This window comes from Lepisma saccharinum, chromosome 15 (assembly GCF_977018435.1).
Source record: "Lepisma saccharinum chromosome 15, izLepSacc3.1, whole genome shotgun sequence".
Taxonomy (NCBI): domain Eukaryota; kingdom Metazoa; phylum Arthropoda; class Insecta; order Zygentoma; family Lepismatidae; genus Lepisma; species Lepisma saccharinum.
The window spans coordinates 49765987-49838075 of NC_139243.1; the positions used below are offsets into that span (position 1 = coordinate 49765987).

Below are 72089 nucleotides of genomic sequence, written 5' to 3' on the forward strand. Positions count from 1 at the left end.
GCTTACCATTGAAATCTTGCAATTATAACCCACTTATCGCCAAAGAGTTAGGCAACACACATAACGCGTTGCAGGGAAGCGAGTATTTCTGTATCTTGGAATCTCATTTTTATTGCTGGTGACTGTACGTGAGTTAGAAGTAACAAGGTGAGGTTCTTCAACGAAGTGGACTGAGACAGGCAGCGATCCTGGTTGAGTGTGAGTGAGTTTTAGCGCTGATATTTAATTTCTAAAACAAGCACTTTTGGGAATTACTGCTAATGATGTAGAATCTGCAGTTTCCTCCGTCGTGCCATGGAGAGAATTCAGTGTTCATAAACCACAGGGAGAACTTATTCGTAATTTCTGGATTTATACACATGTCTGATACATGCATTTTGAACTTTCTGCATTTTTATTGTAAGCTTTTCTTTTTAATCTCGGCCCGTAAACATCACAATAGTAAAATAGAGAGATGGAAGATTGAACGAACGTTAATTTTATTTTTGAAAACAGAATGTCTACACATGTACAAGGCAGTAGAGGCTCTTTTATATCGAATATGCTTTGCCACATTATCGTGTCACATGCTGAAACCAATCGAGCTGCTAATTCATATTCTTTTCCAGCTGTTTCGCAGTTTGAGTAAAATTAATATTCTTGTATTGCAAACTATCGTAGCAGTGTTTCAAGAAGCTTCTGGTTCCGATGATAGCGAACGTAGATATCTATTAATTCATTTCTACCCCCTTTTGATAAACCGTCTGCTTATGTTCTTCATCTTGGTTTAAAAGTGCGATTGAATCCTGTAATGTTTGTGTGAATATACAATTTTCCTTGCTTTCATAGATACGACTACGTCACATACAAGAGCGTGAATAGGCCAAGAATTGAGTCCTGAGTGATCCCAGCTCGCACGTGTGTTGAAGAAAATAGGCCATCCCTCTTTATCTGCTTTCATTCGTTTAGGTATGTTTCTCACTCTTTAAATGCTGACAATGGGAATTTACATAATACCGTATCTTAGCTTTTTAATAATTATGTACGTACAATGTATCGTAAAATATAATTACTAATTTATATAGCTCTTTTGTACATTAGAACTGAAATCCCTTAAGATGTTTGCACTGCTGTATTGATTACACCCGCATACCCTAACTACATATTATAATATACCTGCGTTTTGCTAGCCTTGTATACGTGTTTAAATATTAACAATAACAGTAGACACTCTCTTTTGATATTCAATACTCATGGCATTGGAGGTCGAGAAGGTTTCTCGTTTTGGCCCTTCTTGAAACATCTAAGTGTGATGTTCTCTACTTCCTTGACAAGAGTTCCTTTTTCCATATGCACAGGGGGGAAATAGCGCAGAGGACAATCTTATGTGTCGAGAAGCCTGAACGATTGATTTTACAATTTGCCTGTATCCCCAGAAATTTTTGAAGGTGGGGGGAGGTTAGACAGTGGATAAAACTTGAATAGTATAAACAATAACAACAATAATTGTTATTAGCATTGTTATAATTGTTATTTGACAATAATAACTGTTCAAACTAATCATAATATACCAATTTTATTATAAATATATTATTATTATTAATATATAAATTAAATGACTTTGCTCCTCAATTTACCAGATAAGAATATCCATCACAACAGATTTAAATTACTTTTGTAGTTAGTGTATTGAAATTAATAGTTGATGTATTTTGTCACTAACTTTTACACACCATGTTAAAGAAAATGGTTTTGAAGTTATGGAGAAATATTCACTCATAAAGTTCATGTATGATCTCTCACACAAAATTATATATGTATATTTTTTAATTTTGGAAAGTATGGAACAATTTATTCTTTGGAAAAATGATAGAATGAGAAGAGATAACGTGATAACTGTATTTTACACTAATTTTCTTCCTTGCAATGCAGTTTTTACTTCAGTTATTCTGTTAGAATGCTAACTAAATGAACTTTATTTCTGTTAATAACAATAAAAAAAACAAGCTTTCTACTTTTTTTGTGACTTGAAATGAACAGTGCCCATTTCCAGGGGCGGTCGACTTCCCTCCCGTCGGCCGTTATTGTGACACCCCATCCACCCCAATGGAGATATTAAAGAAATTCAAAACCAAATTATAGTTGAGCGGCAGTGAATGAGCTAGTTTAAATATCTGTCCAGGAGAAGCATAAAAAATATCTGGAATTGATATATGTTATACATTTCTACAGGATGATTTGTTTTGGTCTGAATAGCCTGACGAAAGCAGTTCAGTGTTTGAAATATGTACTGGATGAAGTTGGTGACAGGTCTATCTCAGCCGTTAGATGATATAGGTGAAACCTCAGATCGTAAGTTGCGGCAGTAGAGTCCTTTATAATTTTGAAGACAACTCTACTATCATTCGAAAACCGTTGATCAATATTTCTAATGGTATGCAGAAGAATGTACTTTATCTATCAGATGTACTAAAATATTTAGCAATCATGGTGAAACTTACAATTTGAGTCTCAGTAATCGTATATGAGATGGTTCGGTCCTCGGGAGATTAAAATTTCTTATCTTTAGAACAAATGTGTGTTACAGTCCGCGCAGCAGCCAGTGCAATAGGACACTAGGATTGGTGAAGTAGGTTCTTCTAACATTAAGCATTTGCATGAAATAATATATTATTTTTATCTTCCTTTAATCCAGATGTTGTATGTTGACTCATAAATCTCAGCACAAGATCATTTCATTTCAAAACTTCACGTTTATACTCAATGCTCAGAAAGAGACATTCTATACAGTTCTTTTTACGATGATGTGATATACAAGGTACGGAGTGTTGACATTTGCAGGGGTGTTTGGAAAACTGAAAGGGAGTCAAATATGAATATACGTGTTTTGCGGTTTGGTTAAGTGATCATGAAGGTACGTATATACTGCACCTGCATTAAGACAGAAAAATATACTCACTATCGATAAACTTCAGTCTATTATTTTTAAAGCAACGCATCCGTTTTGCAAAGTTGTTTCATCAGAAATACTATTGTTGTATCGATTATCTGTATGCTGTAATAATTGTACAAAGTATACTATTTAGCAACGCATTCTAAATATCTTCATTGAACAGAAATTAATAATATCAAATTATTATTTCGAACTTTTATGGAAGGTAACTTTGTCTTTATGAATTTTGCCATCGTTGTGAAATGAGAGATCCTTTTTCATTTTGGGAGCACAAACAACTGAGACGAGACGAATATCAATTTTGCTATGGGCGACTTAAGGAGTCTCTTTTTTGGCTTTTGCGCGTAGGGAACGTCGACACCTATCCTGACCCCGGATAATGAAAGTCGCTATTTTTACTTTACTGAACACTTTACCGAATCATTCCTCGCCCCTAAAGTCTTCCTTTCCTCCATCTAAGCGATCAAATGTAGTTACCTAGTAGCTACTATACCTCTTGTCCAATCTTACGGCGGGCGCTCTATATGGTGGGAAGGGAAGTGTGGAGCGGGGAAGCGACCAATCCAGAGCGATAAGAAATGAGGTTCATGTAGTACTTCTCCCCGCGACGTCGTAGCTCTCAAAGCCACCGCTGTTGTCTGGTTGGTCTGCGGCGTATTCCCTGCTCCCCATTTCCCTTGCCAGCATGTAGAGCGTCCGCCGTAAGAGTGGACAACCGCTATAGTAGCAAACTAAATGCCACTAGAAACCAGGAAGATGATGCGTACATATAGAAGAGAAAATATCATTTTTGGACCTCTCGTAACATGGTCACAAGACCTCTATGAGTAAACCACTCCGAAATAAAGTTCTTCGTTTTGACGTCAAACTCGTTAGTGATCACGGCGGCACTCTGCGAAAACATGTTCAAGGCCTACAGGTGGGAAAACGTAGAAGTAAAAGTATATCGGATTGACATAATCTCTTATACTATGTTCATTACGTGTCACTTCATGGTGCTTCGTGACACTGAGAATCTTGAAAAAAATAATGTAACTGTCTCGTTCATTTTGCACAATCTCCCTAATTTATTAAAAAACTTTGTATCAAGTCTTCTGCTGTAAAGTGAATTCATCAATTTCTATTCATTATTTTTAAAGTCATTCTGTGACTGACAATCTAACTCAGAAAGAAGACATGTGATCACTTCTGCTCAGTGACTGCGAGGAGGGTCCCACAGAACCCGCTGTACGGGGTTGAAGAGGCCCCTTCTATGGTTGACTTCGTACGTCAGTCATTAAGAAAGCTTTGTTCCATAATGTAAATTCCCCTCTATAAGACTTCATATGCAACATTAACGTCACATTAATGTAACAAGTCATTAATTAATCAAAGGGTTCCTATTTGTTTGTCGAGTGCCAAGCAAATGTTCATGACCTATTAATAAATCTAATAGAATTCATTTAATTAATTGTATGTTTGTGCATTTAAAATGAAATATTCATTCATAGTAATCTGTAACATACTTCAGTTTCGCGGAAGCCAGACATGTTGTCACGATTGAGTTCATGACATTTCTAAGTATAATATGATTAACAAATTACATTTTAGAAATAAATGCCAATCTTTCCGTTAAATGTGACGATTGTAATGTTATGCTCAAGAGAGATGAAAACTCGCTCTTTTATTTGTTGCTAAGAACGTTTGGAGTCGAGGGGGGGGGGGAAATAATTTGAACGTTTGAAGGCAATATGCATTTGAAGTGTCATGCAAAGAATTTTTAAATTCAGTTATTGTAATATTGCTATTTCATATTGTTATTATTAATATTTATTAATTATTTGTAAATAGGGTTAGACATAAGCTTACAGTTTACATTGCGTAACTATAAAGAAACAGCTTTTTGCCTCACATGAATTAGTATACTGTTATGTTAATTATTTATAAATATGTGGAATATTACAATCGTACAGATTGTCCCAAAATAGTGTTTACACTCTTGAGTGTTAATAACAGAAAACTATTAAAGGTAATTTGGCTGGACCCTTTGTATTGATAGCTGCGAGTACGCATTCTGTTGTCTTTAGTTCCAGCACAGACGACACGCATTTGTGTACCTAAAGTTGCAGAGTTGAGCAATTTTTGTTTTGAGAAATGTAAGACGTGTCAAGATACACTTGAAACCTTTGTGAAACTGAAGAAGGATGTGTACCGCACACTGGTCACTGTATGACATGAAACATACCACTGACACTACGTGCTTCCCTTCCTGTGGAAACCATTTCTGCTGTTTGTTGATTTGTTCTATAGCATTGCAGACAAAGTATTGCTGCCAATCAAGATCTGTAACTTTAAGGTATGTGACACGGAAAAACGTTCATACTTGCTGTTATTAGTGTTCCCATTATTAACGTTCAAAGAATGTAAACACTATTTTGGCAAACTCTGCATATAAGAAAGAAAAGGAAATTAACAGTTTTGCAACTAGCATACGTATGTGAAGGAGTCAATGGGGGTAAATGAGGCACACCAAGTTATTTTGTCTTACAGTGTAGGGTTGAATTGTTATTATTCGTTTCTGAAAACATTGATCGGGTACGGCTTATTTGCTACTGTGGTGAAACTAACTATTGGATTGCGTGTGCATTAAGAAATGAGGGGAGAGAGGGCATGCGAGAAGTGAGTGAGGTTGTGTTTTACATTCCACTGCGACAATTTCTCTTGGAACATACATGTCAATATCACTTCATGGTGCTGGTAGAGCTAATACTGAAGCGTGTTGGGCGAACACTCGAAATACAGCCAGGCAAGTGCGATGGCGATTGCTTAAAAGTGGGAGAGAGAGAAAGAGAGAGAGAGAGAGAGAGAGAGAGAGAGAGAGAGAGAAGAGAGAGAGAGAGAGAGAGAGAGAGAGAGAGAGAGAGAGAGAGAGAGAAATGGTGCTTGCCTGAGTAGTGAACCAATGTTTAGAATCACAGCGAATGAGCTGTGAGCGAAAGGGTCTTCACTCACATACTTGGTGCCGGCAGCTAAAAAAGTGGCTACATAGTCAAATTATATATATATATATATATGCATATAAGTATATATAGTAATATACATTGCAAACTCAGCGTATCTTGATTGTTTTGTTTGGTTTATTTTACTTCACATATCTGCCACTTTTGGCTAACCGCGAAGATGAGAATTGGTGGTGACATGATGAAATTGATGAAAGGTCACTCACAAAGAACACTCATGGCCAGACCAAGATTCAAACCCGGGACTCCTGAATATCAATGATAACCACTCCACCACGGAGGCTGGCGCGTATCTTATCGTCCGATTGCTTAATATTATACAAATGGCAGGTGATATTAAAAAAAGAATGATAAACAGGTAGAAAGCTTTACACTTAATTACTGTACTTCAATTTTCTGATAGGGTATTCAAAGAACATAAATGCGTCAATGTTCGGAAAAAATACGAAAATGATTATATATGGTATGGTAGATGATCTACTAGGTAGACATGATTTCTGGAAATTACAATTGGTATGTTATAATGTAATACCGAATTTTCGATTCCACCTCTGAAGTTCAACTTTTTTTAAAAATTTCAATAATGTAACATTCTTCAAAATCTCATAAATAAAGATAGATTAGAGATATTTCTATTGAATAACAAATAAACTAGAAACTCAAACCAATGAATATTAATTGGATAAAATATTGTTATGGAGAACGGAATTAGTTATATTTATATCAATCCAATACTTAAGTTCGTATTATTTAGAAATATATTATTACTTAACTGTACAATAGCTGACTATTGATGGTCACTGTTCTGTACTTCGCCGGGAATCTAGCCTAACAGAAGGGTTGCAAAAACTTTTTTTAAAATGATTTTTTGCTTTAGAGTTACAGTTACAACACAATGTGTGCATTTATTTGAATATTGTCGGAATGGGCAATGCTACTGAAGAAGAACGTGGGGGTACAAGAGAGTATGAATTTCTCCACATGTGGCAGGTCGAAGCGTTTTCAAAGTTGATTATTAAGCTAGATACGACCTGTAAAAAATATGACGAATAAGAATTTTGGGAATCCCATGTATTCCTTATGGGGAATCAACTTCAACATCAAGATACGGCTAATCAAATGGGAGTCTCGACTTTTCTGCTGGGCAATCACTTCTTCAAACTGCCCTCTTCCCGTTGATATAATTTTCTATTCCATCGGAAGTTTGATATTCCTAAGATAACAAATCAAAAAATGCTCCCATATGCCCAATGCATTTCTCCTTGCCACCTGGCAGTGTTGCCAAACCTGGTACGCATAAAAGAGCTAAATTTCACCTTAAATAGAGTTAGATTTACGAAGTGCTTTCTAGAGTAATGTTAGTTGTCAAAGGGGTGGAGCGCTGCTATTTCCGTTAGATCTAAATTGATGACAATTTATTCTTAGTTTTCACCATCTATATCCGGCGGCATCACCATTCTCATGGTCGTACGAAATCGAAAATAAAGGATTCCCTGATAACAATATTATGCCAATTTCACGTCAACACGGCGCTATAAAAGAGTAGCTGGGGATATAAGAAGGGATGGGGCAACGCAACCAATATAACAATATCACGTCACGTGCAAAATGTATAATCATGGCAAAAGTTGGTGTATGTGGGCCGGAACCAGTAATGGTATCATAGTGAGGCACGGGGGTGGACGCCCCAGTTCACAGGCAAACGAGTGCACGAAAGAGAGCTAACTTGGCAACACTGACTAGGAGGGAAAAGCCTGCCGGAGATTGTCTCGCATGCCCTTAAGTCATGTTTTTGGGTTTAAAACTGATTCCTTTTTTTAAAGGAATATAGCAACATTCTTGTGAAAAGTGTCCAGTAAAGTGTAGTTCTTATGTTAATCAGTTATTTTAGTTTTTTTTTTTCAATTTTTAAGAATATTGCGCTGTTGCTTATTGGAAAGGACTTTAAGTATCGGACTTTGGGGACGCTTTGTTTATTTGCGTTCCTTTTTTATCTCTTTGCGTAAATGCGAGGAGGCACCTAATGTTATTTACTAACAACAATGCCTGTTATTGGTTTTAAAACGTGTCAATAGAAATGTAAGGATTCAAAAATAAGATGTGAATTGGGGGGGGAGTAGTGTAATTGGTGATACAACCAGGGCGAGAAAGTATGAACCCCCCCCAGGCAGATTTGGCTACACTTAAAACTATCTCAAGATGAGCATATGAGCTTTTTGCTCAAGTGTGGCACCCTGTCTAATCCAAGATTTTTGTAAAAATGCCCTCTGGAATTTCCCGTGAAAGTATGACCCCCCTCAGATTGATTTGCCTACACTTACAAAATCTACATCTGCCAGATTTTTGTCCATAAGCTTGTCAAAAATATGCCCCTCTTGATTTTTTTTTTGGATACACTTAAAACTAAGTCAAACGTATTAACACACACACACACACCCACACACACACACACACACACACACACACTGACCTTGACCTTGACCTTGACCTTGACCACACCCAGCCACATACACACCCACACACACCCACACCCACCCACATACACACCCACACACACCCACACCCACCCACACTTATTTACTTGCGGTCTACTTGTGGCCTATTTCTGGTTTATTTATATTGCATCATGTTTTGCAACAAATTATTACTTAATATTATGCATTAGGGATGTGTTGTTTTCTGATTGGTTGGTTATGACATAATGTGATGATGTGTTATATTCTGATTGGCTTTTTGTTTCAGATGTTTTCAATGCGGTCCGTGCTTAGGCTATATAAAGAAATTTTGCATTGCATATCAGCCAGTATTGTGAGAGTTGTTGAAGAGTAAGGGTGTGTTGTTGCAGTGCTGCTCATATTTTTTAAACACAAAAATATTGCAGATTTGTATAAATTGAATTACAAATCTATTTGATTTAATATACAGAATTTTTGACAACCTGTCATAGGTTTATTAAGTATAGAGTTTTGATTTGAACCCCAAGAAATTTTATATAAATACCAAAGCCAAAAATATTCACACACATACACACACACACACACACTAAATATACGAAACACACTGCTGAACCCAACTGATATTTTTTTTTTAAGCATAGAATTTTGATTTGAACCCCAAGAAATATATATAATAAACCAACAACAAAAATGCCAAATCAAAAATATTGTAATCAATGCAATAAGAATATATCCAGCCCCAATTGGGCTAAGCACCAAAGGAATTGTAATCCAGACAAATGCAGAACTCCCACAAAAATATGCCCTAAATGCCATAGAAAATATTGTCTGGAATATTTCACATATAATCATAAAGGTACTTGTTCTGCACAGTCATCAACATTGCCCCCACAACCATCTACATCTGGTCTGAAAAGGAAGCATGAAACACCTGTTAATGCTAGAGCAGCAAAGCAGCCACGCTATGAACCCATCCATAGCAGTTTTGCTGGCCAATTAAGGGATTACCGTTTTGTATCAGAGCAAAAATGTGGTATTAAGAATTTTTTGAACAGTATAAATCCTGATGTGCAGGCAATTCTAAATGCACAAAATGGCTCTTATAAGCTGTCCCTCAAATTGTTTACACAATATAAGAAACCAAACGGCACCAAATTTACACAGCCCCACATAACAGAAACTGTACCTGTATATTCAAATGCAAATTCAGACAAAATAATAAGCAGTTTGATAGATCAATTGAATATTAAACACTCTGAATTTGCTGGAAAAGAGTCTGGATGGAGCCTATGCGGATCTCCACACAAGTTATATATTAATATTTCTGAATTCAGCCCATTACAAGGATCTACATATTTGCCATTACCTGCCAATATTAAAAACAAAAGAGCCGTGGTTAACATAGAAAATAATGATGAGAAATGCTTTTTGTGGTGTATTTTAGCTGATTTGTTTCCAGTTTTAAGGCATCCTGAGAGAATAAGTTATTATAAACAACATGAACATGATTTTGATGAAGCAATGGAGGGTTAGAATATCCAATGTCTGTTCAGAATATTGATAAATTTAAAAAAAAAAGGCCAGGAATATCAACGGTAAACAATTATCTATTAATGTATTTATTTGTTCTACTGGCCGTGGCAATTGCTTCATAGATCCTCTCAGAATCAGTACATTTGATGATGATTCTGCTGTTCCGATTGATCTGCTCTTAATTGAAGGCGGTGACACATACCATTACACTCTGATACATAATCTTGAAGCTTTAGTCAGAACACAACTAGACAAAACCAATACAATATTCAAGTTGTGCAGAAGATGTTTAATTGTATTTGATGGTAGAAAAATGGTGAATAGTGTTTGTAAAGAGAATGCAGAAATTGCTAAAAACAAGTTAATTGAGCATCTGAAATACTGTGGCAACCATAAACCTGTTCATATGGTGATGCCTAATCCAAATGAAAATTCCAAATTCAAAAAATTTGAAGCCTTGTTGGAACACCCAGCATATATAGTCTGTGATTTTGAATCAAATCTCAAACCCCTTGCATTCTCCAGCCCAGATCCTGATGAACCTTCAATTACACCATACCAATTACATGAACCTTCTAGTTTTTATTATTTGATTGTACAGGATGGTGTTGTTAGTAAAGAATATTTATACATGGGACCAGATGCCATCAAAGAATTTGCACATAGAATAGAAAATGAGTGCCATGACATAGCATCTAATGTCTTATTAAAATCAAAACCCATGTTGCCTTTAACAGAGAAACAGATTGAAGATTTCAACAATGCAGAAAAATGCCCGGTATGTGATTCTGAATTTTCAGATAGAAATATCAAGGTGAAACACCATTCCCATACAGATGGTAAATTCTTAATGGCCCTGTGTAATAGCTGTAATATTAAGATCCAGAGACCAAAATTTGTCCCCATATTTTGCCATGGTGCATCCAATTATGATTTCCATCATCTGATCAGGTACGAGGGGTTTGACAAGCAGAATTTAAATATTTTAGCTGAAAATGATGAGAAATATATAGCTATTAGCAAAATAATTAAAGTTAATGGTGTTCCTATTCACTTAAGATTTCTTGATTCATACAGAATTCTGTCTGCTAGCCTGGCTACACTGGCAACTCAATTATCTGATGATCAATTCAAAATCACATGTGCTTTGTTTCCAAATCAGGACCTGAAATTAATTAGGCGGAAGGGTGTATATCCATATGACTATGTTACAGATTTTTCTAAATTTGATGAGTGTGCTCTGCCACCACAACAAGAGTTTTACAGCAAAATCAGAGGATCTGGAATCACTGATGAAGATTATCACCATGCTCAGTTGATGTGGAACAATTTAAAATGCCAGACATTTGGTGATTATCACAAGGCATATTTAAAACTTGATGTCACTCTCTTAGCTGATATACTGCAGGCATTTAGAAAATCTTCCATGCAAAATTATAAGCTGGATCCAATATATTTTTACAGTGCTCCGGGCCTAGCATGGTCAGCAATGTTTTTAAACACTAAAATGCAATTGGATCTGATCCAAGATCAAGATATGTATCTGTTTATGGAACAATGTATAAGAGGAGGCATGGTGCAATGTTCTCAGAGATATGCCAGAGCAAATAACAAATATATTCCTGATTATGATCCAGCACTGCCATCAAATTATATACTGTACGTGGATGCAAACAGCCTGTATGGTTATGCTATGATGGATAAACTGCCATATGCAGGGCTTGAGTGGGTTGAAGATTTCAATATTGAAGATCTTCAGGATTTTGATGACAGTAACTATGGCCTGTTCTTAGAAGTTGATCTGACAATTCCAGATAATTTACACAACACATTTTCTGATCTGCCCCCAATTCCTGAGGTTAAGTGTTCACCTGGTTCTAAACAAAAGAAATTGATGATGACTCTAGAGCCGAAACAGGATTATGTCATATATTACAAAAACCTCCAGTTCCTGGTGAATCATGGTGTTCAAGTGAGCAAAGTTGGCAAAGTTTTGAGGTTCAGGCACTCAAGATGGTTGAAGCCATATATTGATACAAACACAGAGCTTCGAACATCTGCAATGAGCCAATTTGATAAGACCTTGTTTAAATTGATGGTCAATTCAGTGTATGGCAAAACAATTGAAAATGTCAGAAAACATATTGATGTTAAAATAATTACTGACCCCAGCCGGAGCAAAAAATTGATAGCAAAGCCCAACTTCAATTACAGAAGAATTTATGATGAGAATATGGCACTTTTCAAGATGAAAAAAACAAAGATTAAGTTTGATAAGCCTATTTATGTAGGGGCTGTGAAATTGGAATTGGCCAAATTACACATGTTAAAATTGTATTATGATGTGTTGAAGCCTTTTTATAAGGATCGTGTAAAATTGATGTACATGGACACAGATAGTTTTGTTCTTGATATTCAAACAGAAGATGTTTATCAAGATATAACACAGCCTGAATTGTTTAAATATTTTGATACCAGTGAACATTCAAAAATTCAACACCACAACAAAAAGGTGCCTGGCAAGTTAAAAGCTGAGACACTTGGTGATGTTATTGTGGCATTTGCTGGGTTAAGGGCCAAGATGTACAGTTTTGAAACATGTAGTGGTGCTGTTGCAAAAAAGCCAAGGGCATTGGCAGAGTGACTGTAGACAAAGAGCTTGAATTTGAAGATTACAAAAATTGCCTCAAATCATGTAGCACAATCAGAACATCAGAATCCAGAATTCAGAGTGTGGATCACTTGTTGACTAGCAATATTGTAAGAAAAGTGGCTCTGGACCCACATGATGATAAGAGATGCATTTTATCATGTGGCATACATACTTTACCATGGGGTCATTGTGATTTGAAAAATGGCAATCAATGCCCAATTACAGAGCATGATTTGAAATAAATAAACATGCCTATGTACTTATTTGGGTTCAAAAAACAGGTTATTATGGACCTGCCAACACCACAACCCTCTTCTGATATAATATCTAAACTAAGTGCTTTGTTAATTATTCATCTGAACAGCATACTTACAGATGTTGATGATGAAACAGGTAAAACATTGTACATATTTAACAATAATTTAAATCATTACCAATTACCTGTAGGTGGTCAATTGCAATTTATTACAACCCCTCAGGGTAATGTCAAGATTTCAATAGGGAAAAATATTTATAGAATTAAGCACTCAAACATGATTTCTGGCACTGTTTATACTGTTTCTGCTGGTGACTGCTTATATATTGAGGTCCCGGGATCCTATGACAAGCTTATACCCTTTTTTTATAGAATTAAGAATTAGATATTCAATAATAAATAACCACTAAAACAAAATGCCTAATGATATATTTGGCCATACATAACCCATGAAGATCACAGTGATGAGATTCTGATGCTTGATGTCAGAGTCAAAAAATTAAGAAGTGATTTACAAGCTTTACAAACCACACTGAATGCCAGTCTTCAACTAGAAATTACAAATTTGCAATCACAATGCATGGACCCTCTTCTTAAAATTGATTCAGAACTCAAATTATTGCTTCAGAAATATACTGTTTTGGCCACATTGGATAATTTTCAAAGTTTAGAAGAAGCTGTAGCAGCTCTTCAAGCCAAATTTAAGACCCAGGCCACCAACTCTGAGCAATTGAAACAACAATTGGAAGAGCAGATAAATAATGTCCAGACACAGCTCCAAACAATTGTCAAAAGAATAAAATCACAAGAAGATTTTGATCTAGTGATTTCCACTCTAAAGGAACAGATTCAATCAATGGAGATTCCTAATCTGGGCCCTCTAAACAATGCCATAGCCGAGGTTAAAGAAAAAATTGAGACACTTGAAAATTTTATGAACAACTTGCCATCTTCTGATGCTTTGAGTGCAATAACTCGGAGTGTTGCCAATATTAAGCTGCAACTTGAAACATATGAAGATTTTGGAAAAATTCAAAGTACCATAACCCATCTTGAGGGTACAATAGCAGCAGTGCAAAGTCATTTGACAAATGTACAAGAATCCCGCCTGCCCGGTATTGTAGGCACCCTTGTCAGTGTCCAGCAACAGATCACAAAACTTGAAAACCTCAACACTGAATCTGAGCTATCTCATTTTCATCACTTGATTGATGATATCCAAACAAACTTGAAATTTTACAACAATCAACACCCACTCAGACAGATATAGCCCTGCTCCAAAATGCTATGCGTGGTGTGGTTGATGCTTCTGAATTAAATGATGTGAAATTGGCACTTGAATCTTTGCAAAATACTGTATCAAATCTGCCTACATCACAGGAACTTAAAAATATAAAGAGAGCAGTGAATCGCATATTGAAATCAGAAGATATCAAGAATATCCAGACAGAGATCAAACAACTCACTCAGACAGTGGCCACTCTACCAACCAATCAACATATTAATGAATTGCATGCCCTGTTTGAGGATATCAGAAGACAGGTCCATGATCTTACTGCTCAAAATTCAAAATTGGCAGTTGTTGAAAATTTACAGCAAATTGTAGCTAATATCAAGCAACAGCTAGGGACCATGGAATCCAATCAAGCAAATGCTTTATCTGTTTTTGCCACCCAGCTACAAGAGATCGTGCAACAATACAAGAAACTTGTTGTGGACATAAAAATCAAGCCAGGTCATGATGATGTTGTTAGGACTATCAATGAGCACCTTGAATCTGTAACAAGCAGATTGCTTACAGCAGAAAAAGAAATAACAGGCATAATCGAGAATCCTAAACATACAGTAATTCTTGAATTGTACAGCATCCCCAACAAAGAATATGATTCACCATTTACACCAGGAGGCAAAATATATATGCTGTCCCCTGCACAATTTTATTACCAGTTTTTTGTTGGGGGCACACTGAGACCAATCAAGATCAAATATTGGTTACAACCACAGGCACACCACTACCCTACATTATCAATAACAAATGCTGACAACAAACCAAAAATCACCAGTGTAGAGTTAGAGGATTTTACAGATCCCAATACATTAGAAACAGCCTATGCTGAAGATGATGGCTCTCTGGAATTTCATATACAAATAGGATACAAACTGTATTTAGAAAATCCTGTAGTATCAGCTGCTGAACACCCTATAGTTGCAATATTCTTGTTTTCATATTATGTCTAGACAAATTATTGTTGATGAATTACACAGACAAGCCAGACATAATTATAAGAGACTTTCAGTAGTTACAAAAGGCATAGATGATTTATGGCAGAGCGACTTCATTGAGATGGCAAGTGGACAGCTGAAAAACTTAGACAAAATCAACAAGGGCTACAAGTATCTACTCACTGTAATAGACACATTTTCAAAATTTGCCTGGGCTGTGCCACTCAAATCCAAGACTGGAAAATGTGTTACAGAAGCCTTCAGGACAATCATCAATCAGAGTGGAAGATCACCGCGCTATTTGCAAACAGATAATGGCAAAGAATTTTATAATTCTGTGTTCCAACAATTTATTAAAAGCCAGTCAATACAACATTATTCGAGTTACAGTGATCTCAAGGCCTCAATTGTAGAGAGATTCAACAAAACCCAAAAAAATCATATGTATAAACAATTCACACTTCAAGGTAATTATAAATGGATTAATATTCTTCCAGAACTTCTACAAAAATATAACAACTCGGTCCATTCCACAATCAACATGAAACCCTCTGAAGTAACTTCATCTGATGGGCAAAAATTGATCAGGACTGTTTATTATCCTAGATACCAGCCAACAACAAGAAAAGCAAAATACAAGGTGGGTGATCAAGTAAGAATCAGCAAATATAAGCACTTATTCAAAAGAGGCTTTACAAGAAACTGGAGCACTGAATTATTTACAGTGGTTCAAATTAAACCTGGGACCCTTAACACATATATAATAAAAGACCACCGAGGAGAAATTCTCAAAGGCCGGTTCTATGAAGAAGAACTCAGCAAAACTAAACAGCCTGACACATATCTCATAGAAAAAATCATCCGCAGAAAAGGCAACAAGTTACTTGTCAAATGGCTAGGACTTCCAGAACACAGCTGGAACGAGGCAGACAAAATAATAATATGAACACCTGGGATGTTATAAAGAGGCTGCCAGAACCTGAACAGCAGATTAAGAAAAATGGCAAGTTGCTGCCTGATAATATTAGATGTCTTATTGTTGGGCCATCGGCTTGTGGTAAAACTACACTAATGATTGATAATTTTTTATTGGCACCCAACAGGTTAGACTGGAAAAACAGGCACTTGTATGTCTTCTCTAAGAGCTTGGAACAATTAAAATATCAGCAGCTGATGAAGCTATATGATGGACTGGATATTGCCACTTTTGAATCAGATGTTAAGCCACTCCATGAATGTCTCGATAATTCTGTTGTTGTGTTTGATGACATTATACTGGATAATCAAAACAAGATTAGAAATTTTTTTACACAGGGTTGACACAAAAACATAGATTGTTTCTACCTGGCACAGACTTTTTCTAAAATTCCGAAGCAGCTGATCCGAGACAACAGCAATTTTATATGTGTGTTTCATCAAGATCATACCAACCTCAAACACATACATGATGAATATGTAGGTGGGGACTTGAGCTACAATGATTTTTCCAAGTTTTGCAGTAGGTGCTGGAACCAGGACAGTTATGGGTTTGTCACAATTGATATGACAAGAACACCTAATACTGGTAAATACAGAAATAAAATCAACAATTTTCTAGACATTGAAACATATATAAATAACCATGAAAAGGCCAATTATTGATGATCTTAAATTAAAAGATTATCTTGTAAAAAGATTTAAGGGATGGAAATCAGAGAACCGAGGAATTTATGAAAAACACAAGCAAACAGAACAGCCTATTATTGATGCTATTAGTGAATTAGGTAAAAATATCAAAACTGTTACAGAGCAAAATCAAAATTTGATCACAGAGCTTGTACCTGTAGCTGCTAGGAACATATTAGATTATCCAATCACCCCACTTTCTAGTATTCATACACCTAGTCCTGTTCCTTCTCGAAGAATTGAAGCTACTCAGGATCCTATTGAATTGGGTCTACTTGCTCAAAAATATTTAAGCACACCTAAAGACAACAAAGATGAGGTCTTTGGCTTATTTGCTGACACAGAGCATGATGGTAGCATCATACATAGAATTGGCAATTTCAGAGTAACATTTATGGGAGATGATCTGATTGTATATTCAGAATCTCATCTTGGAGAAAAAGGTGGTTTTGTTAAATATCCTGGCACACCTGGATTGTGGGAACTGATGACTAGGAAGAGACCTGGCAGCTATACAGATCAAGATTATGAGCATTACAAAGAAATATTAATAAAATCAGATGCTCTATACCAGAACAATGATCCCACACAAAAAAGAGTCAAGTCTAGCAGTGGAGCAAAATACAACAATTTAATCAAGCCCATATGGTCACAAATCAAGACAGGTAGTGGAATCAAACAATACAACACCCTGCCTAAAGAATTTGTCTGGGTTGATGATGTCAGGAAACTTGTAGATAGGTTATTGGTGATAGCTGGGGAGGAAAATGCTGGCAACCACAATTTTTACAATGAAAAGGTTGGAATTATGGACATGATAAGCACCAAATTGTCTAATTTTATAGTGAATGACACTAAGGGGATTGGATATCTTATAAAAATTATTAATACTCTACCACCTAAATTTTGGAATATTTCTGAGGGTCGGGGGTTGGTTAATGACATTATAAACAAGCTGCCATTTGAACTACACATTCCAGGCTATCAGTATTGTGGTCCAGGCACAAAATTGGATCATAGATTAAACAGAGGTGATCCTGGTGTTAATCCCCTAGATGCTGCTTGCAGAGACCATGACATAGCATACAACACACATTCTGATCTTGACAAGAGACATGTTGCAGACAAGAAATTAGAAGAGACTGCATTTGGTAGATTTGTAAGCAAAGATGCTTCTTTAAGTGAAAAAATAGCAGCATTGGGGACCACCATAGCTATGAACACCAAACAAAAACTGGGGTGGGGGCTGTGAATATGTATATAATAAACCTACAATGAAGGCCAAGGGTGTTATGTATCAGATATCTTATGCAGGTCTTAAATCTCTTAAAACTATTGATAGTCTTTTAACCAAAAAGCAGCGCAAGAAAAAAAGCTCTTGTCTTGCCAAGGGCCATGGTATGAAATTGTTGCTTAGTACCCCCCAATTAAAAAAATTACAGCAATCTAGAAAAAAATCACATGTGGGTGGATTTATATTTACTATCCCGGCCATCTTAGCAGCACTTGGGGCTGTTGGGAGCTTGGCTGGGGGATCAGCTGCCATAGCAAAAACAGTAATAGATGCCAAGAAAAATAAGGCAGAATTAGATGAAATGAAGCGCCATAATCTGGCCATAGAGAAACAAGGCAAAGGTGTTAAGAGAGCCATGAATAAGTTTAAAAAAACAAGAGCCGCTTACAAACCAAGATATTGAAGCTTTAATCAAGCCACTGGGCATCAAAAATTTTAGAGGTGTGTACATGTCTGATTCTTTACCAGAGCAACCACTCAACAAAGAGTGTGGCATAGTTAATTTGGATAAGTACAAAAATCAGGGCACTCACTGGATCTGTTATCTTAAATATTTAAAAAATGAGGCATTTGTGTTTGATTCATTTGGAGGTGTTCCACCTGAAAATTTAGTAAAATATCTAAAATCAGCTAATCTTTATTACAATAATGCCCGTGTTCAAAATTTCAAAGATGTTAATTGCGGACATCTGTGTTTATCTGTTCTTAGATATATGTCTCAAATAAATAAACCATCAATTGAAAATTTTCAAAAACCCCTGTGGTATCTGAAACATCATGGGGGTATTCCATCTCACCAGCCAAAATTCAATATTGAAACTTAGATTACATGATGACATGGTGTATCCCAAAACAATAGCTCTCAGAGCATTTTATGGCACGTACTTGATCCCTAATATTACACACCACAACAACACAATTGCAGTTGGTGATCAAAAAATTGTCATCACTCCAGGGCAGTATAATCTATCTACTCTAAATGCTCAGTTACCCAGAGGTATAGTATTAACTCAAAATTCTGTCACTCACAGAGTAGAGATTGTATCTGCTACAGAAACAGTGGATCTGGGTACTATAGGAGAGCTGTTAGGCTTTGAGAACAACACAAAACTTGAACCAGCCATCAAACACACTGCTATTAATATACCTAAATTCTTAGCCATAGAGACTCTGAATATTCACTGTAATGTGGCCGAGGGTATGATCACCAAATCAAATGACATAGGCACTCACAAACAAACTGGCATCATTGCAACATTCAAGCCTAACTCTGAATTTATGGAGCCCATCATCTACACTCCATCCCCAATATTATATTTTCCTGTGTGCCATAATAGAATAGATTACATTGAGTTGATGGTCACTAATGAAAAAGAAGAATTAGTTGATTTTGCTGGAGCCACAACAACTGCTATCATAGAGATTAATATTTAAATAAAAATACATACAAAAAAAATGGAAAATATTGAGAGTTATGAGCTACAATCATTCCCCCCAAACAGGAGGACCTTTGCAAATTTCAATCAACCCAACACAGAGATTGAGGTTGATCTTGATGTAGGGGATGGCTTTATACACCCTCACAGAGCAGATCTTTACATCAAATTTGATGTTGTAAAGCTCGATGGAACAGATTATCCGGCAAATTCAAATATAAGATTCGTGGACAATTTTGTGCCGCATCTGTTCTCTGAAATTGAGATCAGAAAGCATGGTGTTGTTATAAACAGAGTAGATTATCCCGGCATTACCTCCACAGCTTTGGCCACACTAAAATTATCCAAAACCGAGGCTTCTTACTACAAAATAGGTGGATTTGAGGCTGGTGATAAAATTATATCTAAAAGCCACACAGTGCTGTTCCCCATGCGCCTGTTGCCAGGATTCTTCTCAGATTACAAAGATATTATGTGGAAGGGTGGTTTAAGAATTACATTTAGAAGAGCTGCCAATGATAATAATGCTTTGATGAGGTACAGTGCAATAAACTCTACCGGGGCAGCTCTGCCTAATACCCTACCTGATGAAGGCAAATGCATTATTCAGACTATGGAGCTAAGAATCCCGGTTGTTGAATATGAAGCCAGTTATGCTCTTAAATACAAAGCAGATATAATAAAAATCCACAGATTCCTTTACAATTTTATACATATCAATGTGTACAGAATCCCGCCACTGGTACTTATTATGAGTTTGATGCTACAAATTCATTCTCCAGTATACAATATGACATGCCAGATTTTGTGGTGGTACTGTTTCAGACTGGAAGAAACAATAATCAGGAAAAAATTCAAGTAAATTTGATAACTGCAACATCAAGAACATATATCTTAAAAATGGCAGAAATGAGGTATTTCCTAGAGAAAATTATAATTTAGACATGTCCAAGGATGATTTCCTTAAATTATATGAAGCATTTACAGCATAAAAAAGGGTCACTACTGGCAATACTGACATGTATTACACACCAGATGAATTCAAAGCACAGAGACCCATGTTTGTCATCAACACTTCAAAAAGGAAACAAGTTGTGGTTAATGACAGGACAAACATTAAAATTATCTGTGAATTCCACGAAACACTCCCTGATGACACCATATGTAGTGTTATTCTTATAGGTGAAAAATCATATGTTTATGATGTAAGAAATGAGAGAGTCACAGAGCAATTCTAGAAAGTCTCTGCATATTACATTGTCTTAGTATTAGATAAACAAATTGAACCTGGTGCCCAATTGAACTTAAACCGGAAGTAAATATGTGTGTGTGTGTGTGGGTGTGGGTGTGTGTGTGTGTGTGTGTGTGTGTGTGTGTGTGTGTGTGTGTTAATACGTTTGGCGGAGTTTTAGGTGTGGGCAAAAAAAATATCAAGAGGGGCATATTTTTAACAAGCTTATGGACAACAATCTCACAGAAGTGCCTTTTGTAAGTGTAGACAAATCAATCTGAGGGGGCTCATACTTTCTCAGGAAATTCCCGAGGGCATTTTTACAAAAATCTTGGATTAGACAGGGTTCCACACTTGAGCAAAAAGCTCATATGGGCATGTTGAGCAAGTTTTAAGTGTAGGCAAATCTGCATGAGGGGGGGTTCATACTTTCTCGCCCTGGTTATACCACAAATCACACTACTGGGGGGGGGACACCATCACTATATCCCCTTCCACCGTCCTCATAGACCGAGAAGGAATTTATAGTTCAATCAACTTTAGAGTTGATATGCATTTTACACGTGATATATTGTCTGTATCACCCCTCCTGCCTCCTCAGCCCCTTCCTTTTCTGTAGCTGTGGCTGATGTGGAGGTGACATAATAATGATCACCATCGGTGAATTATTCTGAAGGGCCCGATGTAGATTGTGAAAACTAAGAATTTTCATGACTTTAAAGTTAATGGTAATAATGTACAGTGTCTCTCAAAAGTTTTAGGACAACGACATTTTAAACTAGGCAACCCAATTTACACAAGGCGTTGGTGGGTTGCGAGTAGAGTTAGGCTCAATTTCAGGGTTGCCACATACACAATAGATATTTATAAAATACGCGAAAAAATAAAAACAAGTATTATTGTATAAAATTATTAAAAATATCACTATTATATCGCAATTGACAAAATTTATTCTCAAAGAAAGAAAATAGGTTTTCTGGTATTTCATCGCTGATGAGTCTACAGAAAGGAAAAGAGGTGAGAGAAAACGAGAGGTGACAAAGGAGAGCAGAAAGAGAAAGCGAAAAGAGAAGAGGAAAAGTAGAGGAGAGAAGAAAGAGAGGAGAGAAGAGGAGATTGGAAGAAGATTCTAGAAGAGATGAGGAAAATGGAGCAAAGAAGAGAAAAGAGGAGGAAAACGAGATGAGAGAAGAGGATACGAGAAGAGGGGAGTGGAGAGTAGAGTAATGGAGAGAAAAAGAGAAGAATGAAAAGAAGAGGAGAAGAGTGAAGTGGAGTCGGAAATCTAAGACAGGAAAGGAGACACGAGGAGTGGGGATGAGTGGGATGGAGATAAGATGCAAGAAAAGTAGGGAAGACGATATGAGATAAAAGCAGAGCAGAAGGAGGGGAGAGAAGAAGGAGAAGAGAAGAACAGAAGGAACTGAAGAGAAGAAGTAGTTTCAGAAAATATCGTCTCAGCGTCAAGAATTGATGCGTTGGTTAAATTATCGACATGAAACATTCAATAACATTTTGAAATGTATTGGAGAATGTATTAGATCGGTTCGAAATGCCTTTTGGGTTCTTTCAGAGGAAGATAAAATCTTCCATGTAAGATCTTTGATTTTACCTGCGATTATACCACTAAAAACATGAATGTAATTTTAATATTTATAAGAATTCTCCCATTTTTGTCCACTTCTCCGTTGAAATGGAGATTTTGTAATTTAATATTTCCCCTTCCCCCATCGTTAATTCCAAACTGAATCATTCCGTTTCACACGGACAATGAACACAATGGGATAGGTCTAAAACTTACGAAAATTTTCTGCCACTGAAAGGGTTTGAACCTACGACCATTAGATTGACAGTCCTGAACGGTAAACACTACCCCACAAGCCTTCGCTCCTGAAAGTAAGTAGAAGGAGCTGACCAATGTGAAATGTAGATGCAACTCTCCTCCTACATGCAATGTGCAAACAATACTTGTTTGTAACAAAGAAAACGAAGGTAGTACGACTCGGCGAAAACATTTAATGGAGAATTGCACATGATGAGAACTTTTCATTCGATATTTGCGGAGGTATCCTTCCATTGAACTCGAGTGGAAAAGGGGTAAAATTAGTATGTAATGAATTAATAATAATAATAAATAATAATTTCATTAATATTTGTCAATGTCTTTGAAGCAGTACACAATTATCGTTAGAGTATCATAATTCACGATCTTATACATGAAAATATCCCTTTGAACGTGTGTCAATTCATTTATTTGTTTATTTTTTTTATAAATTCCATATGCAGAACAATATAGCCACTATACACTACTATTACAAATAATGTTACCATGCTCTTGTTTGATAGAAGGGGATTTAAAAAAAAGAAAGAAAAGAATACCTTCTAAGGAGGATCGAACCTGGGACCGCAATCAATGCCTTCAAGAACTCTAACCAATACACTACGCCCTTTGTTTCCTTTGGAGCAACAGTTCTTAATTATTCTGTCGCGTCAATATTGTAAACGTTATCCTGCAAAAAGATGTTTAACACTCTGATATAGCTCTGTACTTCTAGAATTACTCTATACACATGCATTTGAAATTTAACTCTGAATTTATTTCTTCGTTGATAGTATATCTAAGCTTGTGAATATATTTTATTTGTATTTTTATAACGGTTACATGAACATCTACGAAATAGTTCCTTATAATAACCTCCGGTTGACTAAGTTGCCAATATAAACACATGGAATACAGATTGTCTTCGAGCTTACATTGTTAAAAAGGAGCGGATACTCATATTACTATCCCGATACTTATTCAATAAGGTTTCTTGTTTGTCAGACATTATCACTTAAACTATTTCATGTTGAGCTAGTGCCCAACTTGAAATCTATCATTCTTCAGATTCTCTTTAAAATTCGACTCTGGTCACTTGTAACTTGCTGGGTGCAGACACTGCATCGACAGTGGTTTGCGATAAGAAGCGGCCTTGAATAGCGTGAGTCACTTTGAACGCGAGCAAGCTACGATACCAAGCTTGTCTGCCTTTGAAAACCAAGTCATTTTTTTCACCGTTTCCGAACGCGATTGCTATTGTAGAAGTACATATTCTCTCGAAAGAGCAAGAAAGGAAATTCGACCAATGTTCTCCCGTCGTTTAAAACCAAATATTATCTATTAAATGAAAAGTTCACGGTTGTCACTAAACCTATCTGAGCATAAGGTGGATGTAAACAATAAATTTAATAGAAAGATTCTCCAAAATTTCTCTCGCACTGTCTACGTCAGGCCAGTACCCAGGGGGGGGGGGTGCATGGGGTCCATGCCCCCTCGAACCCTGAAATAATTAAATGTGAACCTATCAGTAACTACGAAAATAACATCGTCGATTTTAGAAATGTGTAAAAATTTCAATTTTGTTCTTACATAAATGAATCTGTTTCTTGCGCAAAAGTCTTCAGGGTGCAATATTGGATTGTTTTAGTTTTTAATGCAAGGCTAGGAAACGTCCGATTTACCGATTTAGTCAGGACAGTGCGTTACTTTCAATCCCTGTCCCGACTTTTTCGAACTGCAATCGTGATACGAGATGTCTCTTTATTATTGTTTTTCTTAACTCACAATTAGACATGTTCTTTATTGTAATAATAATTCCTAGTACGCAACATTTAATTTCACGAGTCTCTCTTGATGAATACTGTCAAATGTGAAGTGATTTTATGAATAAAATTTTCCGCCTGTTTACGTCTAACGTTGCGCAGATTTGATAGTTCGCAAACGGTGTAATTATTTCGTGTTACCTTACGCAAAATCAAATACATTTCATAAGACTGTTCTGAACACGAGACTTGCGTCAGTAAACAAGCATTTCGTCTGTTGTAGTATCACAGGAAAAGAATATCGTCCTGCAATGTTCAAGTCTCTAGATATTTTCCATTAATAATGTCTAATCACAATAACAAATTTGAAGAAATAACTCGCATTTTCACAACTACGTACCAAAATTCTCGTTTTTCTTCATCACTTCGAAAATAATTTCTCGAAGATATCTGCTATACTACAAGAAAGCAATCCAAAATTAAAGTAAAAGTTCAACTACATGTATACCCAACGACATTTACAATATTGGAGGGACAGAATATTTAAAAATTGTTGTTTCAATCGAAGGTAAGGGCGTGGTGTAGTGGTTAGAGTTCTCGGTTGGACTGCTAGAGATCCCAGGTTCGATCCTCCTTAGAAGGTTTTCTTTTTTTAATTCTCCTTTTATTATAAACAAAAGCATGGTAACATTATTTGTAATGGCAGTGTATAGTGGCTATATTGTTCTGCATATGGAATTTATATAAAAATAAACAAATAAATGAATTGACACACGTTCAAAGGGATATTTTCATGTATAAGATCGTGAATTATGATACTCTAACGATAATTGTGTACTGCTTCAAAGACATTGACAAATATTAATGAAATTATTATTTATTATTATTATTAATTCATTACATACTAATTTTACCCCTTTTCCACTCGAGTTCAATGGAAGGATACCTCCGCAAATATCGAATGAAAAGTTCTCATCATGTGCAATTCTCCATTAAATGTTTTCGCCGAGTCGTACTACCTTCGCTTTCTTTGTTACAAACAAGTATTGTTTGCACATTGCATGTAGGAGGAGAGTTGCATCTACATTTCACATTGGTCAGCTCCTTCTACTTACTTTCAGGAGCGAAGGCTTGTGGGGTAGTGTTTACCGTTCAGGACTATCAATCTAATGGTCGTAGGTTCAAACCCTTTCAGTGGCAGAAAATTTTCGTAAGTTTTAGACCTATCCCATTGTGTTCATTGTCCGTGTGAAACGGAATGATTCAGTTTGGAATTAACGATGGGGGAAGGGGAAATATTAAATTACAAAATCTCCATTTCAACGGAGAAGTGGACAAAAATGGGAGAATTCTTATAAATATTAAAATTACATTCATGTTTTTAGTGGTATAATCGCAGGTAAAATCAAAGATCTTACATGGAAGATTTTATCTTCCTCTGAAAGAACCCAAAAGGCATTTCGAACCGATCTAATACATTCTCCAATACATTTCAAAATGTTATTGAATGTTTCATGTCGATAATTTAACCAACGCATCAATTCTTGACGCTGAGACGATATTTTCTGAAACTACTTCTTCTCTTCAGTTCCTTCTGTTCTTCTCTTCTCCTTCTTCTCTCCCCTCCTTCTGCTCTGCTTTTATCTCATATCGTCTTCCCTACTTTTCTTGCATCTTATCTCCATCCCACTCATCCCCACTCCTCGTGTCTCCTTTCCTGTCTTAGATTTCCGACTCCACTTCACTCTTCTCCTCTTCTTTTCATTCTTCTCTTTTTCTCTCCATTACTCTACTCTCCACTCCCCTCTTCTCGTATCCTCTTCTCTCATCTCGTTTTCCTCCTCTTTTCTCTTCTTTGCTCCATTTTCCTCATCTCTTCTAGAATCTTCTTCCAATCTCCTCTTCTCTCCTCTCTTTCTTCTCTCCTCTACTTTTCCTCTTCTCTTTTCGCTTTCTCTTTCTGCTCTCCTTTTTCACCTCTCGTTTTCTCTCACCTCTTTTCCTTTCTGTAGACTCATCAGCGATGAAATACCAGAAAACCTATTTTTTCTTTGAGACTAAATTCTGTCAATTGCGATATAATAGTGATATTTTTAATAATTTTATATAATAATACTTGTTTTTATTTTTTCGCGTATTTTATAAATATCTATTGTGTATGTGGCAACCCTGAAATTGAGCCTAACTCTACACGCAACCCACCAACGCCTTGTGTAAATTGGGTTGCATAGTTTAAAATGTCGTTGTCCTAAAACTTTTGAGAGACACTGTACCAGATCCCCCTTCCTCCTTGATACCTTAAATTACCGTAAGACGCAGACTGAAAGTAATTTTTAGCTCCATTTAATGTGAAACGTAGCTCTTTTTTGTAGATCCAGTTTGGCAACGCTGATATATGACACGTTATTGAGCATTTGGCTTAGATTTTGCATGAATTTCACGGTGTGGTAGCGCGCTTGGGTTTTGAATTGATTTTTGTAATTTGTTATTTTATTTTGATTTTCTTACACTTTTGGCTAATCGCACAAATCAGGATGGATGACTAAATGACGAAATCGATGAAGGGAGACACTCGCCGTACCCAATTCGATATTTCAACTCGGGACCCTTGGTGTCGTAGCGCGCTGTGCTAACCACTCCGTCAATGAGGTTTGTTCGCTAGTGCGTTCGGTGTAGGCTAGTCTGATAGGTACTGTCTCTCGTTCAATTAGATTTAATAACATATACCCTGTCCAGGCGCTCTCTGAAGCTAGTGAACGAAAACATGTCTCTTCTCAAGTAGTGACGCGAGACGGCTCCACCAATGAACACGCGAGATATTTCCTGAAACTGGTAAGCGACTGCATCTATATTACCAGCCATCCCAGCAGCGTGTACTGCTTCGCTCTGCCCACTAGATCCCCCCTCCCCCTCCCGGTCATTCTCTATCGCTATGCGTGACCTTGCTCCAGAGACAACCGGGACAGGGTATATAAGAAAAGTCGTCAGATTCATGTATGGATCGAGAGATAGCCACACTTTTCCGGACCAAGGGAGAGAAACGTCTAATACTTACCTCTCCACATATATTTTCCCACATACTGAATCCTAGTTCAAATTTTCATAAGCGACTGTCAGATTTATCTCCAAATACTGTCAATGCTTCGATTTTATATCGGTAAATAAGTGAATAACTCGCTTCTCCACAGACTTCTGAGACATAGTAGAGAAAGATAAAGTTCACCAGTAATTTTTGGAAGTAGGCCAGATCACTTCTACAAAACTAATTACGTAATAATATTACCAAAATAATATAATAAAGAGCCGCGATTGTGTGGTCGGTATGGCGTTTGATTGCCACGTGGAGTACGATTCCAGGGGTTATTATCTAAGATCGGATTTTTTCCGGGTTTGTCCTAGCTCGAATCGGACAAGCCTCAAATGAATGGGTACCAGGGAGCAACCCTGGGGGGGGGGGGGGGTAAAGACAGGTGGAACCTGGAGGTGATCACTTCACCTCCAAAGTAGACGAGATTGAGAATGTGTCAGCCCTACTCTCATATCCCCTAAATGTCCTTTAATGGTACGATTCTATACATGGGCGCCAGGAAAAGGAGCAAGAGGGCTGCGCCCCTTGAAAATTGATGCTACCGTAAACTTATATTAAACACACTATATTTCATTTCATTCACAGTAATTTATTTTAATGATATGATGGTTGCTGCAGGAACATGTTAGCTTCACTCTGAATAAGTGTTTTCTGAGGTGGCAGCACTCTTATGGGGATATATGTCTCGTTTGTCTCCCCTGGAAAATATTACCATGCTTGCCGTCTCGTGTGTGAAGCAGTCATTGTTACCTGTTGTTACTGTGAAGGATTGGTTGTGTTTTGTTGTCGAAGCTCTGGCGTACGCAGGGGGCTGATAGGGATACAGCCCTTCCTGAAATTGTGAGAAAATGAAAATTTGCAAATGGAGGCAATAAAGAACTCGGGGAAACAATTTGGTAAAGGCAAACTCCGTTTCAAGTGACGATTATCATTTTTGTCTATCAACAACTTTTAAAACGATGGTTACAAGCGGAGGCAAAATATGTTATAGTGTATCCCACGTTTACCTAGAAAGCAAGTATGTGATATCCACTTTAACAATTTAACAGAGCCATAGTGTTTGTGGAGGAGATATTGTAAAGTAAATGCAAGAAAGAAGAGCATCATCTGCAGCACGTATCTTTCCAAAGCCACGAATCGCCGCTGCTTATAACGTAGTGTTGAATTATCGTCATTATTTCCTGTGAAAACATTGATTGGACGTATCCACAACTGCATATTTCCTCTTGTTGCACCACTAACTAATCCATTGCGTGTGCCTTAAGGAGTGAGGGAGAGGGGGAATGCGCCAAATGAGTGACGTTGTTTTTCACATTCCACTGCGACATTTACTCTTGGCGCAGACATGTCAATATTACTTCGTGGTGTTGGTAGCCAAATGCTAAAGACTGTTGAGCGAACACTCGGAAAACAGCCAGGTAAGTGTGATGGCAATTACTTAACCTTAGAGAGCTAAGGTTTCGTCAAATTGACGACGCGAAAATACAAAAATGTATCCCAACCCTTTCTTATCACATGTTGCGCTTGTCACCCTCAGTACCTTCAATTTCCCTTGAACTGTGGAGGGAGTGATACTGTCTGGGTTGTATTGCTGTCCAGTAGACAATTTTTTTGATATTATTTTATCTGCTTAGTCGTTATGACGAAGCATTAGCTTTAAGGTAAGCAAATTTGCCACAATCATTTTTTGTTTCGACATGGACAAAATCAATTGTTTTGTGCAAATGAAAACTAGAAAATGTGGTTTCGTTGCTTCAGACAACTCATGTCATAGCACCCATGTATCAAACTTCCGAATAAGCTGTGATAACCATGAAAGGAAAGGAGGATGATAAAATGTATTGCAGCCATTGATCCAAAGCAATATGTGTAGAATATCAAACAAATTGCTTTTTTTATTTAACTATGAACGTTAAATCATGCCAAAACTTTTTCCTTTGTTACTAATACTATCAGAAACAAATCAAGTTCCTAGCCAATTTTAATTGCCAATAGAACTCTTTCCGTAAAGCAAAAGTGTAAGGTGGTCACAGTGACTAGGCCTCAGCTTTAATGTTCCATATTTTCCACCTTAGCTCTCTAGGGTTAAAGATGAGGAGAGCTATAAAAATAGCTGTTACGAATATAGGCCTAAGGATATTTGGCTCTTCATTAACCATTTATGAAATGCTTCTGAGTTCTAACTTTGTTTCTGGCGATACGCAAAGGTATCCGACATCAGTACCTTTCCTTAGAAGATAAAATAGAAATAACAGTAACTGAGTTACCCTTACTTGTATATAAAAAAAGTAACTGTGCTACAGTTACACTTACACATTTTCAGGCGTAACTGTAACTTACTTTTGCAGCTACCTTTGTTGAGGAGAGTTTATAACTTTCATATACATATTCAGCCGTTTTAAGTACTTATAAATCCATTTCCTGCAGGGACATATCCAGAAATAAAATTTGGGAGGGGGTTCAGCCAGGGCTGCCCATCCTCCAAGGCCATTGGCGTGTCCTCCTTTACCTAGGTATAATAATATGATGATAGTTATCTCGTTTATTATTATTGTTAATATCCTTGTTAATATTATTATTACTATTATTATTATTGTTAATATCCTTGTTATTATTATTATTATTATTGTTGTTGTGTTTTGTTATTCTTCGAATCGTAATTTCAGACTCGAATGTGTTGATACTTTTCAGAAGCAGTATGAAATATTTCACTGAACTCTTCATTTGAAATTTCACGAAGTCTGTGAAGCAGTTCTGTCACGTCTCTTGGCTAAGAAAGAGCAGAGGCTATAAATTGTGATGAAGACTCTAAATACTTTGACAAGAGTTCAGTAAAAGGCCTCCCCCATGGTGCAGAGGTAGCGTCGTCGCCTTGTAATCAAGGGGTCTCGGGTTCGATTCCCGGTGGAGGCACCAGCATAATTTACAGGGCATTTCTATGGCTTCCACCACAATACAAGTTGGCAGCTTTATGGATGACGTGACAATTTTTATCAAGGATGAAAGAGATCTGTACAGTGTTCAAAGCCAAATACATACTTTTGAGCTCACACAGGTTCAAAACTAAACAATCGAAAGTCATTCCTGATGCCCCTTGGCAAGGAGAATCCTTTCACAAATAATACGGAGATCCCTGTAGACAAGAAAATAAAAGTTTTAGGCATAAACTTCTATGCAAATATCGATGAAACGATCGAAGCCAATAGTAAACTCACGTGCGAGAGGGCCATCTACGTCCTCAGAGCGTACAAGCTGCGCTCTCTGAGTTTTAAAAGCACGAGTAAGATTTATCAACGTTTTTGCTCTCTCTAAACTTTGGTATGTTGCAAAAATCCTGCTCTTCAAACCACAGCACTTAGCCAAGGTCAACAAAGCTGTTGGCTGCGTTATGTGGCACGATACAATTTTCAGGGCGGCAATAAATGAGGTCACGTTATCAGAGAAGACAGGTGGGTTGGCACTAATACACGCGAACACACAGGCAAGAGCATTGTTTGTCCAGACTGGCCTTCAAACAGCTTTCTCACTGCACGAGTCAACGACCTAAGCATGTATACAGACGATAATGCGGAACATTCCATTAGAAGCTCCCATCGATATCCAAAGTATCCCCAAAAGGTTTTTGTTTTATAAGGACATCGCTTTACAGGTATGCTACAAGTTATTACGACATGAGACAATTACACCATGTGTTAAAAAGTTATATAGTGAAATCAATAGTTCAAAGAACACAGTACCACGAATAGTCAGGGATTTCAATACACATAATTGGCCACAAATATGGAAAAATGTCTCCGCCAAACACCTTTCAAAAGCTGGCCAATCAATATGATACAAAGTGGTCCATCGTGTTATAGTGACAAGATATAGGACATACCAATATGGAATCAGTGACTCTCCTAACTGTATATCATGCAACGTGACAGACTCTTTAGCCCACAGGATAACGAAGTGTCGAAACTCCTCCACGGCATGGAACAAATTGAGAATAATGCTCATTCGTATATGCCGCACCTCATTAACAAAGTTTGCGGATGCAGATATAGTTTTTCCTGATTTCAATTTTTTTCCACCAACAAAATACGAGCAGTACAATGGTTGATAACTGAATACTTATTATATATATTTCACAATGACGAGAGCAGTTTTCAGAAACAATTCAGTATCTTCTTGCAAGAACAATACGAAAAAATTCCTCTCCAAGCAAGGAAGAAATGGTATGCAAATTTCTTATTAGTGCTTTATACTTAATTTAGGCCAAACAAAAATGTAAAGATTAACCAGATAGAAATACAAATTGTAATAGCAGTAATACAAGTATGTCAACAACAATGTAATTCCATAACTTGTATATCAGAATGAGGCAAAACCAAAAAAAAAAGAAGAAGAAGAAGAGGCATATAGTGGTTCGGATCCCACTTCAATCTGTAGGTCGAGTCCCGATTAGCCTTACTGTGTATAAAGTGGACTTAAAACACCAAATCAATCCAATCCAATCCAAGAGTTCAGTAAAACTACAAAACCTTTCTCAGATAAAGAGTATAATTAAGAGAGTCCTCTTTTCAACTGCGGCTAGAAAATCGCTTGCTTGGGTTCACTCAGACAGCTCCACTTAACTGACAAGGTTGAAGAAATTTAACAAAAACATGAAGTGAATCATGCATTTCTAGAAATCTAGTTTCACACATACACAATATTTTCTTTCAACGTCTTATACCAGTGTATTTGTTTTTAGTATTTCACCTCTGCATATACAGGGTGTCGCAAAACTCTTTCAACAACGCTTGGGTGCTGGTAGATATCATAAAAACAAGTAACTTTTCCCTATAAAGTTTACCTCGAAAGCGCTTAGTTTCTGCGCTATAAGCGCTTAAACTCTATCCTGTACGTATGCAACCCAACACAGCAAACGCTTGCTCTGACATAACTACCAGGGGCGCGTGGCAGGGTTGCCACTAGCGTTCCTCGTTAAGAGAGACGACTTGAAAACAACAACTTGGGAGTCTTGCCTGAGCAAAATCCAAAACATTAATGATACTTGCGACGTTGTAAGAAGCATTGACAGTATTTATAAACTGACCAAGACAAATAATGGGCAGACTGAAATTCAAGATTACTCATTCTAAAATATCTCCATAATTGATTGATTGATTTGGTTTATTTTAATTAGCTTTTCTGCCATCTGACTCCAATGTCTAGGCCAGGATTTAAACCCGAGACACCTGGCGCCGTAGCGAGCTGAGATAACCACATCACCACGGAGTGTATCGCGTATCATGCGATATCAACAATTGCAAGGGAGACATGAGATATGGGAAATCCACGAACGAACAAATGTAAACATGATGTGTTTGCTGCCTCGTCTCGAACACGCAGACTGTAATGTTATTACAATTTATTTATTAGAAAATTATTCCTATCTGTGCTAGCGTTATTGCTAATCGTGTTCGTCTCATAAGTCAATAATTGCAATGCTCTTTTAATGATTGATTCATTGATTGATTTGCTTTATTTCACTTCGTTTTTTGTGCCACTTTTGGCTAATTTGCAAAGATGGGGGTGAAATGATGAAATTGATGAATGGACACTCACAAACATCCATGCCCAGGCCAGGATTCGAACCCGGAACCCTTGGCGTCGTATCGCGATGTGCTAACCACTCCGGCACGGGGGGCGGCTCTGCGTGTTCGAAACGAGGCAGCAAACACATCATGTTTAAATTTGTTCGTTCGTGGATTTCCCATATCTCACGTCTCCCTTGCAATTGTTGATATCGCATGATACACGAAACACTTCGTGGTGATGTGATTGATTGATTGATTTGTTGTTTTAAGTCCACTTTATGCACAGTAAGGCTAATCGGGACTGGACCTACAGTTTAAAGTGGGATCCGAACCACTTGTGCCTCCACCGGGTATCGAACCCGGGACCCCTTGATTTCGTGGTGATGTGGTTAGCACAGCTCGCTACGGCGCCAGGTATCTCGGGTTTAAATCCTGGCCTAGACATTGGTGTCATTTGTTATTTCATCATATCATCCTCATCTTTGCGATTAGCCAAAGGTGGCAGAAAAGCGAATTTAAAAAAACTAAATCAATCAATCAATTATGGAGATATTTTAGAATGAGCAATCTTGAATTTCAGTCTGCCCATTATTTGTCTTGGTCAGTTTATAAATACTGTGAATGCTTCTTATAACATCGCAAGTATCATTAATGTTTTGGATTTTGCTCAGGCAAGACTCCCAAGTTGTTGTTTTCAAGTCGTCTTTCTTAACGAGGAACGCTAGTGGCAACCCTGCCACGCGCCCCTGGTAGTTATGTCAGAGCAAGCGTTTGCTGTGTTGGGTTGCATACGTACAGGATAGATTTTAAGCGCTTATAGCGCAGAAACTAAGCGCTTTCGAGGTAAACATTATAGGGAAAAGTTACTTGTTTTTATGATATCTACCAGCACCCAAGCGTTGTTGAAAGAGTTTTGCGACACCCTGTATTATTTAAGAAGACACATCAACTTCACTTAGTGTACCAAAACAGTTTAAAAGAAAACCTTAGTGGATGATATTTTCAGATCCACAAAAAAATATAGGAATTTTTCGGGGATCCGGACCCCCTGGATACGCTCTTGTTTTCCTGGTGATTTCCCTTATTTCTATTTCTGCGTGGTCTCTCTCCTAGTCTGTTTGCTTCTAGCAGGTCGTGCCCTTCAGGTGATTGATTTATCGTTGTACTCGCAATGTACTTGATCGATCCCTGTAGTCACGCAGTTGAACGCTAGTAATGTGTTTCGTTCTTTAGAGTGGACATTAATAAGTCTTCATAAACAACACAGTGGTAATATTGGTAGCTTTGCCATTAAGGAGTCCTGGATTTTATCCGTAATAAAGGCACAAGCGAAGGGTTCAAGGTTGGTCTCCAATGGCGTAAATTTTTGTTTTCGGTCCAGCATTCTGTGGACAATTTACTTTATGACTAAGAAAAAAACGAACTCTAGTTTCAAGAGTAGTAAAACAGTGGCGATAAAACTCATATTTTACTCCACTTGTCAAATTTTAAACTTTACTACAAGTATTTGTTGTGTCAAGGGGTTATACTTAGGAATAAGGAAAGCTATAAGTACTTACATGTTAACATCCGCAATTATCCTAATTTTATTTTTTATTTCTGCTTTGTATACATGGCGAAGTTATGTTAAGAAAGAACAAAACCAAGCATATCTAAGTGTTCTAAGCGTATTAACTCAGTTTACAATACAGTTGCTCACTCACCTACAGCATCTAAGGTCTCCGCAATGGGTTAGTGGTATCATGGTCGTGATCAAGGATCCCGGGTTCGATAGCCGGTGGAGGCACATAGTGGTTTGAATTCCACGCTGTAGGTACAGTCCCGATTAGCCTTTATGTGCATAAAGAAGAAACTACACGCTGCTGCGAAGTCAGGTAACCGCAGTCGCTCTCCACCTCCACACAATCCCATCCCCTTTTAATACTGGTGTAGAAGGGACAGAGTATACAAACTTTCAGGTGGAAAAAAGAAGGGGTGGGTTTGGCGTTTTTTTTTTTCAAGTATGAGTCACAAACAGGTTGTCCAGTTTGCTTACACCGAAAAAGGTCGAATAACACGGAATTGGATTTCGATTAGGAATGTCCTATTTGGAATAGGCCATGTTCTAATTGCAACTGACTTTCCCCAACTGGATTCTGTGGAACAGCCAATCAAAGCGGAGTTTGACCATGTGAAGATAATCTGTGAGATTGCCTAAGATTCTTGTTTGTGGTTCCCGAGTATTGGTTGTCTTTGTTCGCCTTTCACTAATAGAAAAAGTAACAGAGATGATGTTCATTTGTGTTCAGTTCATTAATATTTAGGTAGATATATTTGTAAATGACAAATATGGTTAGATTATAATGAAAATCCTTTTTATTACAAGTGTTTTAAATGTTTGATATATACTCGTATTTAGTTGAACAAAATATTTTAATGAACGAATCCTGAGAATCTCATGTGTGAATATCCGTACCTGAGCTTTTAAAAAACTTGTTCAGTACGTACTGATTACCATATTTTCTGTTGAGCCAATTTCTATACCATAGTTGTTTTTTTTAATTTTTAATAACAGCAGTAATTCTCCTACAACATTCTTCAAATTGCTCGTCCATCTGTACAGAGATTTTCTTCTCTGCGCAATGTCTTATGGTTGATTGATTGATTCATTTAGTTTATTTTACTTCGCGTTTTGTGTCTCTTGGCTAATTTGCGAAGATGGGGATGAGTGACGAAATATTGAAATTGATGAATTGACATTCACAAACAAGCCCGAGTTGGATTCGAAAACAGGACCCTTGACAATGTCTTACGGGAACAAAATACTATCGACAAATACGTTGTAACAAGTATCGTGTGAGGCGAAAACTAGCAGATGGGTAGCCAGTCCAGCGCCAATTAAGACATAACTACTGAAATCTAGTTCCGTGTTATTCGGCCTTAAGGTGCATTTGGTATTTACAAAGATCAGACATTCCTTGCGATCCCCAAATCTAACGATTATTAGATTTCAATCAGTTCAACATCAACAAAGGTTTACCTTATTCAATGCAGGGAAAACCTAAGACGCACAAAAAAGCTGAAGTATGCAAAAATTGCAGAATAGGCATTTTAGGCAGGATTAATCAAAATAGGCGCTAACCTTCAAAATAGGCATTTATAGGCATTATAGAAATTAGGTTTTGAACTAGAAACACCATGGAAAGAACTGAAAACATTAAAGCCAATATTTTACTACAAAAGAATAATGAAGACAAACAGGCAAAAATTCGCACCCTGATAATTACCTAGATTATTAATGTGTGGGTCACCACATCCACTTTCCCTCAATATGCCTTCACGGCATGCTACAAGTGTATGGGATACATTGACGTAACGGAAGGTTAAGGTTAGGTACAATAAGAGCTAATGCAGCCACATCTACTGTCCGTCGCAACTCACAGGGACTTTTCGTTATTCATATGCTTCTGACCGTTGATAACAGAATCACGAAGCATGTTGGGAAAACCTGTGAAGTCTTGTCTCGAGTGCATTCCAAATATTGAGCACTACGTACGTGAGTGAGAAGTAACAAGCTGAGGGTCTTCAACAGGCGGCGTTCCTGGTTGAGTGTGAGTGAGTTTTAGTGCTGATATTTAATTTCTAAAACAAGCACTTTGGAGATTTACTGCTATTGATATAGAACCTGCAGATTCCTCCGTTGTGCCATGCTCATTAGCAACAGAGAGAATGTATTCGTAATATCTGGATCTATACGGCGTACGCTTTTAGAAGGAACGTGAGTTCAGCCAATACGCAGCCAGTGCTGTCGCGCTATTGCTAAACCAACTGCTAGCGGAAGGGAAACACAGATAATTCGCTGTGTCCAATATTCAGCTTTTTATGGGTATAATGCATGCACGTGATATTTAAGTACAATGAAATATATAGTGACGAATTCTACACAGGATTATATCATATCACTGCAGCATATAAGAGAAACTCGTACGTGAGTTTGAAGGTATTTATTGTAGAGGAACTGCAAGACCATCATCATCGCTCTCGTTTCTGTTTTCTGGCATGTTTCCCAGGAGATTTGAATAAGGGTTCGCCGATTTCTGTGGTAGATACTTTACCCTGTTTTATAATACGCAATACAGTATGCACACATACACCACACGCTTTAGCCGTAAGTTCTCGACTCTGAGAAAACACTGTTTCAGCACGCACGTCTTGCGAACGCCAATTCCTTGAAGTGAGAATAAGCTTTGAAACTAAGATTTCTGTCTTGTGAACATAATACGAGTATTTTACCCTTGGTTCCTGTACTACTGGTACTAGGTTTCGAGAGCGACATTATTAATTTGATTTGATTTGATTTGTTTTATTTTACTTTGCTTTTCTGTCACTTTTGGCTAATTGCGAAGATCGGAATGAGTGATGATATAATGAAATTGATGAAGGGACGTCCATAAACATCCATGTCCAGGCCAGGATTCGAACCCGGGACTCCTGGCGTTGTAGATCGATATGCTAACCACTCCAGAATGGCGCCCGCGCGACATTATTAAATAACACTCACGCAACACACACACACTATTGCACAACTATCAAGCATAAAGGCTGTATTGCACATCGCGCTACGACGCCAGGGGTTCCGGGTTCGAATCCAGACCCGGGCATGGATATTTGTGAGTGTCCATTCATCAATTTCATCATATCATCACTCATCCCCATCTTCGTAAATTAGCCAAAAGTGGCAGAAAGAGCGAAGTAAAATAAATCAATCAATAAGGGCTGTATTGAATCCTCTCACAACTGTTCTTCATGCCGTACGAGTAAAATTATCTCGCAATGTTTGTGAACACACAAGACAATGAAAGGTCATTGTGCATATTCAGCCGAAATTGACACCCATAGCTATACCAAGACACAACAACTCATCGGGGTCAACACGGTGGCAACGTAAAAACAACAGACGGAACACAGAAGGAAAACGAAAGGGTCATTGTGTGTGTGTGTGTGTAGAGAGACGTGTTGTTTCCCATGTTTCTTCGAGGAACGATAACTCCGGCTGTAGGCGACGAAAATTCATGGGACTTGGACAGTCAGGTTCAAAATGTCTTTCCCCATATTATGATGAACCTTAACGTGGCAAGTTTTATGAAAACGTCTTGCACGCAAGAAAAATACAGAACACGGCGTTTAACTCGTGCGCCGCAGTCTCCTAAATGTACAACGTTGCACTCCTGCCATTGGCTGGTCGCCACGCACACCCTCTGCGTGGCTCCGCCCGATATCGCTTCTAAAACCGTGCGTCGTATAGACAAGAAGATGTAAGATTGAAGGAAGGTTAATTTTACATTTGACAACAGAATGTCTACACACGTACGTACGTACAAGACAGTAGAGGCTCTTTTATATTTAATATGCTTTGCCACATGATTGTGTCTCATTCTGAAACCAATCAAGCTGCTAGTTCATACCCATTCCCAGGTATTTAATGTTCTTGTATTGAGAACTAACGTAGCAGTGTTTCAAGAGGCTGCTGGTTCCGATGATGGCGAACATAGATTTGTTTGAATTTATTACAATCCCCTTTGATAAACCGGTTGCTTATGTTCTTCATCTTGGTTTAAAAGTGCGATTGAGTCCTGTAATTTTTGTGTGGATATACAATTTTTCTTGTTTTTACAGATATGACTACACAGCCGAGAGGGTGAATAGGCTAAGGATTGAGTTCTGAGGGATCCAACCCCACATGTGTAGCGGAGAAGTTAGGATATCCCTCTTTACCTGCTTGCATTCGTTTAGGTACGTTTCAAACCTCTTAAATGCTGTCGATGGGAATTTATGATACCGTAGATTAGTTCTTTAAAAAATCTCTTAAGATGTTTGCACTGCTGTATAGATTACACCTGCATAACCTGACTACATATGATAATTAATATACCTGCGTTTTGCTAGCCTTGTATACGTGTTTCACTATTAACAATAACAGTCGATACTCTCTTTTGATATTCAGTACTTATGCCATTTGAGGTCGGGGAGCTTTGTCGTTTTGGCACTTCTTGAAACGTCTTAGTGTGATGTTCTCTACTTCCTTGACAAGAGTTATTTTGCCATATGCACAGGGGAAAATGGCGCAGAGGACAAACTTATGTGTCAAGAAGACTGAACGATTGATTTTACAATTTGTCTCGATCTCCAGAAATTTTTTGTAAGAGGTGGATTAGGCCGTGGGTAAAAATTGAATAGTATAAATAATAACAACAATAATTGTTATTACAATTATAACTGTTATAAACTAATTATAATATACCAATTTTTAATACAAATCTATTGTTATTATCATCATCATTATCCTCAAATCACCAGATAAGAATATCCATCACAACTGATTTCCATTACTTTTTCCATTTTGCAGTTAGTATATTGAAATTAATAGTTCATATATTTTGTCACTAACTTTTACGCACCTTGTTCAAGAAAAGGGTTTTAAAGTTATGAAGAAATTTCACTCATAAAGTTCATGTTGTATGATCTCTCACACAAATTTATATATGTATATTTTTTAATTTTGGAAAGCATGGAACCATTTATTCTTTAAGTAAGTCTTGAAACTTTTCTGGCGACGAATGATGAAAAAATTCTCTCGGGCTATTTTCCAGGTGAGTTTTGGAAAAGATTCCATGCTTTCGACAGGCCCGTAGCTAAAGGGGGGCAGGGGGTGCAACTGCCCCCCCCCTGAGAGCTTCCTTTGCTCCCCCCTGTGAAAAATACAGAACACATTCCTACCTGGAATTCTCACTAATCTTTACAATTATATCTTGTATTACTCTAGCAACATAACAAAGACACTTGTTGATTTTATGATTTATTAGGGTGTATGGGATTCCGTATAATGTCGTATCAGGATTGGGAGGAAATATTCCCTTCCAGATTCAGACTTCGGAAAATGATTTCGCAATTTTCAGTATCTAGAACATTTGTGACATTTTGAGTAGTCTTGTATTAAAGGTGCCTAATGTGTTCGGATGTTTTTCTTGGATGTGTTGCTATAAACTTGGAACTGCTTAAATTTTTGTTTCCCAAGTCTACCTTTTGGTAATAGTGACTCGTGTGGTAGAGAGAGGGAGTGGATATTTGATTTTTCTTACTTAGCGTTGGTTTTCTGCCACATCTACCTAATCGTGACAATGAGTGATGACGTGAAATTGATGAAGAGACATTCATAAACAGTGCCGCAGCCACAGGGGGCATTGTCCCCCCGAACTTGGACGAAAGTCCATTCTAGGGAAAGCAAACATTGAAGTAAAAAAACAAAAAACAAGACTAGGAGAATCTAAGAATAACAGGCACTTGAAAGAGGCACAGAGGGGAAATTGCCCCCCCACCTCGATTTCAAATTTTATACAAATAAAAATACATTTCGTAAAATTTTCTTGCTCGCTCCGATCGCAATATCTGCTATTCTTATGGCCCAAGTTCAGAGCCATAGCTATGGGGTCAGCAGGAGTGGTCCTTGGAGCCAAACGATCTATATGGAAAAAAATGTTAAAGAGAATGACATGGCGCCCCGTAAAATTATTTGCTCCCTATTATATCAACTTCTTTCTATGAAACTTAATATGAAATATTAATGATGACACTGAAATCCAAGAAGTCATTGATCAATGAAGGGATTACTATTTGTTTGTCGGGTGTCAAAGACATGTATTTCAACAATAAAATAATACAATACAATTCACACAATATTTTGTAAAATGGCTACCGTAACCAGTAGGCAAACATTGTCTGTAGTGATGCAAGAGTCTCCCCTTTGAAGGAAGTAGATAATGTGCTAATGTTTTAATGTTTAGCTAGTACAAAAAAATATATTACAAATTTTTACACAATTCATCAAAATGTAGATAATATGTAACTATTATTATTTCATTAATTCGAATTTTCTTGCATAACATAACACAATGATGTTGTTGGATTCTCGTTAGATTCCTTTGTGCGTAAAAAATCTTACATACTGGAAACTAGAGGGAATCATTATGAAGCATGATTTATAAAGGGTTCCCAGTTCTGCAGAGAGGCCTAAACCTGTTGGTACATTTTAATCGTCTATTAACATTATAGACCTGTAAATATCAAGTAGATACAGTCCCTATTAGCCTATTTATGTTAAACTTTATATTCTTTGGAAATCTGGAAAGGTCATTATCGAAATATTGCTATTTGATGTTGCTGGAAGCTTTTTTTGTTCGTTGGAGTTTAAAAATATCATCCCTTTTCTGTTGTTTATCTCTTTTGGGGTAGGGGGCAAGTGCCTCTGTGTACCCTGCTATATCTGCTGATGCGAGACAATATATTAAAATTTATCCCCTCTGGAATTGACTTCGCCCCCCTACAAAGAATTCCTGGCTACGGGCCTGGGCCTTTCGAGAGCTAACGTCGTGACGTTAGCCCTGGAAAGCTTGGAATATTTTCCACAATTCACCTGGTCCATAGCCCGAGAGAACCTTTTCATCATTTAGTCTTTGGAAAAATGATAGAATGAGAAAACATAACGTGATGCCTGTATTTTACACTAACTTTCTTCCGTGTAATTCAGTTTTTAACTTCAGTTATTCTGTTCGAATGCTATTAATGTTATTAAGAATAAAAATAGCAAGCTTTCTACTTTTTTTTGTAACTTGAAATGAACAGTGCCAATTTCCAAGGGCGGTCGACTTCTCTCCCGTAGGCCGTGATCGTGACGCTCCACCCACCCCAATGGAGATATTAGAGAAATTCAAATTATACTTGTGAATGAGCTAGTTTCCCTTTAAATATCTGTCCAGGAATAGCATAAAAAATATCTGGAATTGATATACACGTATGTTACATATTGCCACAAGATGATTTGTTTTCTCCTGAATAGCATGGCGAATGCAGTTCAGTGTTTGAAATTAGTACTGGATGAGGTTGGGGACAGGTCTATCTCAGCCGTTAGACGATAATGGTGAACCCTCATATCGTAAGTTGCGGCAGTAGAGTCCTTAATAATAATCAAGTCAACATTTCTTATGATATGCAGAATAATGTATTTTTTTACAAGATATACTAAAACGTTTAGCAATTATGATGAAACTTACAATTTGAGTCTTAATAACCTTAAATGAGATGGTTCTGTCCTCGGAAGATTAAAACTTATTATCTTTAGAACAAATGTGTGTTACAGTCTGCGCAGTAGCCAGTGCAATAGGACACTAGGATTGGTGTAGGGTCTCCTAACATTAAGCAATTGCATGAAATTAATATTTTTCCCCTTTTTAAATCAGATGTTGCAAGTTGACTCTTAATTACCTAGATATAACTTAGCACAAGATCATTTGAATTCAAAACTTCACGTTCATACGCAATGCCCAGTAACATACATTCTAAACAGTTTTTTTCATGATGATGTGATATACAAGGTACGGAGTGTTGACATTCGCAGGGGTGGAAAACCGAAAGGGAGTCAGTTATGAATATACGTGTTTGGCGTTTTTGTTAAGTGATCATGAAGGTATGTATATTACTACACCTGCATTAAGACAGAAAAATATACTCAGTTTCGATAACCTTCAGTCTATTCTTTTTCAGGCAACGCATCCGTTTTGCAGTGTTGTTCCATGAGAAATACTATTGTTGTTACGATTATCTGTATGCTATAATAATTGTACATAGTATATACTAATTAGCAAGGCATTCCAAATAACTTCATTCAATAGAGAGATTAGAATTAGAATTAGAAATTATTTAAGGGTTGGATAAAAAGTAATGGCAACACTGCTGTCCCGTGGAAGGGGCGAGTCACAGAGCCACAACCGTTTCGTGGTTGATAAAGGAATGTCAGACGAGGAAGTATAGTGAGTGGGGTGCGATTGTATGTTATTCAGTGAAAAACAGCAGTGCTCTGAAGCAGAGGACGAGAGTGCAAGCGCCCTAACAATATGTTTAGGCAATAAGAACAACGTCTCTTAGGCAGACGGTCAACGCAGCCTACTACTGCGCCTTCTTGCAACACCACCTTCGTCTCGCATTAAGAAGGAAGCGACGACACGTTCTGGCACGGTGTCCCATCATCCTGCTTGACAATGCAAAGTGTCACACTGCGAACACTGTGACGGCGCTCCTGCATAACTGGTAGTGGGAGGTACTGGAACATCCGCCGTATTCACCGGTATGAGACCGTGTGATTACGACCTTTTTGCCAAAATGAAGGAACCACTGGGCGGGAAGCACTACGACACGCGCGTAGCCATCATACGTGCTATAAGGCGGTCACTGCTGGACATCGACAGAGATGGACGCGCTGACGGTGTACGACGCCTTCCATACGTGTGGCAGAAGGTCGTAGAGATGGAGGGACGATTACATTGAAGGAATGTAACACGTGCTCCTCTGCCAATACAGTCAAGTAGCAATTATACCAGTGTTGCCATTACGATTTTGTCTTTATGAATGTTGCCACCGTTGTCAAATGGGAGTTCCTTTTTCACGTTGGAAGCAGAAACAACTGAGACGAGACGAATATCAATTTTGTTTTGGGTGACTAACGGCGTCTCTTTTTAGACTGTTTGCCCACTCTCGTAGTAATTTTGTTTAGGGCACGTAGACATCTATCCTCTCCCCGGGAGTTGAGATCTCTAGTTTACAGGTTAATAACGTTCCCACTGCGATACAAAGGTTAATACATAAAAGCAGTAGCGGTGATACCGTTCTTCTCCATTGTGAATGTTTTCAATTAATATGTCTATTCCTATTCTCCCTCTTTAAAACATGTAAAGCATTCTTATCAGCAGATGTCATAGTCCGTACTTTTAACTTTTTAGGTGCGGGTGTTTATTTCAATGTTCTCTTGTAGGTGAGAGTTCTAAAAGGAGTTCCCAACATTAACACGGAAATATCGATCAGACAAGTTTTGGACAAAGTACGCCCTGTGACCAGCGACACCTCAAGTGGGGCTGCTTGATTTGGTTGATGTTTTAAGTCCACTTTATGCACAGTAAGACTAATCGGGACTGGACCTACAGTTTAAACTGGGTTCCGAACCACTATGAGCCTCCACCGGGTATCGAACCCGGGACCCCTTGATTACAAGGCGACGACGCTACCACTGCGCCATAGGGGAGGCCCTGGATCTGCTTGAGTATAGTAAATCGCTTCCTAGATATGCGTTTCCAGCTAAACCAGATGATCCAGCGTGGAACGGTTGGAGCGAAACCCACATTGAAAATTGCTTATCAAGGAGTTCTCATCCAAGATCCAGGTGAAACGCTTGTTGACCATGCGCTCCATCCACTTGCACACACAGCCAGTTAAGGTAATGGGCCTGTAACTCGGGGCTGTGGTGCGATCTTTACTTGGCTTCAGGATGGGAACAATAATAGCCTCTTTCGAGGATGAAGGGAAAGAAACTTCGAACCAACGTCTTTTGAAGACCGTGAGAAGAAAGTTAGGCACATGATGAAGCATCTCATAGTCGATCCTGTCCACTCCAGGAGCTGTGTTTAAGATTGTATGTAATTTTGCTTTCTGCTCCTCATTTGATTTTATTTTACTCCCGCTGGGAGCGCCTTGTGAGAAAACGGAATTATGGGAGCGTGAACTCATAGCGGCATAGTGCATGTCGGCTGGCGACAGCGAGGAAGGCATTTCAGTTAGCCTACTCAGACATATGCATTTTTGTAATTCATAAGTGTGTGCAAACGTGTTACTATTATTGTATATACTGTGACAACTGCATTAAAGGACTGTATTAAAACACAATTGTTACTGTGTCCGTAGTACCAGTTCCTTGGAAACGTGTCCCAACATGGCGCAAGCCCCAGAGGGAAACGCTGCAAGCTGTGTTCTTGGAATTCCGAAGCGCGTTATTGAACTCCCATTCGCTGAATGGAGAGTTGTAGCGCTCGGTGTTATTGCTTCGGTAAACATGTTTTGATCGTTCTTGTTGTTCCTTCTCGACGAAAACGTGGCTGGTAATCCTCCGAGCTGGGTGCATTGGAGATCTCTGTGTCCAAAATATTTGCAATGTTTCCGGAATCGGTAACTAACGTGCCGTCTTGCTATAGTGCTCTCAGTGGAGGAGTCAATGCACCTCCATGGATGCGACGTACTTTGGTCCAAACGGCTTTGGAAGAAACCTGCTTCGTCAGAGAAGACACGTATTGGACCCAGCACGCCTTCTTACTAGAGCGGATATGGGAAAAAATAATTTTCGTAAAAATGGTAAATATCTGGCGATGTCTACGTACGTTTTCTTACTCTGTGAGCACACATTGTAAATCTTGCTACGGGAATCTCTATCGTCGATAAGACTAATACGAAACGAATTTAATATATTGTGTGTGTGTGTTTCGAATCCTATTTTTCTTTTTCTTCGTGTCTGTGTGTGTGTATAGATAGAGATAGAGAGAGAGAGAAAGAGAGAGAGAAAATACATGGTGGTTTCGCCTGTAGGGCGTTTGACAGCAACTTGAGAGATCTTGGCTCAATTCCCGGGATAGATAGTTCAGGTGATATTTTTCCAGAATTTTGCCTGTATGGAACGGCTATGGGATTCACCCAGTATCTAATAGTAAATGTGTACCTCAAGATAACTGTGGGGTGAAGCTTACCAGAACATGGTGATGACCACATTACATCCACAAATGACCTAGATTGTGGATGTGTGGGACTTTACCTTACCATATCACCTTACCTCCATGTGCATTCATGGCATGTTGCAAGTGCAGGGGGTACCTTTACGTTATATATACACAGACGGTGGACAAATTAATACGTAACATGAAATTGGGTAATATAATTCGTCCTTCACTACAGCCATGACACATGGTACAGAAGTCTGTCATGAAGATGGGTGTATCACTTTATCAGCAGCAGTCGTGTAAGTTGTATATGGACATTCTGCTATCAGTCAAACGCCGTTATGTCCGACCTCTCTGACTTCCAAAACGGCATGATCATTGGAGCGTGTCTAGTTGGAGCGTAAAACAGCTATCTTTGTGGGGTTTGCAATGGACGCGGTGTGAACTGTCATGACATCCTCGAGCAAGAAAGCCAAGGCGTCATCTTCGAAACAGAACATCGGGTGAAAGTTGAAGCTCACCCACGGAGAAAGATGGGTATTGAAGTTGATGGTGGGCCGAAAGCACAAGACAACGGTGTCCTAGATAACCTCCGAGATTAACTCCCATCTCCAGAACCATGTTTCAACCAAAGCTATCCAACTGGAACTGCATACTTGGAACATTCATGGCAAAGCGGATATTCCAAAACCATTGATGGCACAGCGTAATGCTGTGCAGCATCACAGGTCGGACCATTCTCAATTTGCATCTTAATGGTTTTCTTAGGGAACCGTATTTTCCGGAGGCGGACTAAATATTCGTTCCCCCCTGGCTGTGAGATTTTGTCCGGCCAGACTATTTTCTGGGGGAACGATATAAACCATGACACCAGTACCGTTTCATTACTTGCTTATAGTTTTGTTACTCTATGAAACCTAAAATCATGTAACATAATTGTAATCAAATGGTCCCGGATTCGATGCCCCTCAAGTACAAATCAAAATCAAGATTGTAAATGTTTCAAAATAGTGGCTCTGATCTCCAAATAAGCAGATAGTCTACACCGTGATCAATGCACCTCGATAAAATTTAGCTGATATTCCAGTACCTCTAAACGCAAGTAGTCCTATTCATTACATATTAAGTTACAAAACTGATTCTAATCACTGCAATCTGTTTTCACCACAGAAACAATAATCAAAACTGAATGTTGATTACGTCATTGGAATGAGTGACCTGCTTAAGGTGGCATGTGCTATATTTATTTAAGGTACGTTTTTTCGTAATGCATAGTTCAGCTGTACTATTCGATCAGAGATAAGTTCCCCCGTAAACTAATGGTTAGCGCTCTCGTCTTTGATGAGAGCTGTTCCGGAGTCAGTTCCTAGAACGAGTTTAGTTGTAAGCGATAGTAGAGGACTCTGGTCTGCAAAGCCAGAAAACATCAGCGATGTGACACAATATATCACTCAACGGAAATCTATTTGGAGGGCCTTGGCATTCAGCAGGCTGTTTACGCCGCGGTTTTTACTACTTGGTCACAGATGCTGTTCAAATAGTGAAAATAATAGTAATAGAAGAATATTTACAATAATTATGTTCTTTTGCGTTCTTCCGTCATCATTGCTTTGCATATTTATAGCCTACAAGTACACAGCTTTATATTTCAAACATGCATTTTTTGTTCTTTTTCTTGATATGCCATTTTACCTAAGATTTTATTTTTCTAACTTTAAGTTAACCACAACGAGAGACATTAGACATCAGAAGTTGGATATGAGACGTCAAGGAAACCGAATGAAGTGCCCGTGTTCTTCGTTAAAGGTACAGTTCAATATGATTTCAGGATTACTTGATTATCTTTTTACTTATTATTTCGAATTCCAAAGAATTTGCTTCTTTTCCAAGCACTTGATTTTCACCGTTTTCAGTTCAGTTGACGTTGTGTTGTGTATTTGTGAGATTCATCACATGCTTGAGAAATACTATTCCGACATAGTTTTGGTATTCATATAAAATTGTATAATTCTAACCTATATTTATTTTTTCTCATGTAGCAAATGAAGTTACATTTGCTTAATTTGAGACACCAGGAATCAAGGAACCTCTCAGATGACGAGGTAGTAACGCCGTTGTCTTCCAATAAGGGCTCCTCGGTCCAGTCTCCTGTTAATTAACGCTGCACGGCGATTCTAATCCCTCTGTATACTGTAGGTCCAGTCCACATTACCTGAGAGCTTTTAAATAGTACATAAAAAAACAACTAAACAAGCCTGGTGACAACATTTAATATATTTTTACTTCGATTATTTGGAAGTTTCCACAATATTTCAGGTTATTAATTTTACCAATTAATATATACGATTTCCAACTTAATATTTATTGCTATGTGCAATGTGTCCAATTCTTTTTATATTTCCAATGCAAAAAAAGAGTTCAATGGGACATTCTTGGCTTACATCTTACACATCTGGGTTATATTTAAAAGTGTGTCATATTACATGTGTTAACCCTCAGTGGAATGTTTCTATGTTTCTCATTCCAGGTTATGGAGTTAACTATCTAGCAGTGAACACATATAGTAGACAGCCACATACAAGAGCAACGATGGAGATACCTAGAGAAGACCCACCTCCAAAGCAGCCAGATGAACATTCTGACCAGAGGCTGGAAGACATCGAACACCAAACATACAAGAAAGCATCTGTCCTTCCTCGAGCTATGGAAGGCGGCGAATATCAAATAAACATAGCAGCTTTGTTGGTGACTTCGGCGCTCGAGCAAGGAAATGTTCGCTACAAACTTTCCATGGAACACGCAACAGCTAACAAATTTGATGATGTCGTGTTTATGTTCGACGAAAACGGTGAGACCAAATATCGGTTTCTTCAAGCGAAACACAGAACAGGCGATGCAACTATTAAAGGTGCCGATCTGGTTTCTCAGGAGGGACACTTCAGCCTGATGACTTACTTCAAGGGATATTCCACCTTTCGAGAACGCGACGAATTCAAAAACGTTGCCACAAAAGACTGCATTATTTACACTACAGCTGATTTACCATCTGGCATCAACAAAGGTGGAACTAGAACTATAAATTGTAAGAAGAACATAAACTTGGTTTTTCACGAAATAAACGGTTGTGATGATTTCTTGAATGTCAGTAAGTGGAAGAAGAACGCCCGCATTTACCGATTGGAAGCAAATGAGGACATAAAGAGACATTTGAGAAGTACTGCAGGTGTCAAGGACAAGTCTGATGAACACATTCAGGAATTTCTACACTTGCTAAAGTTTTATGTTCAACAACCTTCAGTGGAGGAACTGGATAACATTCTGGTAGATAAATTGAAGGGGATAGAAAGCGTAAATGATCCAGATAAATTCAAATACATTTTGTGCAAATCTCTAGTAAATTGGATGGTAAGAATTGCAAAAGAACACCAAGAACGATACTTTACTGAAATTGACGTTCTTAAGCTCTTGCTTCGTGAGCACTCCAAAGCATTCCGCAAAAGTATTCCACTGAAAGAAGGTGCCGTTGAAAAAGACGATCTTACACAAGACATTTATTCACGTAATGACGATATAATCTGCATTTTTACAAGAAGTTGGAAATTCTGTTGCACAAAGCTGGTAGACCATTCACTTTATTCTTGTAGAACTTTTATTTTAAATTTCACTTCCTTGCAGAAACTACAAAATTTGATTTGTTCTTCATTCCTCAACAATGAAGATGTCATTCTTATTTTATATGTAGATGAGAAGACACTGAGAGAAAATGAGAAAAATATCCAGACTGTGTTTCAATATTTCAAAAGAAGTACTGATGACGTGGGAAGAAAAGTACATTTTAAAGCAACAGTAGAACAAACCAACAATAAGCTTTCAAAAGTTCTGCTTGTGATTGAAACTTCAAAGGAACAGAACATAAGAAAATTGTTAGAAATGTACAAGCCAAAATTTTATAATGTTAACTCTTACAGTTTCAATTGCTTTTCTGAAGAATTCAAACAATTGCTAATGGATAAGGACATTAGCTTTCAAAACGCGTCTGTTAAATTGCAGGATATTATAGGTGTAAAACACATGTCATGCATTGGTTCTCAAGAAATAGAAGCCTTAGTGACAGAGCCAGTTATTATAATGAGTGAAGCCCCAAGAAAAATAGAAGACGTTGTTGAGAAGTTCGTCCCACGTAGCTTTTATATGGAGAACGTAGTGGATAGGAGAATATTGTACAGTCCGAATGAGGATTTGTTTGTTGTGGTTCTGAACCAGAATTCTGACACAAGTAAAGACTTGGAACTTGAAGAAGGTCATCTTGGTGAAAGTGAGAATATTTTCCTGTTAGAAGAAGAGGAAGCGAACAGCAAGTACATTTCCTTGTGTAAAAAATTTCCCGAAAAGAACATACATAAGCTACACATTTCCAAAAATGAACACGGGAGGTTTTTGCTGAAGTGGAAGGATACCTATGGTTCTATGCATGGAATTCAATTTTCTAAATCTGATCATTGTTCTTTGGATATTTCAGATATTTCAGACAGAAAAACTGTGATTATAGCGGCAGAGCCAGGAATGGGAAAATCGACTATACTCACTTACCTAGCTCAGAAAGAAATGGAACGTCATCCTAGTAGGTGGGTTGTGAGAGTAAATCTTAAAGATATAACAGACGTACTGTCACGAATACAAGGCAATATAAGTTCTGAAGAGTTGGCATATATCTTAACAGATTTGCTAGAAGATGACAACACTTTATCTAAGTCCTTATTCTGGCATTCCCTGGAACATACTCATAATTTTTCCCTCTTATTGGACGGATACGATGAAATAGAGTTCGAGCACAGGGAAAAAGTTAAGCAAATGTTACAAGTGCTGAAAAGAAACACTAAAGGAAGGGTGATTATAACAACACGACTGCATTACAAAGCTGACCTGGAGTGTGCTGCATCATCCATTGCACATCGTTTGAAACCATTTTTAAAAAATCAAAATGAGGAATATTTGGCAAACACTTGGAGAGAGAAACTTGGTTTAAATGATGATGAAACAGAACGCGCTTGTGTCTATTCAAAGGTCATTTTGGAAGCATTCTCCATGCCCAAAAAAAAACTAAAAGTAAATTTTGAAGATACACCACTCCAGTTGGTGTTACTCTCAGAGGTTTACGAAGATAGCTGTAGAATTTACTGCAACACATCTGATAACAATTTTGACACAGAATATCTGAAAACTGTGAATGTGTTTGACCTGTTTGAAATATTTGAAGGAAGGCGATATTCAGAATATGTTAAAGAAGTTGTTTCAGATAGAGGAATTTTTTTTAAACAAACGGTAGATTGTGTATGTGATGACCACAGAGGAATATGTATTAGTCTCTCTAGAAATACATTTTTCCTCTCTCCTTTTCATCTTGACTATCTTGAAGTGCTGAGAAATAACAAGTTTCTTGTTGATGATGAACAAGTTCTCAGAATTGGTATTCTTCAGAAATGTGACGGGAGCAATCTTAATTTCACGCACCGTCTTTTTGCTGAGTATTTTCTTGCAATTCACGTGGTTGATATGTTAATGTCGAATCAATTGAGAACAGAAACACTAACAGCTTTGCAACATAACTTTTACATATCAGACTATTCCGTAGTACGAATGTTCGTGGACAATATGTCTGCAACAACAAACCTCCACACTGCTGTGGTAAATGATGATTTTGATACAGCATCCAGGGAAATAGAGAAAGGTGAAGGAATAAACGATAGAGACAAACTTCAAAGGACGGCAGTTCACCTGGCTGTGGCTTATGACCATGACAAGATACTTCAACTCCTCCTGGACAAATGTTGTCACGCAGACGAAAAGGATTTACTGCACAATCTAACTCCGCTAAGACTAGCTGTCCACTTGGGTCGCTGGAAGTCATGCAGTATATTTCTTAGCACGAAGGAGAATCTACATTTGGAGGAAAACGAATGGTGTAATCTCTTCAGGTATTTATGCAACAATGGAGATTTGGAACACCTTCAAATGATGTTTAATTATCTATTCAAATTCCCAGGAAAATTTCTTTCAATTCTCCTATCTACAGATCAAGAATGGAACACCGGGTTACATCTTGCAGCATATAGTGGTAACTTTAAAGTCATAAGGTTCCTAATGGATATATCCAAGAAGCATTACAAAGGAAACATGGAAAAATTAATATTCAGAGTGAACCTTTTTTGGAAAACACCTTTGCTAATGGCTGCATATTCTTGCCATTTGAAATGTGTGCATGTAATGCTTGAAAATATAAAAGAAGACATCAATTTTACAGCTTTAATGCCACATCTCATGGGAACTATGGTAATGGCAGCTTCTAAAGTTAGCAACAGGAAAAATCTTCAGAGTGAGCTTGAAAGCCAAGAGAGGCAAGACTATGCATCGCTACAAAATGCTTGCAACATGAATGTATTTTTAACACAAATGCAAGAAGAACATAATGCAAATGAAACTTCTGATACTTTATTTGATGAAGTAAAGCCAATGATAGGCAAACTGAACCCTTACATGATATGTTTCCTATCAAAGATGTCATTGCTGCATTTTGCTGCTGCTCATGGAACGGTATTCTTCGTAAGGTACCTTCTCAAAAAGTTTAAGGAAGAGGGAGAATATGTTTCGTCCTTAATCTGTGAAGAGGACAACCAAAAGCATACATTACTACATCATGCATTGTGGAGAAGAAGAAAACAGCTGTTTATGGACATGTTCAGTAAAGTCAAAAAGAAGGAACGTATAATATCACAGAAAGACTTTTCAGAACAGACATTCTTACATGTTGCTGCTTTTTCTGGACAGAAAAAAGTTGTAGAATTCCTGCTTCTGCAAATGAAAACAGATGGAAAGCCTTTTCATTTGGATGAGAGCAAACGTTCTGATTTAAATTCCTCTGAGTTTGGAAGTAAGGTGAACAAGCTGTATGCCATATTGTTGGAACAAATTCTTACGAACAATGACACTGTTTTAGGATTTATTTTGCAGCGTGACTTTTCAGGAAGAACGAGCATCGATTACGCTAAAGAAAAGGGTTACAAGGATATTGATAGCTTGCTTACGGATGAAGTAAAAGGAGAAATCAGAAGGATTTTACAAAATGTTTCAATGAAAACAACGGAAAATGAATCCTGGTTATGTGATGATTCTGTACAACATCTAACTGACAAAATCTTGAGCAATGATAAGAAACTATTACATTATATTACTCAAGTGGACATGGAGGGTTATTCACCACTCACATATGCTGCATCTAAGAACCATTTCCAACTCTGTAAACTGCTACTTGACACAATAGAGAAGGAAGGGTGGTGTCTTCTTCAGCATCTCTACTCATCCCATATTTTCGTGGATTATCCAAAACCTAGGATAAAATATGTAGAGTCCCTGCTGGAATGTGCTGTGTTAAGCAAGAACGTAGCATTGCTTGAGATGATCCTTAATAAAATTAAGGAAAATGGCAAAAAAGTTTCAGATTTTATGAATAAAATTGGAACGAGAGAAAGGCCATCTCTCTATTTATTGCAAAGAAGCAGTGAAGAAGTTATTCTGTGTTTATTACAGAAACTACAGGAGGAGGATGAACATTTCCTGCTAGAAATGTTATGCCAGAAACATCACGATGAAGACAATTTAATAACTTTTGCTGTCAAACATGACCATGTCAATTTAACAAAATTTCTGTTTCAACTAATACAGAATTTTGAGAGTCAGGATCCAACTTTCGTAATCCAACTAAGTTATCTCCAAACTGCTCTTTTACATGTTAGCACAAATGTTGCTCTCTATCTTTTGTCAAAACTAGAACAAGATGTAGATGAGAAAATATTTCAGTACATTTGGAGCAATCAATGTACAACCTTTGATTCAGTTTTACTAAGCATGCCCTTACTGGAATTTTCTCTCCATAGAATGGAGAAGAGCAGACAAAATATTCTAGAATTTATTTCGGACGATAACTCACTTGGTAAAAATGTTCTAGGTTCAGCTTCTGCGAGTGGCAACGAAGAAATTGTAATCCTCTTACTAATGGAAATTGGTAGAAGAGGAAATACTGTTCTTAAGGAAGTTATTAACATGGAGAAGTATAGAAAGACTCTACTTCATAATGCAACTAAATTTGGTCACATACGCATATTGGAATTCATTTTCCAGAGCTTGCAGGGAAAGAGAAATCAGGATGATATAGTTGATGAGTCCAGCATTTTAACCTATTTCAATACAAAAGATAGTGCACATAAAACCCCACTTCAGTATGCAATTGAATACAACAGAACTGCATTTGTTAAATTCATATTCTCAGAAGTAACAAAACATGAGAAGGATATTCTTCGGTTCTTTTCTGACACCGATGATCGAGGAATGACAATTTTGCATTATGCTGCTAAATATGGATCCGCGGATTTAATTCAGTATGTTGTTTCCAAGCTGCGTCAAAGTGGTGGGAAAGTTGTGGAGTATCTTGAGAAGGAAGATCGAGAAGGAAAGACTCCAATTCACTTCGCGCTCTCAGAGAGGGCTGTTACACATAACAGAAATTTCCATCCGGAATCCTTGGAAGATAAACGCTCAAATGAGTTAATAGTTCTTCTGCGAGAATTAAGAAAAGCTGGGAAAGAGATACTCTTTTACGTACGTTCGATTGTAACATACATAGGTAAATACCAAGACACCGCGTTCCTCGAATTCTTTCTTCAAAATGTTAGTATTCTTGATCTTGGAAAGGACTACATACAGGAAATTCTTGTCCTTTGTGTTTGTTCAGGGTGGGAGGTAGAATGCATGACTTTGGTGCTCGATGCTCTAGATTCAGTGGGGAAAGTGAGTCTTCAGTACATTGCTCGCACAGGGAATGGTATGTCTGTCTTAGAGCATGCCATTGTTTCCCTCAATCATTCATGTGCCGAGTATTTTCTGCAAATAATCTTTGAAAGATCACATAACATAGTAAATTACTATTCTAAAAACTTTAATGAGAAAAGTCGATCATATTTCAGGCATTATTTTTCTTGTCAGGGAAGTGAAGGACGCAATATTTGCCGAAGTTTTCTCGAAGCAGCAAGTACTACAAATAAGTCCTTTGAGACTTTCAAGTTGCTTCTCTCAACACTGGAGAAGAACGGAGAGTATATTACGCAAATCCTTGAAGAAGAGGATGCGCGTTCTTTATTTCATAATGCGGCAGAACATGGCAATGCTGATTTATTCAAGTTTCTACTTGAAAAGATTGAAGAAGGCGGAGAAGATATTTCAAAATACGTCTGTGGAGCCTTACACGCATGCATACTAAATGATCGAAAGGAAATTTTTCAGTTAATCATCGTGAAACTGAAAGCTGTTGACTTTCTAAATTGTATTACTGAAATGAATTCTGACGGAGAAAGTCTAATCCACAATGCTTGCAAGGTGAGTGATGCATTTTTCATCAAATTTCTAGTCGAGAAAATTAAAGAAAGTGGAAAAAATGTCTTAGGATATTTTTGCGGGCCAATCGAATGGGAGAAAACTCCAATTCATCACGCTGTTGAAAATGGAAGATTGGAGGTTGTGGAATTTCTCATCAGAACCATTAAGGAAATTGGAGACAATGTATTAGAATATGTTTCAAAGGTGGATATTTGGAATAAATCTATCCTTCGTTTTGCTGTAGAAAATGGCACATTGGAAGTAGTGGAATTTCTCATTAGAGCAATTGAGGAAAATGAGGGCAGTGTATTAGAATATGTTTCAAAGGTGGATTTTAGTAATAAATCTATCCTTCATTCTGCTGCAGAAAATGGGAATGTGGAAATTATGGAATTTCTCCTGAAAACCATAAAGAAAGAAGAAGACAAACTTGTTGCCAACCACCATTAGGCACTTAATGTAAACACCGACTAATATGAGACACGTCTGATACTTGTGGATAATATCTCATGAATAAACTGTGTCAAATATTTTGCCAGCATCTGAAAGATCACTTTACACGAACACTTCCAATTACTCTTTTGCATTTCAGAACACACTAACATTTCCCAGAGCCTACACTACAATATTTACTCGGGACTATTCTGTATATTTTTGTTTCATTTCAAGAGACTAGATTGCATACTCCTATATCAAAAGAAACTATATTTGTCGAGGATCGGCACCAGATATAAATATGTAACTCTAACATTGTTTCACAAAATCCTTTAGAGCAAAACTGACAAGATGTTTTCTGGCAATTCATTGCACGATATTGACTTCCGCAATACATTGGGGGTTACCCAATGCAAGAAATGCCTATTTAAAAACTCATCTCATTTTTATAGCAAGAAAAAATGACCCAAACCATTCATTGTCAGCATGTCAAACTACACAAAAATCCCTGATCTATCATTAACTCCCTAAGAAAAACATCCATTCTACTAAAAACTTATCTTTATTAAGGCAACACAATCACGGTATCTCTGAGGCACAAAGGTCTGGTGATGTGGTCAGATGATGATGCACAAGATTTGGCTGATCGGTTCAGAAAATTTCTTCTGTTGATGTAGTCACCAGTAATGAAAATAGGACGCCTATATCCTGAAATGCTCCTTTTACTGAAGTGCAAATCTACAGATTCAGTACGAAGACAATCGATTAAGTCAGAGGAGAGTGTACTAAATTAACGGATTAGCTGGTCGATCTGCTGTTTCAATGCCTCAGTTGCCACGCAAATTGGCCTCCCACCACGGTGTTTATCACTGATACGCTATTTCATCTTCCGTTTTTAAATATTTCCACCCGTTCATACACTTTCCGTACTGAACCTTCATTCTGCTATAGATTTCATGTTTCACTCCCTCTGACCAAAAAAGAAAACGAATAACACTTCGTTGTTCTTCTACGGTGCAAGTCAATTGGAGAGCCATGTTGTACGAGTTACTGCGCAGGCGCATACTGCTCCATTCTCACGACATCTTTGTGGTGTGTTACGTACTAAGGACCCATTTTGAGTCCTGAAATACAAATTTTCATTGTGCGTAAATTTCCATGAAGTTTAGAATAAATTTCCTGTTACATTTTTCTATTTGCTTATCTAATATTAAAAGTAATAAATGTTACGTATTTTCATATTATTTGTAGCCCAAAAATTATAAAATAGACTAATATGAAGACTGGAACACCATCCACTCACTTTATAGTTATGGTTTTAACATGGAAATTTACAAATTTAGTAAATTTCACACACATTACAATACAAAAACAACACTTTCCATAGGAACCCATTGCCGTCCCATTATAAAATTTTGCACCCAAATAGTGAATTGATGTCTTCAAAACACATCTTTTTAGAAAGAAATTAAAGGGGGTGTTTCTGAGATTTAAAAAAAAAACACGTTCTTTTGAAGTTTCTGAAAAATGACAAAATTTAAACAGCACAGTCATGTTGCTTTTCAAATTAAAGCTCAATAAAGCAAAGGCGAATGACACCAATTTGAGCTCTGTAGGTCAAATAGTTTTTGATCTACAGCTATTTAAATATTTCAAAATGTCGAAAACGTTTGGAATTTTTGCATTTTTGAAAGTCAGTAACTCAAAACTAAGAGCCCGAAAAAATCAGAAATTTGGCAGTTTTTGTCCTCTTGATAGGTGCAATGAATAAACAAAAAATCTTAAAAATATTATTGATTTGATATGGAATGACCCTAAGTGAACAGTTGCTGCTTTCGATTCTGTCGCACTTGTTACCTTGCAAAATGTTCTGCATGAGTGGGAGAAATATCTGCGAGTGTGCATAATTTGTTATTGTTCAAAATTAAGTTAATGAAACCTTCACCACTGCATTCCTTGTGACATTCTAGCCCGATACACAACTATTGTTCCCCCTGGGTCCAACCTGTTTATATCATGACAAATTGTACCCATGATAACCCCATTACATTTTTTAGAGCTGTGAGGGGACTTTTGACTCACCCTGTATATGTAAAGTTGGAAATAAGTGCATAAAGCTTAAATATGTAAATATACATGTACAAGGGTAAATAAGCGTATAAAGTGTAAATATGTAAATAAATATTGTTAGAGTAAATAAATTCATAATGTGAAGTGCGTAAATAAATATGTGAATGAGTAAATAAGTGGAGGAGTAAATATATGAATAAGGTATAAATATACGTATAAATATATATGTCCAGGACTAAATAACTGAATAAATTGTAAATATCAAAATGAATATGTGGAGGAGTAAATATATGAATATGGTGTAAATATGAAAATATGTATGTCCAGGAGTAAATAAGTGTATAAATTGTAAATATGTAAATATGTAAATACATATAGGTAGAGTATATAAGTGTATGAAGTGTAAATATGTAATTGAATATCTGGAAGAGTATATAAGTGCACAAAGTGTGTTTTGTGCTGTAGATCATTCCATGATAAACAATTTATTCCACAATAATAATTTGTATGTTTGTGTGTATATATATCCATATATGTAGGCTATAATGTTAGAAGGTATATGTAACTAATGTAAGGAGCAAGTAATACAGGACTACGTGATATTATGCTACTGCAAAGTGAAATGTAATTGTCTTAAATATAATTAGTAATTGTAAATATTTGTTCTTATATTGAAATCCTACACAAACTGGATTGGAACGGTGAATAAGGAGGCAAATTTATTTTGATCAAAATATATATATTTTTTAATATTTGTAGATATCTGAATGAACAAACTTGGTTCATCTCATGTGCAAGTTTATACTAGAATCGAACCCGGCACTATTTATTATTGCAAGGTGACCGCCACTACTCTATCGGATATTCCCGAGTGTCTCTTGTCACCTGTTTGTGCACTTGAAGAATGGTGACGTTGGACAATAAATTTTGCACGCATATAATTTCTTAAAAATAATCACATTTGTGTTTGCGAAGCTGAATATTTGATGGCACTGGCAAGGGGTACCCATCCACCCAAGGCCAATGGTGCCCCCTTCCCACGAAGATCATGTCATAATCCACATTTAATTAGGACAGCGTGTCTACTACTATTCTATTGCTAAAAATCACTTTCTTAGCTTTACTTAATACAATATTTGATTTGCCTCCCCTACATTCTTCCTTTTCTTCATCTAACCGATTAGAAATAGTGTACTTGGTAGTAAAAATTACTTGAAACCAGCTAAAGTAAATTAATTACTAAGGAAACATTTTCTGATTTCGCCACCCCCCTTTTCGCACATATTCCAGCATGGTGCCAACCTGTGAACTTTTTAATACGTATGTTACAAAATATTATTGCTGGATTTTATATTATTTTTTTTAAATGCCCCTACCCCCCCAAAAAAAAATCTATGTTCGCCCACCATCGTGAGAACAATCGGGGCTCGACCTGCCTGAAAGCAATTGGTAGCGAACTCCCGCTTTCGAAACCAGATGGGACTCGACGTGCTGAATACGCGTCACCTAATTAAAAATCAAAGAAACCACCTTCGCCTTCTAAGGGTCTGTTGCGCCATGGTGTATATTTTTAATTTTACTGACTTATTTTGGACTTTTACAAGAGCTAAACATGGATTATTATGCACACTACGATTCTGCTTCATTTCAGCTGACGTTTATAATTTATTGAAATCCAGACTCGTGAGCAAAACGCACTACGAACAAGAGGCCACAGGTTCCATCCTGGTCATGATGCAAGGGTGTACCATATTTATCCCATCGCCATTTCTTCAGGTTATCATTCATACGCATCATCACAATTATCCCAGGATATAACAAAATAACAAAATTAGATACAATAAATAGAAAATGCCATCTAGAAGTTGCAGGAGCCGAGTACAGTAAACTGGTAGGAGATATACCATCACATGAGTAGACAAATGACAATAGAAAATGGTCGATAAGTATTGTGGTTGTCCATATCTTATGATAGCATTATCTGCCTGCTATTTGTTAAAGATCCTAGGATCAATTGTATTTATATGTCTGTGCAACTTTGCCACCTAAGCAGAAACTGCAACTGATGTGTTAGCTGCAGGAAGAAAGAACTGCAGGGAAAAAATGCAGAAAGAACGATATGCAGAATTTTGAAACCAAGCATTCCTACCGCATGTAGACTATTGTAGAGTTTTACTACCTACCTCGTTTTCTTCCTTAAACGAGGGACGACTTACTCTTCATATGCTAAGGGCTACAGTACCTGTGCCAGATCAGCCCCTGTCCGAAATTATATCTCTCAACTTTTATCACACATACCCAGTGGCGGATCAAGAAATGGGCCAAGATAATAGATGGACCAGGTAACTTAGCGCACTGTACATACATACGTTAATACGCTACGTGTGCCATAAATGGGTGACACAACGGCACTGGTTATTTCGCACAGATGTTGATCTTCTGCATCATATTTGATTTATAACAGCTTGCATTTGCTTTATCTGATACCTTGTTTTTTTGCAGCGCCTCGAAGAGTAGCTTGAGTCCTGTCTCTTGTGGTTTTATTTTGTTTTTGATTGTTTGCCTGCACTAGTGCTGGTTCGTCTGATTTGGTCGCTACTTTGCTGGGATCGCCGAGAGTTCCTGGCTCGTTGTTTTTAAGGAGATTTTTCTATGGGTTTTCACACTGATTTGCCCCTTGCCTAGTGGTAACTTTTGCCTGGGTTGAGGCGGAATATTTTCGCCCATCTTTGAATTTAGGCCCTTGTAAGGTCTCCCTGGTTGGTAGTTTGGCCCTTCACAGAGCCATCAGCTGGTGCCGGGTTGCCTGTTCTTGTAAGGACCTTCAAGAAAGTGGTCAATTTGAGCCTACCTTCTCTATACGGTGGCTTCTGATTGATTCTCCGATGCTTCATTTCTTCTTTTTTTTTTCTTTTTTTTAACTTTGTGTTTATCAGGATCTGGTTGAAGTGACGCTGCATTGCACCTTGGTTCACTTTTTGGAACAGTGGACAGATGCGGGCATTGGCTGTGGACTGCGGACGAGTCTTGTGTCAAGACATTGTTTCTTGTTCACGGTGAAAGATGCGCTGTGTACTGTGCATCGTGAACGTAGTTTGCACGTGAGTACTGTCGACCAAGCATACGCTTCAACAAGGAAAAGATGCACGACTGGTGCTGCCTCCTGGCGTTTGATAATGGTGAAAAGTTCGATTTATTAATTTGATTTATTTTATTTGTTTTTTGTGCCACTTTTGGCTCATTTGCGAAGATGGGGATGAGTAATGATATGATTAAATTGATGAATGGACACTCACAAACATCCAAGACCAGGCCGGGATTCGAACCCGGCACTCCTGGCGTCGGTGAAAATTTGGAATCGAACCTAGAATGCATGACCTTACGTGGTGTTGGTGACGTAATAAGAAGAAAATAGTCGGATACAATTAAACAAATAGAAAGATGAGATTCTAAATGATAAAATTAGTAAATGAACAGTTTTTGGAAAATATTTTCATGTATTTACCGGCTAAACTTCGGTTATCTGAAAGCATACTTTCGAAGAAAATAATTGAAATTTTGAAAGTAAATATCTCTTCACTTCCTTGCTCTGATGTAGGAAGAATGCTCTGCTTGAGAAGGACATCGGTTAATTCAAGCTGACGTTCAAAGAGAACCTCAAAGTGAAGATTGACTTGAGGAACTTGTTTATGAGTGTCTACGTTGCTATCCGTCTTTTCTGTCTTTTTTTCAAAAACAGGAAATTATTAAAATCAATGATGTTGTCAGAATGATCTGTAATACGATATATAGTCTTTTTTGCTTTTTACACATTGTAAATTATGTAGATTATGCAGTTATGGTGACAATGATACTTCTTCCAATTGCAACTTCCAGTAGTACGGCTCTCTTCCTTAAGGTGTCATCAAAGTCATCAAATTTGTCAAAAGCACGTCACAATCTTTCAAAGGTATCGAACAATAACGTAGAAGTATTCTCACACAGTATCATCCTGTATACTATGTACTTAATTTAGATATTTTGTAGTCTGCCTAATATATTTTAAGGAGACAATAAGGCAGGCATTTTTTATTAGCTTGTAAAAAATTATTTTCATGCACATAAGATTGGGCTGTGTTTTCTTTAATCTCAGCTATAACCACATCAAGGTTCCCAAAAGTTTATACGCCTATAGGATTACCCATCCAGTGACAAAACATTTCGCCACTGGTCACATACAGGTAGCCCCAAATACCATACGTAAAATGTATATAAGAGCAGGGCTAGCAGTGAGTGGGCGTTAAGTGTAACTGTTCTGATTAGAATATTGACGCATACCATATTTTTTTCTTTTATTTATTTGAAAAATCCTGAATACAGAAGAATCAATATTACATCAGGATATCAACTGGAAAGGAAATAAACAAAATAATAAGATGGACACATATAGTCCAGCCAGGTAAGACAAGACTACCTGAAGAGGTCTATTCCAAACACGAGAGGGAAGCAGCTAGAATCACCAACCAAACTACAGTACACTGTGATATTTCGTTTATATGGATTTGCTTGCTTTTATTTTCATTCTGACCCCCCCCCCCCCATAATTTGAAACAAATCTCTACTTACTTCATTGATGTTTCCACAGCAAACAATTTTCACGGAACCCTCACCTTCCCAAAATGTCATTCTGCCACAGACATCCAGGTACCAAACCGGAAACGTAAGCCTTTTTATATGGGTCAACTTTAAGCCAAAAATTTCGTAGAGAGAGTGATACTATCATGGCGGCGAGCATAGCTTCATATTTCTACATGTAACAACTATCTTGAAGATTGTGAGTTATTGCACCACACAAGATTGTAACTTTTAAGCTTACTAAGAAGTATATAACTCTACATATTACACTCCACAAGTGAGTACAAATCATTTGTTCACAAAAATGAAAACAAGCTCTAATGTGCATCTCCGCCATATTTCTAGCCCCAGGACTATGCACGGCTTCAAACAAAAGCTCATCGTATTCAGTCTGTAATTAGAGGTATGTGATTTCTGCCGTCACCCCTATATTGACACTGAACAAGTCCAGTTGGCGCGTGCGCACTTCTGTCCATGGTTTCGGCTAAGGCAGCCGGACTGTACACACGCATATACATACATAACAAGAATAATAACAACTAGGGCAAAAACAACATTATTTACTCTTCAGCTGTTTGATACACTCCGTTCTGTAAGTCTGTTTTGATAAATGGGAGCCCGGAGTATGAGTTTCAAATGGTTTGTAGCCTGTAGAGAAGTGATCTTTGTTCTAAAGATAGCCTTGAAGATTTAATGTAAAAGAAGTTGGTGCATTTGCTTGCTGTTTGGACGTAGGATTCTGATATTAAGAAGTAACAAGAGTTCGCTGGTGAAAAGTTGACCATTCATGATTCTGAAAAGAAGTTAAGTATGAGAGTTGACGGTGAAGAGAAAAGTCATGAAATTGTAGAATGGATAGAATTTCGTGTTTGGAAAAGTTTGCAAGGGCTGGACATCTGTGTTTGACTATTTGACTAGAAATTTGATATACCTTTTACGAAACCACTAATTCGGAGAATTTATGTATGTTAATAAATGTTAGATGTAGACTTGACTGTTGTTCTGTTGTTTTCTTAGGATTGTTGCAGTGTATGGAGCTGATTATGCCAGCAGCGCCGTGACACTCCGATAGCCTAGTGGTAACCTCGTCGCCTTGTAATCAAGGGGTCCCGGGTTCGATAACCTGTACAGGCACATGTACACATGCACCTTGAAATTATAAGTCCCGTCCCAATTAGCTTTCAAGTGCATAAAGTGGACTTATGAACAAACTTTAACAAACAGACACTGGCGCCGTTAGTTCATTGGTCCTACAATGCGAAAGTTGATGAATCAAGACATCTTTCCTCCATTCGTTGACAAATACGTCTAAATTCTCACAAGTGAATGGAAAGTTATTTGAATGCACTGGAAACTCAAACAATTACGTTTCTCATGTACTTTCAATGAGAGAAAAAGATTGGAAGAAAAATATATACACGAGTAAACCTCACTCCACCTTGCAAGATAATTTTACAGAATTTTTAAATATTGATAAATTCAGTATCTAATTCATAAGAATCAGAAAACAAATAAGAACATATTATAAAATTGTTTTCTTTAAAATTAACAACAATGTTGCTAATATAACGTAAAATCAGTACACACAGTTACTTATTTACATAATTCCATTATACTCGTACAAAAGTACACAAATATATGTACATGGCAAATATTGAGGAATTTGAGTATTTTATATTATACGTTTCAAAAAGTTTACAATTTCATTACTTAACCTTGTACGACATATACTAAAATACAAAATATCTTGTGTGCTAGAAATTCAAATATCTAACATGAGTACATGGTAAATATTCGGCAATCATTACGTGTATGTACCCTTTATACAAAAAATCTGTAATTGCATTACATAGCCTTTTATGGAATATAAATATAAACTACAAAATTTCCCCGTTTGCTAGCAAATGCAAAGTATATACCTGCAACATAACATGAAAAACTCAACAAAGATTGGTACTTGTAACATAACAAATCTTTGGCTTTAGCAAACAATTAATTTATTTATTTATTTCAACTGAAGCAGCGAATGCTACTTTAATTCTCATTTATTGACATTTCAAAAAAAAATTGAAAAATGAATACTTTACCCACTAAATCAATTGATACATTTTTTTCCCATTGAACACTTGTCAATTAAATTTAACAACTACAAGAAGTTTAGTAACCTGTTTTAATAACAAACAGAGTTCTTTGTGTGCACAGTATCTCAGAACAGAAAGTATTCAAAGCATCACATACCTATCCCACATTTTAGTGAAAGCTGTGTAGTTCCGTACACTGGGAAATACTTTAATGGCTTTATTTTGCAAATTCAAATTCAAATTCTATATTTGCGTGGGCGAGGTTCAGCCTGAGGCTGTTCTGCCACCTAACCTAAAGGAAGATGGATAATAATGCCCAATCGTGGACAATCACACAATCTCAGCCATGTTAGTGGTCCGATGATGTGGTCTAAATCTTTTCAGAGAAGGAAATATTAACCTTCTCTATATCGCTAGTATTTCCAGATTTATGTTTAATATATTCTATTAAATGGATAAATGGAAAATTCATTTTATTCTTTGGATTTTGTCATCCTTGGTGTTCAACAAAAATATCTTAATTTTATTTAATGTTTTTGGTAAAATTGTGCAAAATGACATTTCCCTACAAGTGGTTTCAGAAGAAGGATACAATTTTGCAGAAAGGAAATTCTGAAGTCTCCTTTTGAACGCAATTCGAAGTTAGTAGTGAGGGAAAAGAATCGTAGAGTCTACATCAGGAAAAAAAATGTAAAACTCAATGTTTTCAGATTTAGGTTCGGTCATCCGATGTGAAATAGACCACGTACTCTAATTCAGGGAGTTTCTGCTAGAATAGGCTATTAGTTATTCGTTGTTCTCAGGTGCAGCCTGAAAGTTATCGTGTGGAAATCTGAGTTGACGTATCTTTCATGTTTTGTAAAAATTGATGCAGAAGGTAAGTAAAATACTTACTTTTTAATTCCAGTTGTACATTTACAAGAAATGGCTTCCTAAGATTTCACGGCCATGTCTTCTTTCAACGAGCACGACAGAATGGGACATCTCTCCTTAGACAAAAGGACAAATATCCCGTTATAGATAAAGGAGAGACGGCCAATTACATATTTTCTTGTGACAAGAGATGGCCCATCTTCTTTGTTTCCTATTTTTTGTCAAAAGAATAACTGTAATAATTAAGAAATAAATAGATGAACATATTTCGTAAAATCGGAGTAAAATCTACGAAATCACAGACAAAGAGTAAGAAATCATTGATTAAATGGAAATGTGCACGATGATGAATACAAGTTGAGCCAATAAATGGTGATGATAACCTAGGAACTATGCTCTTGAATCCTAGACGAAAAAGTGAACTCACAAATAGGAAAGAAATTCCAATGTTTGGAATGCTGAAAAGACAGAAAGACTAGACTGTCAGAGAAGCAAGCACGAAACATTCACGATTCATGGTGAGAGAAATAATTTTCAATAGGCCTGAGAGGATTATGAATAAGTCTACGTGGGAAACGTATTGTGTTCATTCTTTAAAAATTACTAATTTGTTCATGATAATTTTTAAAGTTTTCTCTTAGGTTTAAGAGTCATGTAACGATTTTAAAGAATTTCTTCTTTCCATTTAACAAAAAAGACTACTTTCCATTTATGACATTAATACGCCATTCTAAAACTATTTTGGTTTACTTTAAATAACATTAATAATGTGAGGAAATTATTTTTAAATAGAAAATCTAACCTTTAATTCTCAGGAGAGATAGCCAAGCTCATAGTATTAGGAATTTCAGATTTCTGAAATTTCAGATTATATTTCATTTACTGAAATTGTAACATGATTCACTGAATCAAGTGTAATTTAGGGCGATTTGGAAATATAACCATGTCGATGCACTAAAAAAATCAACTAATTTCAGCTCTGCTCGAATTATCTTATGTGGTGTATCGCAAAGTTTTGAAATAATTTTCAGCAATTTTATGCTGTGCTTCTCAAACAACTGAAAGGAAATATGATTTATCCATCCTCCATTTCTTCTCAGATCATTTAGGCCAAGCCAGTCAAGACGGTGCAAGAAGAAAAGGAAATCTTTTGTAATTCCACTTTCATAAAGCCACAAGAAGTATTAACAATTGATATGTACAGGGCAGTTTCCAATTCAATTTTGTCACTGTTTTTCTTCAATCTCTCTACTTCTGTAGCCAGAGAAGCCGCGACAGACTGAAAAATCGTTCCAGCTCCTTGCATGGAATAGACGCCGAATCTTTAGGCTACGTGTGAAAGGGGAGGGGGGGTTACTAAATAAATAAATAAATGTGAGAAAATTTAGGAATCACTCAGGTAACAGTGCAAATATAGGGAAAGAGTTGAAATAAAATAGTGTTTGTGAACTCCAAAAAGAAGTGTGAATGTGAAAGCAGACTGAGAGGAGGAAGGGTGGGGAGATTGTACTAAAATTTTTCACTTGTATGTAAAGCTGTAAAGGCTCATACTTGAAATAAATTCTATGCTATTCTATTCCATTCTACTATCAAACTCAAAGAGCATATCATTTATGAATTCTAGTATTTCCCAGTTATGAGCAGAATTTGATATATTTTCCTAATCTCTTCCAGAAATGTGACTAGTGAAGACCTTGCCTGATGCCATCACGTAATTTATTTGCATAGATCCTCTGATCAACACAGAAATTCTATTGAAGAGTTGGAGTAACGAAATCTGTCGTTCGGAAGGTCGGTATTTCGGTGCCTTCTGCGTGTTCTACGAGCTTTCGTGAAGTGCATCAATAAATCCTCTCTAAAAGGGTATCAACATTTTACAAGAGTAGAAGACATTGAAACGACGAAACGCTTCTCACTGAACCTATCCTGTGTTGTTTTGTTCACACAATTCTAGTGTTTTATTCCGATCTCGCCGAATTTATGCATAATATATCCAAAATTCATTTCCTAAAATTGAACGGTGCTGTCTTTTACTCTAGAGTCTAGTAATATCTGATATGATTCTATATTTCTTACAATTTGAAAGGAGCCCAAAATCAGCTCTCGAAAATTACGTGCTGTTACATAAGGTTGTGTATTATATGTAGGAATAACAGTTATGTAAAACCAGAAGGATTAAATTGTATCGTTGTTTTATTTCCACCAGAATCCTTCACTCAAGTAGTATATTCTTATCAGAATAATAACATCTGTTGTGTCTGTATGAACTGAGACTGAAGATTTCATAAATATTATAATAATGAGACAGGATTGGAATGCACAATATAGTAAATAAAATATGTCTACGATGTCCACAAACACCGCTCATTTTGCTTCATTTTCATCACTGTACGTACATTCGGTCAATCGAAGAAAATAATTTTTCATTTGTGTGGTGCATATGAAGTATGTAGAATGCTCTACCCTCAAAATCTACTGTACACATTTGTATATTTACTTGTAAAACTGTTGTAAATCTCAATCAGATTTTTTTGGAGAACCGATTGAGTATCTTTGCATAATATTGCATAAAATCATTTACCTTATATGTTGTTGATGTCGCTTGCAACACCTTTCCTATTTCCTCCTCCATTTGCTTCTTTACCCATTGCAAAGCACACATACCATCTATTTTCTTTGAGCACGAGCAATCTTCACCATGATGTTCTTGTTTCCAGTAGTCTAGGCAGTTGCATTTCCAGGAGTCCCACCGCAAAATAGAAGCCAAGAGATTATTTTCATGAGCCATGATTTTCTCAAACAAGAAGTCGAAAAGTTTTCCTTTATGGTCACATTGAAAACAGTTCAACAACGAGGTCTCAAAAATTGGCGTTTGTTCAGTTTTTATTCCCTCAATAATTAATTGAATTGATCCAAGTTTAGAGAATTGGACAGCATAATGCAGAGGTGTGTATCCAAGATGATCTTGTTGACATAGGTAGAAGTCGGCGTTTCCTTTGTTCTCTCTGATGAAGTCAATGAAAAAGTGCAACAAGCTACAGTTGCCACTTAGGGTTGCGAGATGAATCAGTGACACCTCTTGAACATTCCTTGGGAAGATATCTGGGGAAATATCTGGTTTATCATCCTGCAGCCTACTACAGAGGCGTCTCTCCGATTTATCTAAATCGTTTGCTGCTGCAAAATGAACCCACGTCTCATAAGACTGAAAAGGTTGTAGAATATAAGAAGGAAGGTTTTTGGTGATCTCTGTTATTTTGTGAAATGCTATCGCCGTTAAATTATCACACTGTGATAAGATAGCTAAAAGCACTACCTCCTTCAGTGAATCTTTTCGGTTCATCAAAGAATCTACCTTTGCCGAAAATATGGGATTGATGTGTTCCCGACTGACCTCTGAAAGAATTCTCCCTACAGAATAGAAGTCTTTTCTACTAATTTCAAACTCCAATATATATTGCAAGCAGAGTCTCTGACTCGGTGATATAGACGTAGTTTCCCTCAATTAAGAGGGAAACATTCCCAAAGTTTAATATCATGACGTTCAGCGTAGTGTAGAGTAACGCTGATCATTTCAACATCACCATTACCTAAAGCTGTTAGAAGTAAAGTATCTGATTTAATGTTCGAGTATAACAGGGTGTCCTTCAAAATATGTTGGAGATCTCTTGCTCTCCCTTCCTTACACAGACATAAAAGAAACCAGTAATTCAATTTTTCTCCAGAACTTTCTAGATTACATAGTTCCAGAGCTAGTTTACATGGTGTAAAATTTGAAACTTCCACCCGTAGATCTCATCCTCGGATGACCAGAAGCTCAAATGACTCACCACACTTATAGGCTGCTGCTAAGTGAAGAGCAGTTCTTCCAAGAGCATCTCTTTCGTTAATATCTGCTCCGTTTTCTAATTACTCTCGAAGGGCATCAACGTCATTTGTAAGAGCAGCAATGTGAGTTCTGCTCTTAGCTAACGCATTATCCACAAATATTCTTATGAGCTTATATTCCTTACAATAAAATATGTCTTCATAAATCCAATAAATTTCTTGCAAGGTGTTTTGTTTGTTGTAAGCTGTGCAATGTGTAAAGCGATGAAATATTCCGCAAAAGTTCTGTGAATGAAGGACATGTTGGTTTACTCGGATTTATGCAAAATCCCAATCTTAAGAATAAATTGCTCATCGAGAAAGCGCGGATTGCTTACTGATCTAATAAGGCAGCAGTCACAACGGAATGAATTATCTGGGAGTAGCTCGTCAAGGGCTCTATGTGTGCACACACTTCTGTGCTCTTCCCAAACAATGCCATTGAGGTACTTGTGATAACCTGAGCCAGGAATTGCCTCACTCGTCACGAATTGCTCGTACTTCATGTCTTCAAATTTTGTATAAATTAAAAATAGGTTTGTGAATGGAAGATCCACCGAGTAATTTTCTGTTTCTTGCTCGTCGCAAAATAACGCGCAGGTTTCTTCACCCACCTCCGCGAGCAAGGTTACTTGCAGAGGAATCCCAATGATGCTCCCTATTCTTCCTTCAACCTTTGCAGAAAAATGCTTCATGAGCTCTCGTGCAAACACATACACGCGTTCTGATTTCTCTTCGTCGGAAGAAATATTCAGATTGTTAATCCAAATCTCTGCCAGCAGCTTCTCCTGTTCAGTGGCGTCCAATGGTTGCAAGCGATAAGCAAAGGTTGAAGTCGCCTCCTCCAACTCCTCTTTGAAATTGAGTCTCGTGGTTATTATCACTTGTCCAGGGGAGTGCTCCTTGAGCTTCTGAAGAACTAGAAGTACTTTCTATCTTTTTTCTCTTGATGCAATCTCGTCGTATCCATCCAAGAGGAGGATAAACTTTCCTGTTTCTTCAAGACTGTGTTGAAATAGCAACTTTGAAAATGAGGACTCATCACCCTCACCCAAGAATATTTCGCTCACGCTCCTGGACATTTGAAAAATGTTCCATTCTGGATTTAGTTTGAGCAGTTTCCATACAACATCTTTCAAACGTACGAAGACAACCCACCGGTCTGTATGAAGCTTCTTTTCTTCTTCGGCTATGTGAAGCAGCTGAGTGGTCTTCCCCATTCCAGGCTCAGCTGCTATTACAGCAATTGACCTCTGATTAATTTCTTTCTTGTACACGTTCTCACTCTTGTCTACATACGATCTCAATGTACCCATGGGACCGTGAGACCCAAGCCATTGAAAACGACGAAATTGGATATAACTCTTAATGACCTGGAAGTTTTTTTCCCTGGATTCGAGAGACGCAGTTCGTTAAATGTTTCACACAATTCTTCCTTACGACTCACAAGGAATATATTATTTTTCTCTTTATTCCTATCCAATGAGGACTGGTGGTTCATTCCTTCAAACGAAATCACAACATATTCATCCTCTCTTAATTTATCTAGACATTCCTCACGTAAGAAACATTCAAGATAAAATGTCCTTGGAACAAATGAACTCACACTGGCCTCTGTGGTAGGTACACGCTTACCTATAACTACTTCTGGCTCTGATAATAATATCTCGATATGACGCGAGCTTAAATTGGGAAATGTATATCGGCAGATTTCCTTGAATGGCATAGAATTTCCCTGGAATGTTATACTCCTTTCAACTACGAAACGCTTCGTTTCAGAAGAGAGACCTGTGAATGAATAAGTTCCATCATTCCAGGGAAGTACCTTGTCTATTTCCATTATGTCTGTCATATTCTCATCGATAAGAACGAGAATTAACTTTGAAACATTGCTACCACTTGGATTTTGCATCCTTCCTACCAACGACTCCAAGGCTTTTTCCCCCTCTACTACATTGTCTCTTTCTTCGACTGTAACAATTATTAGTGAAGGTCCTTTCAAAGGGAGGAAAGGGATAGGAATGTTCTTTACTTTAATCAAAGTCTGGAACTGCAAGAGAAACAAGTCTATGGAATCCTTTGGATATGTAAGGAATTTGGTGCAACAAAGCTTTAGGGAACGAGGAACCGTGTAAAAAACACTTTCATTCTCTCCAAAAAGTCTATCAAGATCATCATACTCTGAGAATGTAACATTATTCAACATCAATTTTTCTTTCAAAGCATTTGAAAGCATTTCCAATATAATCATAGCAAGATCAATTTCTGTAAAATATTTTGTCTTGTATTCTCTAAACCATCTACCCAGGAAAGTACACAGGTTGTCCTTCAGCTTTTTTGGTTGGATTCCTGTATTTGCTTCCTTCAATTTATCCAAAATGCCGTCCTGCTGACTCTCAGTTGGCTGTCCTACAGCAAACCTTAAATGCTTCAGAAAAGCAACTACTTCAGTTGAGTTCCACAATCTGTCTCTAATAAAGTCATTTGGTAGCATCTCAAACAAAGAGTGTTCACTCGCTTCCAGTATGTTATAGTCTTCTTCTACCCTTTTGAGTATCAAGGAATTCCTCCCCGACATTATCTTCTTAAGAACTTCACCCTTCTCACTGGCATCAAAATCAAGCACTGCTGGGGTGTATATGATGTATCTCTCCACATCTGCCCCTCTAGAACTTTTTCTTTCTCTAAACCCTAGGAAGGACTGGAAATACTTTCTCAGGTAGAAAGCTCCCCTCTGGTCGAAAAGGAGATTTTCGAAAGTGATTTCCATTTCTACTTCCTTGTGCTTAGCTTGAAGGCACCACCGTATGCTTTGCTTCTGTTCAAAAACTTTGAAGACAACGTCATCAAACTTCCCTGCAGATTTATCTTCAACCGAAAGATTGTAGCTAGCGTTGTCTCTCTTCAAAGCTGAGGCCACGAACAATGCTGCTATCTTCACTTGATAATCTCCGTCCTTTTGTGCCCTGCAAAGTCCAGGATCCTTCTTGAAGCCTTCTCTCCTCTCCCTCTGCAATGCCTCTCCTTCACTCATATTTTCTTCCATTACTGTTTATCTTGAAGGGTTCCGAATGTGTGAAGATTCCTTTTTCACGAGATAGGTTTTCAAGAGCATCGAATGTCCCACATCTCTTGTTTCTTCTGCCCTTCAGTCTAAATGATAACAAACATATGTTGAGAAATGTAAAAAAGAAACATTCATAAGCAATAATGTTATAAGCAACAGCCACTAGTAGCCACTTTCC

At 37.4% G+C, this 72089-nt stretch overlaps 1 protein-coding gene across 1 annotated transcript; it reads left to right on the plus strand.

The window, feature by feature from the left end:
• The first annotated feature begins 28693 nt into the window (after positions 1-28693).
• LOC145999245 (uncharacterized) lies at positions 28694-57766 on the plus strand. The gene is made up of 4 exons (XM_083136180.1): positions 28694-28766; positions 48006-48883; positions 49154-52567; positions 53198-57766. The coding sequence occupies exons 1-4, from the start codon at positions 28694-28696 to the stop codon at positions 55352-55354; spliced, it is 6522 nt and encodes a 2173-aa protein (XP_082992306.1). The 3' UTR covers positions 55355-57766.
• Positions 57767-72089: the final 14323 nt, after the last annotated feature.

Coding starts and splice junctions, on each gene's coding strand:
- LOC145999245 (XM_083136180.1), top strand. CDS start 28,694: ATGTCAATATTACTTCGTGGTGTTGGTAGCCAAATGCTAAAGACTGTT. Junction 48,884..49,153: donor AATCTCTAGTAAATTGGATG/GTAAGAATTGCA, acceptor ACTTCCTTGCAG/AAACTACAAAATTTGATTTG. Junction 52,568..53,197: donor ATAGCTTGCTTACGGATGAA/GTAAAAGGAGAA, acceptor CAACTAATACAG/AATTTTGAGAGTCAGGATCC.